Source organism: Nerophis lumbriciformis, linkage group LG09 (genome assembly GCF_033978685.3).
Source record: "Nerophis lumbriciformis linkage group LG09, RoL_Nlum_v2.1, whole genome shotgun sequence".
Lineage (NCBI taxonomy): Eukaryota > Metazoa > Chordata > Actinopteri > Syngnathiformes > Syngnathidae > Nerophis > Nerophis lumbriciformis.
The window spans coordinates 29,780,312-29,832,534 of NC_084556.2; the positions used below are offsets into that span (position 1 = coordinate 29,780,312).

The 52,223-nt window shown below is 39.3% G+C and overlaps 1 protein-coding gene and 1 long non-coding RNA gene across 3 annotated transcripts; both read left to right on the top strand.

Annotated features, from left to right (window-relative positions):
* The first annotated feature begins 3,702 nt into the window (after nucleotides 1-3,702).
* Nucleotides 3,703-4,562, top strand: LOC133607246 (uncharacterized). Its single transcript, XR_009815397.1, has 3 exons — nucleotides 3,703-3,847; nucleotides 3,935-4,014; nucleotides 4,140-4,562. It is a non-coding gene; the product is annotated as an uncharacterized lncRNA (long non-coding RNA).
* A 22,444-nt stretch (nucleotides 4,563-27,006) lies between these two features.
* adssl (adenylosuccinate synthase, like) lies at nucleotides 27,007-40,001 on the top strand. 2 transcript variants are annotated; one of them, XM_072913824.1, is made up of 13 exons: nucleotides 27,007-27,064; nucleotides 28,372-28,474; nucleotides 29,840-29,908; nucleotides 30,022-30,072; nucleotides 30,152-30,218; nucleotides 30,329-30,436; nucleotides 30,722-30,803; nucleotides 36,481-36,607; nucleotides 36,693-36,847; nucleotides 37,526-37,650; nucleotides 37,730-37,827; nucleotides 39,099-39,248; nucleotides 39,315-40,001. In XM_072913824.1, the coding sequence occupies exons 7-13, from the start codon at nucleotides 30,753-30,755 to the stop codon at nucleotides 39,365-39,367; spliced, it is 759 nt and encodes a 252-aa protein (XP_072769925.1). In that variant the 5' UTR covers nucleotides 27,007-27,064; nucleotides 28,372-28,474; nucleotides 29,840-29,908; nucleotides 30,022-30,072; nucleotides 30,152-30,218; nucleotides 30,329-30,436; nucleotides 30,722-30,752; the 3' UTR covers nucleotides 39,368-40,001. The 2 variants fall into 2 exon arrangements, with proteins under 2 accessions (XP_072769925.1, XP_061818016.1); XM_061962032.2 differs by lacking the exon at nucleotides 27,007-27,064 and adding an exon at nucleotides 27,591-27,946.
* Nucleotides 40,002-52,223: the final 12,222 nt, after the last annotated feature.

Here is a 52,223-nt window from a genome sequence, read left to right on the forward strand (position 1 = left end):
CAGCGGCTCTTCCTACACCGTGCCCACCTTAAGAACCACTCTAAAACTATATTCAATCAAAGTGGATTCCAGGGACTCCGGTTTCCTTAGGGCGGTCTGAATTGACCTTTGCAAGTCTGTAACTCTGACAGTGTTGGTCAGTGTTGTTCTATTTATACACTGTCAGCGTTAAGGACATACCATACACTGCTTTAGAGGGGCCTAAATTTACATTCACAAGTCTGTTTCTGACACACGCACACACACACACACACACACACAGACACACACACACACGCACACACACACACACACACACACACACACACACACACACACACACACATTGAGACTACCGTTGGAGTCTCCTTTTCGAGTGTGAACTGGCCAAGAGAAGAGGCAAATAAATGTTACACAGCTTTGCAACAAATACAGCACAATGATAGACTTACATAAGATGTAAAACAGTACATATTATCTAGGGAACACAAGGAGAAACACCGAAGAGAAACACCGAATCAGCAGTGAACAAGCTTCTTTTAGTAAGCTGGAGAATGTTGAGTGGGATTTAAATGTTGACGCTGTTGTGTGTGAAAGATAGCTTGAGACGCCAACACTACCCTCCTTCTTCTTCTTTTAGTAGTGGTTGGCAAGTAAATTTGTGGTGTGCATTATCCCCACCTTCTGAAATGGAGTGTGAATCAAGATGGTACCCTACACTCTTAGAAATAAGGGTTCCAAAAGGGTTCATCTACAAGGGCTGAGGTTCTAACTGGAACCATTTGCTTCTGAAAAACCCTTTCCCGAAGAAAGGGTTTTTCAAGGGTTCTTGGTAACGCTAATGGTTCCAGTAAGAACCATTTTGATCCAGAGAACCCTTTAAAACCCCTTTTCTGAATAATTGGTTTTAAAAGGGTTCTCACTAACACTAAGGGTTCCAGTAAGAACTATTTTGATCCAGAGAACCGTTTTTGGAAGCAAGAGTTCTTCAGGGATTGTTGAAAGCATGGGTAAGATCCTGTGTCACCAGGGACATACTTCCTGATAACATTTGCCAATAATGGTGCAAAATACATTTCCTTGTGACTACTGATACAAATACTTTTCATATTCAATTTTTTTGTTTATTTTAAAGCAAACTCTTCTTCCCCAGATCCTGTTGATCAAACTGTAACATAATTGCCCATCTTGGGATTTGAACACCTGCCACCCAGTCTAAAGTCACTGGCAATAGTGACTGAGCTAACCAGCTGGCTTCCTTCAGTCATCAGGTCCACCATACTAGTCTATTACCTTACACCTTATGATCAGACATACAAATAATGGCAGTCCTATAACTGAAATGTTCTGTTACCAATTTATTTCCACAACCATTAATTATAAGAAAGCAAGATCTTCATCAGCAAATCTTGTTGACTCAGGCAAAGATTAGCTGTGACTGGGAGGACCATTTTTGAAATCTGCCTTGACAACTGCTGTCTGGCTAGTGATTCCGTTTGAGAAATAGCTCAGGGATTTAGGAGCTGGTTCTTGGTGCCAAAGAACCTGGGTTCAAGCCCTGACAAAGGTGGTGATGACAGCTCATGAAAATGCCAGATGGTCTTTGTGAAGCAAACATTTTAGAGTCATGATAGATTAAACATCAGTTATTAACTTATGGAGCAAATCGAATCAATTAAAAAATCCAATTACCAATATCTCCATTCTGTCTAGATGCAATATGTGTATTTTCAGACTTTTGTCTTGATAACTGATATATTTACAGTGGTTTCAAATCTGCATGCACAACAGTGAATGGCTTAATCAATTTGTGAAGCCACTGTTGAATTGTCACTTGCCAATTAGCTCAGCATGATAGACCACAGTCTTTGGTTCTATTGTTGTGGATTTTAGCCTCAACTGGTGCAAAAGGAACATTATAATGTCAACTGTCTTGCCTTCCTGTTCTCCTGTTTGTTGCTCAGAATTGCCTTAATTTGCCAAAAATCGCCCGTACCCGACCCATTGCTGCGCAGCAGTTATAATTGTGTTTATTTAGTTTAGTTACACTACTGCCTTCTTCAGGAGGAAATGACACACAGCAAAGAACTAGCAAGGTGGTCCTTGCAGCAAGGATATAACCCCTCTTTCTGGGGCATCTAAGTGAGCTATACGACTCACTGGACAAAGGCTTTTGGAAGTTTGTTACAAGTCAGGTGATCTAGGGATACAGTTTGAAGTTGTGAGTTCAAGGCCTGGTTGATGCAGAGTGACCATGTTAATGCATACTGAGGTGATGTGTGGATTAGTGACAGACAATTTAAAAAATATTAAACACTTATTTTACAGACAATTTTACTCATGTATTTGTCTCCTCCTCATACTTTTCCATGATCGGCCTCATCCCATGGCTGCTGTACCCTGCTGACTGGCTTAGTCCAGTTGTGAAGCTGCATATAAGTTCATTGATAGACAACGGTCTTTGATGTCAGAGGCCAAGCCTTAACTGATGCAAAAATCACACTGTAATGCTGACTTTTAGGCTATTACATCAGGGTTTGTTGATGCTGGGAATTGAACCCTGATCTCCCAGGGGAAAGGGCAAGGTTTGGTGTGTTGGGCCAGGGAGCTGGCATGATGGTGGCTGTCATGTGTGAGTTAAGAGCTGGTTGCCCCATGGATTGCACCACATGGTCTGGTCTTCCCTGCCTACAAACCAGGTGTGACATACCAATAGTGATTACTGTGAACAGAACAGAACAAAGAAGAACAGGAGAGAGAACAGAAGAAACTTCTGAGAATCAAGGTGAGCTAAATATAATATCTTATTTCAGCATGCTTGACCCTAGCTGAGGACTTTTATGGTAAAAGGTGGACTAAGCATTTGTTTGTTATGTTTTGTTCGTTTGCTTATTTGTTTGTTTTCCTGTAGAAAACAAACAAATTCTATTGTGGTCAAACAATACAATACCTGACAAAGCTCTGCTGAGAGCTGCCATAACAAAATAGGTTACAATATATCTGTACAATTAATCTTAAATCATTCTAAAAAGGTTATCGTAGTTGTTATTTTAATGAAATATTATAGTATAAATTGTCAATGTTAGAAGGAGCTTTAACGTTGTCGGTAGCGGCGTTGCGGTCGCCATCTAGCTCGTCTTTGGAGGGATGGGTGGGCTGGTGAGCACCATGGATCTAATACATCCATGTTGAGCACACACTAATGTGCGGGTAGGAGGAGCAGGGAGACTGGGCTTGAGCTTGGTCTCCAACATAGTGGTAGCAGAAAGATAACACAAGACGAAGGTTACAGAGAGGATGATTCTTCCATATTATATAACTTTTTAAAAAACATGTACACCTCATCTTAATGGTTACCTCTTACTATATTGCTTGTCATTTTTCTTGAATGCATATAGGCTCAGGAGAGTGAAGAATGTAGAGAGGATGAAAGGAGCATTGAAGCTCATATCAATGAAATGTCTACAGAGATGCTTAAGGTACACCCAGATCTGAACTTTTTAAAGGAGAGAATGAGACGAACCTATGCATACCGAAAGACCTTCATGGCAACTGCCAAGGCAGAGGAAATCATCGAAAAGTTTCCCGCACTGAAGCTTCCTAAAATAGTTGGTATCTTCACGCATTGAATTGACCATATTTAATTGTATGTGTATTTCATTTATGATCATCAAGTATTTTGAGATGACACTTTTTATCCCTCCTTACAGCTTCTGTGGGAGATGAAGAAGCAATTCCTTGTAGAAGCTGATGGTCACAGAGCTGGATCGAATGGCAACGAAGATGGTTCAAAGAGCATCTATGTGTGACTTAAAGGACTGCTGCCAGAGGGCAATCAATGCCTGCCTGGATGATTCAGTAAGACGAGGTATCTAGGCCTATATGTGTATCTATAGGAGCCACAATCTGTATTTCTGAAAACAAAAAATATTACAGAATGATTTTATTTCCTCAGGACTCATTAGGGATGCAGCAATTCTACTGCTGCCTTCCATTTTCAGAGAGGACTCATCTTTTCTATACACTCTACTGTAGGTAAATACTGCATTTAAGGTCAAGATTTAGGAATTGGCATTATCCATATTATGGCAACATTGAGTCATTTTGCTGTTTTCACAACAGGTTTTATTTACTGACATGTATCTGTTTTTATTGCATAGGAGCCAAGCGTGCCTACTCCAGCAATCATGCTCCATAACACACACGAGGGGAACCCTTTGCAGGCACAAAGGATAACCCTATACCTGGATGGTATACAGGTTTTGACTGAGGACAGCAGCATGGACAAATCATATGCTATGAGTGCATTAATGTCACTCTATATTGTTTTTGCTGTCCAGTACCCAAAGGAACTGAGAAAAACTCTTATTTTCATTGAAAGATTTGTGTTGGGGATCAAGGACCACAGTGTTGTACCCATTTCAGTGAAGAGACTATACAACTGTGTCAGAAGTGGGGAGTAGTGAGTAGATGTGTTGCAGCATGGGATTTCATGCTTTATGTTCTTGTTAATGGTCAAATTCCTGCTGCTGCCCTTTGTTTGTACATATTGATAAAAAAAAATATCCCTTATTTAATACATATTTTGGACCAATACATTTTGTTTTATTTTGCATAGTGACGTCTCTAGATTTCCATTATTGTTACAATACGTAACATTTTGAGTACTTGTTACATAACACTGAAAAGTATTTCAACATTATTTAAATCAATGTGAAAACTTTGTGGGATTCCCTCACTTTCTCATGATTCTGTTCCACTGTCACAATTAGTACATACAGTATGTACACTGATTCTTTTCATTGGACCATGCATTATTTTATTGTTTGTAGATAGCTTACAATAAGGCGCAGTAAATGCAGTAAGTGCACCTTGGATTGATTGAACTAAAACTATTTTGTGTCTCTTTCTGCCATGTCACCATTGCTGGAGATTTATTTACACAAATTCACCTACTGAGGACAGCATGATGTGTCTGGCCTGTCATGTTGCTGATTCCACTGGACCTATGCTGACTTTTGACCTGTTCTCCCCTGGGACCTACACAGCCTCTCCTGTTTTGTTGGACTATCTTTAAATAAATGTTTTTCTCATTAAAATGTTTTGAATGTTTGTTCAATGTCAACATGATACATGACCACAATATAATATGAACTAAACTGATCTGTAGAATACAACATGGTTCTTTATAGAACCCTCAGAAGACAAGACGGTTATCGGTGAAAACCTTTGATGTTTTTAGAACCCCCTGTGTCAGGTCTAGATGAAACCCTTGAAACATGAAATAGTTCTTAGTGGAACTCCCTGTGTGGGTTCTAGATGAAACCCTTGAAACATGAAAGGGTTCTTAGTGGAACTCCCTGCATGGGTTCTAGATGAAACCCTTGAAACATAAAAGGGTTCTTAGTGGAACTCCCTGCATGGGTTCTAGATGAAACCCTTGACAAACGAAAGGGTTCTTAGTGGAACTCCCTGTGTGGGTTCTAGATGAAACCCTTGAAATACGAAAGGGTTCTTAGTGGAACTCCCTGCGTGGGTTCTAGATGAAACCCTTGAAATACAATAGGGTTCTTAGTGGAACTCCCTGCATGGGTTCTAGATGAAACCCTTGACAAACGAAAGGGTTCTTAGTGGAACTCCCTGTGTGGGTTCTAGATGAAACCCTTGAAATACGAAAGGGTTCTTAGTGGAACTCCCTGCGTGGGTTCTAGATGAAACCCTTGAAATACGAAAGGGTTCTTAGTGGAACTCCCTGTGTGGGTTCTAGATGAAACCCTTGAAATACGAAAGGGTTCTTAGTGGAACTCCCTGTGTGGGTTCTAGATGTAACTCTTGAAACATGAAAGGGTTCTTAGTGGAACTCCCTGCGTGGGTTCTTTGTAGAACCTCTCATGGGGGGTTCTGGGTAGAACCTTACACACACAGTTCTAGGTATAACCCTTCATGTTGGGTTCTAGGTAGAACCCTCCAAAAGGGTTCCAGGTGGAACCTTTATAAAAAGGTTCTACTTGGAGCCAAAAAGGGTTCTCCTATGAGGACGAGCCGAAGAACCTTATATGGTTCTACTTAGCACTTTTATTTCTAAGAGTGTACTCTGAATTATTTTATTGAACCCTTAAAATATCTCCCACTGCTATACTAACCTTTTCTTTCATTAACTTGTTGTTAATAATTTCCCTATCTCTATTATACTTCCTACACTGTTTTAACTATGGGTGGGGGAAATAATAGAATTTCAGATGCATTGTAATTCAGACATCGGCGATTGTAAAATCGATTAGTAACACATCAATAGTCAATTATTTATTTATTATAAATAAAGTCATGCAGACAGTTCTAAATTTGGCTGACCTCACCGAGAGATCCGATGAGCTCCTTATTTGTGTTCCAGTTTTGCACACATTTCCATTAATTTAATAAATGTAATGTAATTTAATTAAACTGTTTCTTATTACAACTGCACTGTTTTTAAAAGTTGCAAGTGATGAATGCTTATTTAGTGAAACTAAAAGAAATGTAAAACTGCATCAATTTACACAAAATAATCAATAATCGATTTTTAATCAAATCCTAGCTCCTGAATCGTAATCGTGATCAAGTCATGAGGTGCCCAAAGAGTTCAGTTCAGTTCAGTTTCAGTTTATTTCGAACATGCATATGATACAATGTAATGCATCACATATTTCCAGTTGTTTCATTACAGCACGTCCAAAAAGGAGTAGGAAGAAGAAGAGCTTCTTTAATTCTACACTCTTAGAAATAAAAGTGCTAAGTAGAACCATATAAGGTTCTTCAGCTCGTCCTCATAGGAGAACCCTTTTTGGCTCCAGGTAGAACCTTTTTATAAAGGTTCCACCTGGAACCCTTTTGGAGGGTTCTACCTAGAACCCAACATGAAGGGTTATACCTAGAACTGTGTGTGTAAGGTTCCACCCAGAACCCCCCATGAGAGGTTCTACAAAGCATGATTGCTGGAGTAGGCACGCTTGGCTCCTATGCAATAAAAACAGATGCATGTCAGTAAATAAAACCTGCTATGGAAACAGCAAAATGACTCAATTTTGCCATAATATGGATAATGCCAATTCCTAAATCTTGACCTTAAATGCAGTATTTACCTCCAGTAGAGTGTATAGAAAGGATGAGTCCTCTCTGAAAATGGAAGGCAGCAGTAGAATTGCTGCATCCCTAATGAGTCCTGAGGAAATAAAATTATTCTGTAATATTTTTTGTTTTCAGAAATACAGATTGTGGCTCCTATAGATACACATATAGGCCTAGATACCTTGTCTTACTGAATCATCCAGGCAGGCATTGATTGCCCTCTGGCAGCAGTCCTTTAGGTCACACATAGATGCTCTTTGAACCATCTTCGTTGCCATTCGATCCAGCTCTGTGACCATTCTGCGATCAGCTTCTACAAGGAATTGCTCCTTCATCTCCCACAGAAGCTGTAAGGAGGGATAAAAAGTGTCATCTCAAAATACTTGATGATCATAAATGAAATAATACACATACAATTAAATATGGTCAATTCAATGCTTTGAAGATACCAACTATTTTAGGAAGCTTCAGTGCGGGAAACTTTTCGATGATTTCCTCTGCCTTGGCAGTTGCCATGAAGGTCTTTCAGTATGCATAGGTTCGTCTCATTCTCTCCTTTAAAGAGTTCAGATCTGGGTGTACCTTAAGCATCTTTGTAGGCATTTCATTGATATGAGCTTCAATGCTACTTTCATCCTCTCTACATTCTTCACTCTCCTGAGCCTATATTCATTCAAGACAAATGACAAGCAATATAGTAAGAGGTAACCATTAAGATGAGGTGTACATGTTTTTTTAAAAAGTTATATAATATGGAAGAATCATCCTCTCTGTAACCTTCGTCTTGTGTTATCTTTCTGCTACCACTATGTTGGAGACCAAGCTCAAGCCCAGTCTCCCTGCTCCTCCTACCCGCACATTAGTGTGGGCTCAACATGGATGTATTAGATCCATGGTGCTCACCAGCCCACCCATCCCTCCAAAGACGAGCTGGATGGCGACCGCAACGCCACTACCGACAACGTTGAAGCTCCTTCTAACATTGACAATTTATACTATAATATTTCATTAAAATAACAACTACGACAACCTTTTTAGGATGATTTAAGATTAATATACAGATATATTGTAACATATTTTGTTATGGCAGCTCTCAATCAATCAATCAATCAATCTTTATTTATATAGCCCTAAATCACAAGTGTCTCAAAGGGCTGCACAAGCCACAACGACATCCTCGGTACAAAGCCCACATACGGGCAAGGAAAAACTCACCCCAGTGGGACGTCGATGTGAATGACTATGAGAAACCTTGGAGAGGACCGCATATGTGGGTAACCCCCCCCCCTCTAGGGGAGACCGAAAGCAATGGATGTCGAGTGGGTCTGACATAATATTGTGATAGTCCAGTCCATAGTGGATCCAACATAATAGTAAGAGTCCAGTCCATAGTGGGGCCAGCAGGACACCATCCCGAGCGGAGACGGGTCAGCAGCGTAGAGATGTTCCCAGCCGATGCACAGGCGAGCGGTCCACCCCGGGTCCCGACTCTGGACAGCCAGCACTTCATCCATGGCCACCAGACCTGTGCCCCCCCCCCCTCAAGGAAAAGGGGAGCAGAGGAGAAAAGAAAAGAAACGGCAGATCAACTGGTCTAACAGGGGGGCTATTTAAAGGCTAGAGTATACAAATGAGTTTTAAGATGGGACTTAAATGCTTCTACTGAGGTAGCATCTCTAATTGTTACCGGGAGGGCATTCCATAGTACTGGAGCCCGAATAGAAAACGCTCTATAGCCCGCAGACTTTTTTTGGGCTCTGGGAATCACTAATAAGCCGGAGTTCTTTGAACGCAGATTTCTTGCCGGGACATATGGTACAATGCAATCGACAAGATAGGACGGAGCTAGACCGTGTAGTATTTTATACGTAAGTAGTAAAACCTTAAAGTCACTTCTTAAGTGCACAGGAAGCCAGTGCAGGTGAGCCAGTATAGGCGTAATATGATCAAACTTTCTTGTTCTTGTCAAAAGTCTAGCAGCCGCATTTTGTACCAACTGTAATTTTTTAATGCTAGACATAGGGAGACCCGAAAATAATACGTTACAGTAGTCGAGACGAGACGTAACGAACGCATGAATAATGATCTCAGCGTCGCTAGTGGATAAAATAGAACGAATTTTAGCGATATTACGGAGATGAAAGAAGGCCGTTTTAGTAACACTCTTAATGTGTGATTCAAAGGAGAGAGTTGGGTCGAAGATAATACCCAGATTCTTTACTGATTCGCCTTGTGTAATTGTTTGGTTGTCAAATGTTAAGGTGGTATTATTAAATAAATGTCGGTGTTTAGCAGGACCGATAATCAGCATTTCCGTTTTCTTGGCGTTGAGTTGCAAGAAGTTAGCGGACATCCATTGTTTAATTTCATTAAGACACGCCTCCAGCTGACTACAATCCGGCGTGTTGGTCAGCTTTAGGGGCATGTAGAGTTGGGTGTCATCAGCATAACAATGAAAGCTAACACCGTATTTGCGTATGATGTCGCCTAGCGGCAGCATGTAAATACTACAGAGTGCAGGGCCAAGAACCGAACCCTGAGGAACTCCGCACGTTACCTTAACATAGTCCGAGGTCACATTATTATGGGAGACGCATTGCATCCTGTCAGTAAGATAAGAGTTAAACCACGACAAAGCTAAGTCTGACATACCAATACGTGTTTTGATACGCTCTAATAAAATATTATGATCGACGGTATCGAAAGCAGCGCTAAGATCAAGAAGCAGCAACATAGATGACGCATCAGAATCCATCGTTAGCAGTAGATCATTAGTCATTTTTGCGAGGGCTGTCTCCGTAGAGTGATTTGCCCTGAAACCGGATTGAAAAGGTTCACAGCAGAGCTTTGTCAGGTATTGTATTGTTTGACCACAATACAATTTGTTTGTTTGTTTTCTACAAGAAAATAAGCAAACGAACAAAACATATTAAGAAACAAATGCTTAGTCCACCTGTTACCATAAAAGTCCTCAGCTAGGGTCAAGCATGCTGAAATAAGATATTATATTTAGCTCACCTTGATTCTCGGAAGTTTCTTCTGTTCTCTCTCCTGTTCTTCTTTGTTCTGTTCTGTTCACAGTAATCACTATTGGTATGTCACACCTGGTTTGTAGGCAGGGAAGACCAGACCATGTGGTGCAATCCATGGGGCAACCAGCTCTTAACTCACACATGACAGCCACCATCATGCCAGCTCCCTGGCCCAACACACCAAACCTTGCCCTTTCCCCTGGGAGATCAGGGTTCAATTCCCAGCATCAGCAAACCCTCATGTAGTAGCCTAAAAGTCAGCATTACAGTGTGATTTTTGCATCAGTTAAGGCTTGGCCTCTGACATCAAAGACCGTTGGCTATCAATGAACTTATGTGCAGCTTCACCACTCGACTAAGCCAGTCAGCAGGGTACAGCAGCCATGGGATGAGGCCGATCATGGAAAAGTATGAGGAGGAGGCAAATACATGAGTAAAATTGTCTGTAAAATAAGTGTTTAATATTTTTTTAATTGTCTGTCACTAATCCACACATCACCTCAGTATGCATTAACATGGTCACTCTGCATCAACCAGGCCTTGAACTCACAACTTCAAACTGTATCCCTAGATCACCTGACTTGTAACAAACTTTCAAAAGCCTTTGTCCAGTGAGTCGTATAGCTCACTTAGATGCCCCAGAAAGAGGGGTTATATTCTTGCTGCAGGGACCACCTTGCTAGTTCTTTGCTGTGTGTCATTTCCTCCTGAAGAAGGGAGTAGTGTAACTAAACTAAATAAACACAATTATAACTGCTGCGCAGCGATGGGTCGGGTCCGGGGGATTTTTGGCAAATTAAGGCAATTCTGAGCAACAAACAGGAGAACAGGAAGGCAAGACAGTTGACATTATAATGTTCCTTTTGCACCAGTTGAGGCTAAAATCCACAACAGTAGAACCAAAGACTGTGGTCTATCATGCTGAGCTAATTGGCAAGTGACAATTCAACAGTGGCTTCACAAATTGATTAAGCCATTCACTGTTGTGCATGCAGATTTGAAACCACTGTAAATATATCAGTTATCAAGACAAAAATCTGAAAATACACAAATTGCATCTAGACAGAATGGAGATATTGGTAATTTGATTTTTTAATTGATTCGATTTGCTCCATAAGTTAATAACTGATGTTTAATCTATCATGACTCTAAAATGTATATGTTTGCTTCACAAAGACCATCTGGCATTTTCATGAGCTGTCATCACCACCTTTGTCAGGGCTTGAACCCAGGTTCTTTAGCACCAAGAACCAGCTCCTAAATCACTGAGCTATTTCTCAAACAGAATCACAAGCCAGACAGTAGTTGTCAATGCAGATTTCAAAAATGGTCCTCCCAGTCACAGCTAATCTTTGCCTGAGTCAACAAGATTTGCTGATGAAGATCTTGCTTTCTTTTAATTAATGGTTGTGGAAATAAATTGGTAACAGAACATTTCAGTTATAGGACTGCCATTATTTGTATGTCTGATCAGAAGGTGTAAGATAATAGACTAGTATGGTGGACCTGATGACTGAAGGAAGCCAGCTGGTTAGCTCAGTCACTATTGCCAGTGACTTTAGACTGGGTGGCAGGTGTTCAAATCCCAAGATGGGCAATTATGTTACAGTTTGATCAACAGGATCTGGGGAAGAAGAGTTTACCTTAAAATAAACAAAAAAAATTGTATATGAAAAGTATTTGTATCAGTAGTCACAAGGAAATGTATTTTGCACCATTATTGGCAAATGTTATCAGGAAGTATGTCCCTGGTGACACAGGATCTTACCCATGCTTTCAACAATCCCTGAAGAACTCTTTCTTCCAAAAACGGTTCTCTGGATCAAAATAGTTCTTACTGGAACCCTTAATGTTAGTGAGAACCCTTTTAAAACCAATTATTCAGAAAAGGGGTTGTAAAGGGTTCTCTGGATCAAAATGGTTCTTACTGGAACCATTAGCGTTACCAAGAACCCTTGAAAAACTCTTTCTTCGGGAAAGGGTTTTTCAGAAGCAAATGGTTCCAGTTAGAACCTCAGCCCTTGTAGAAGAACCCTTTTGGAACCCTTATTTCTAAGAGTGTACCCCTTTTCAAACCATAGCAATTTTATCCCATTTCCTTGTTGTCTGTTTGTAAGAGAACAATTAATAAATAAATAATAAATAAATAATATACCATAGTATGTAAAAGAATAAATACGTGATACATAAATAATGACCCCCCCCCAAAAAATTTTTTAAATGTTCATCATAATTGTTCTTCTGTGTACTTTGTGAACACTTGTAGATTGAACAGTCTCTTAAACTGAATCATATTGGTGCTTTGTTTGATTTCCTTGTGTAATCCATTCCAAAATATAATTCCACATATGGATATGCTACAGGTTTTAAGTGTTGTACGTGCACACTAGTGATGTGCGGTGAGGTTGATGGCTGGTGAGGCACTGACTTCATCACAGTCAGATTTACAAACATATGAACCCTAAAGAGTATCTTATTCACCATTTGATTGGCAGCAGTTAACGGGTTATGTTTAAAAGCTCTTACCAGCATTCTTCCCTGCTTGGCACTCAGCATCAAGGGTTGGAATTGAGGGTTAAATCACCAAAAATGATTCCCAGGCGCGGCGCCGCTGCTGGCCACTGCTCCCCTCACCTCCCAGGGGGTGAACCAAGGGATGGGTCAAATGCAGAGGACAAATTTCATTACACCTAGTGTGTGTGTGACAATCATTGGTACTTTAACTTAACTTTAACTTTACACATACAAACTGTAGCACACAAAAAATCACATTTAATAAAAAAAACGTTATTATGGTCTTACCTTTACTTAGAAATTAAGTCCATGCGCCGCAACTAAAGCACTCACTTAAACTTTCCACGTGCAAGATTGAATCTATTTAAAAAAGTGTAACCGAGGGTTTATAAATGTCGCCTATACTGTATGAAACTACAAAATAACAAACACGGAGGCTCCAGTTTACACGAGGACCACTTTATTTACCTTCTTTCAAAAACCTCCGCAACGTGACATCACTTCCGCTCTTAGCGCCTTCAAAATAAGAGCTCAAGGCATATACTGTATAACAGCGCATAACAGGAACTTAACATCACAAAGAGGAAAGCCCATGAAAATAGGTTACAAAAGTTATTTAATAAGAAGCCAAGAAGTGCAAAAACAATAATGTTCGTGTTGGAGGAGTTGTGAATTGCAGGTGTATCTAATGTTGTGTCCCTGCAGTCATTCACAACTCCTCCAACACCAACATTATTGTTTTTGCACTTTTTGGCTTCTTATGAAATAATTTTTTTGAATAGATTCAATCTTGCACGTGGAAAGTTTAAGTGTGGGCTTTAGTTGATATAACAATTCTACGGCGGGGGTGCAGGAGGCGAGCCTCAGCCAGTGCATCTTTTGCAGCCGTTTTATGATCGCTCAGCACAAGAAATACTTTACACACAAACAGTTGTTGACAAAATACACTGTACATTATATACCTCAGCTAACTAAACTATGGATATGTATAATATAGTTCATATAGCAATACAGTCTCACTGCACAGCAGGCCAGCAGTTAGCCGAGTCATTGCGCAATCCATGTTGCGGCACTGAGTGACGTGCCTCAACTGGCTGCTGTTCACCGCACCGTCTCTTCTCAGTATTTGAACAGCAAATGTGAAAATTCAGCGATTTTGAATAAAAATAATCTAAAACTGGCAGCACGGTGGAAGAGGGGTTAGTGCGTCTGCCTCACAAAACGAAGGTCCTGAGTAGTCGTGAGTTCAATCCCGGCCTCGGGATCTTTCTGTGTGGAGTTTGCATGTTCTCCCCGTGACTGCGTGGGTTCCCTCCGGGTACTCCGGCTTCCTCCCACCTCCAAAGACATGCACCTGGGGATAAGGTGATTGGCAACACTAAATTGGCCCTAGTGTGTGAATGTGAGTGTGAATGTTGTCTGTCTATCTGTGTTGGCCCTGCGATGAGGTGGCGACTTGTCCAGGGTGTACCCCGCCTTCCGCCCGATTGTAGCTGAGATAGGCTCCAGCACCCCCCGCGACCCCGAAGGGAATAAGCGGTAGAAAATGGATGGATGGATGGATAATCTAAAACTGGTGAAGTTAAATTGAAAATAACTTTATAGTATAATCACTGGATACATATAACAATTTAATTGTTTTTTTCTTTTTACATTTTTTTTCTTTCCATGATGGCAGGTGAGGCCCTGCCTCACCTGCCTTTAGTGACTGCACGTCACTGGTGCATACACATGTTTCAAATTAGATTTTCCTGTAAGATTATATTTCTCCTCTTTTGTTGAGAAGAATTGTTGTACATTCTTGGGTAGCAGGTTATAGTTTGCTTTGTACATCATTTTAACTGTTTGCAAATGCACCAAGTCGTTGAAATTAAATATTTTTATTTAATAAATAAAGGGTTTGTATGTTCTCTATATACAAACATTATGTACTATTCTAAATTATCTTTTTTTGTAACACAGGTAGTGAATGAAGCACACATTTGAAGTTGTTTCCCCATATTTCTACACAATAACTCAGATATGGAAACACTAGTGACCAGTAGAGAATATGAAGTGATTTTTGGGCCAGAACATATTTTGCTTTATTCATTATTGACGTGTTTCTTGCTACTTTATGTTGTATATTTTTACATGAAGTTTCCAGTTAATTTTATCATCTATTATTACACCCAAAAATGTGTTTTATTTTACTCCATCAATTTGTATATGTGTTTGACTTTCTCTTCTACTGTTACCGAATAGCATTATTTTAGTTTTACTGAGATTCAAAAATATTCTGTTTTTGCAAAACCATCTTTTTAATTTGTTCGTTTCTTCTGTTATTATTTGTATTAGCTTCTGTGTGTTCTCTCTTGAACAAAACACAGTTGTATTATCTGCAAATAATACTAACTTTAAGTTCTTTGTAACATTACAAATGTTGTTTATATAAACATTTCAAAATTTTTGGTCCTAGTATTGATCCTTGCGGTCCGCCACAAAATATTTTCAGCTCTGTAGACGTGTGTTCGCTTATCTTCAAGTATTGCTTCCTGGTGGTTAAATAGCTTCTTACCCAGTTCAAGACCAACCCTCTGATGCTATACCTTTCTAATTTGTTTATTAAGACACTGTGATTAATTGTGTCAAATTATTTTGTCAAATCCATAAACACTGCAGCAGTACATTTTTTGCTATTTATTGTATTGGTTATCTCTTCCGTTATTTCAATTAATGCCATGGATGTTGAGATGTTAGCTCTGTTTCCGTATTGGTTGTCTGTGAGTGTTTTTTTTTATTGATTAATTTGTCCAATCTGGGGCAGCACGGTGCAAAAAGGGGTTAGTGAATGTGCCTCACAATACGAAGGTCCTGGGTTCGATCCCTGGGCCCGGGGTCTTTCTATGTGGAGTTTGCATGTTCTTCCCGTGACTGCGTGGGTATTCCGAGTTCCTCCCACCTCCAAAGACATGCACCTGGGGATAGGTTGATTTACAACATTAAATTGTCCCTTGTGTGTGAATGTGAGTGTGAATGTTGTCCGTCTATCTGTGTTGGCCCTGCGATGAGGTGGCGACTTGTCTAGGATGTATCCCAAATGCAGCTGAGATAGGCTCCAATCTGTTTTTCAATAATCTTAGAAAATTGTGGAAGTAGAGAAACAGGTCTGTAGTTTGTAAACTGGTGTTTGTCACCAGTCTTATAAATTGGTCGACTTTTGCTATTTTAATTTTATCTGGGAATTTGCCTTTTTGAAATGATAGGTTTCTGGTATGTTCTGAAATCTCCTCAATAACTTTTTTTTATTGTTTTCATATCAATTCCGGTACAATCAGTTGAGGTCTTGCATTTACATTTTTTCACAATATTGATTATTTCCTCTTATGTCACTCCTTCGAGGAACATAGAGTTGGGATTTCAGTCTATTTAGTCATTCAAATCCTAGACCTAACGTTGGAACAACATGCTTTTTGACAACGTTTAGTCAATATTGGGTTTTCATGTTGATTTGATCATTGAATTTTGGTAATTTTCCAACCATTATTTTACAACACAAATACAACGTTGAAACAACATGCTTTTTGACAACGTTTATTCAATGTCAGGTTGTGACGTTGATTTGACCATCGAAATTTGGTAAATTCTCAACCAACAATATGGATCCAACATTAGACACCAACGTTGTCTCAATTTACAAATACAACTATTTTGCAACATTATTTCTAAGTCAGTTTTAAAGGACATGCATGTATAATCAACGTTGTATCAATGTCTTGGGCCTGCTGGGTAGATGCACTGCAGTAGTCCAAGCACAAAACTTTACTTACTTTATTTTCCTCTGCCATGTAGCTTGTCACTAATTATTTGATTCAAAACTATGTTTTCTTGTGGAATAACTGCTGATGCTCATACTTTTATTCTTTTGAAGTTTTAAATGCATCTGTATTTATTTTTGACATATTCTAAATATTTTCCTAAATACGTTCTTTTTATCTGATAATGATTGAAACTTAGATTCTTTGATACTTGCATTTCCATGTATGGGATGTTGTAAATCTGCTGTGGTATGCCAGGAATTGGTATAATATTATCAATTTGATCTTTTTTAAATACATCTCCTATTATCCATCCAAAACTCTTCATGTTTTTATTTTATTTTTTTGACAATTTAGTAATACTTGATGATATCCTGCCACTATCCCCTTCAATTTTGATCCAGTCACAAATCAGAATATGCCTTACTGCCAAAAGATTCAAGTTGATATGCTCGTAGGCGGCGCTGTCCTCTCCGCAAAGAAGGGTCCTGACCAAACTCATGCAAGACCCGCCTTACGATGCTACTAATTGTTTTTTGGGATTAGCGGTCCTTTGTCCACTATAGACTGGACCTCATGTTATTAACCGTATCCACTCGGCATCCATTGCACACCGGTCACCCAGGATCCCCACATCTATGGTCCCTTCCAAGGTTTCTCGTTGTTCCCATTGGGTTGAGTTTTTTTCTTGCCCTGATGTGGGATCTGAGCCAAGGATGTCGTTGTGACTTGTGCAGCCATTTTATACATTTGTGATTAAGTAAACTTTGATTGATTGATTGATTTTTATTGCGTGGTGCCTTTTGTGGTTGGTTAGATTCCGGCTCAAGGGACTGACAAGATTGGTTAGCTTGGTCAGTCACAGCAAGCCGTGAGTGCCAAAGTGTATTATCATGAAAAAAATAAATACAGAGTAGTGGATGGGAAATATATGCGTGAGAAATGTCAAGTGTGACTTGTGGCGTGAGAAAGGGTAAAGCAGTACCTGTTAGACACAACTCTCTGTTTGAAAACAAGCTAGCTAAAACACAAGCTAACATAGAACACATGCAAGCTACCAATAAACTCTTACAGGATTAAGTCAAAGACCACCTCAGTTTTGCAAATTTGAGCGAGTTATCCGTGTCTTTGACGTGTTTATTAGTGTTTAATGTTTCCATACACTGGATCATATTGCTAATGGTGTTTAGTCAGTTAGTGGTCGCCATTGTTCGACAAACATGTTTATTTCTGTCCGGAAGAAGCGTTGGCGTTGCCGACTATTAAATGTGTTTTATATATTTTTATTTACATTTTTGTGAAAAAAAAAAACAACAGTTTTTTAATCGTTGTACTCTTTGGCATTGGGTCGAATTTAGTAACGCCACTAAAATTTCATATATTGGCGAAAAGACAAAGAACATTCTGCAGGACTACATTTGAAACTTGAAATGCACATTGACTTACTAGATTATTTTGTGATTTGCCTCTTCTCTACGAAGAATCTACATAGGTGTTCAAACAGAAGAAGGCTGTTCGACTCGAGAACGTTTGAAAAATGGCGCGCGGCCCAGTGACTATTTTTTCGACAAACATGCATGCGCTTCATTTTTGTGGCTGGTCCCTATCAACTATGCTTACATACATACAATGCTTTCGGTGACAGAAATAAACATGTTCAAATATTCCTCACACATTGTATGGTTTTGAGTCGATGAACAAAGTTATAATTGTGCACTCTGATCCAAGTTGTATTACGCCAGCAATTCATTATCCTATTAAGGATGTTGTTTATGCCGTGACTTAAAAGAACATATAATGTCGCACTTGGCCCGACGGACGTTTGGTTTACTGGGACAGTGCTGGAAAGAAAAGGATGGTGTTCATTGAATTATAAAATAAATCTTTAAAAACACATGTTACATTCTAAAATTGTGCTATTGGGGGAGGGGAGCAAGCACTAATTAAATTGATTTAAACTCATTTAAATGGAAGGTGTTGATTTGAGTTAGAAGCACCACACAGAACCAAATAAGCTCATATGTTAAGGTGCTACTTTTTTTAAATTGTTATCATTTAGGGGATGATGATGATAATGATTTTATTTCAGAAAACTGCAAAAAGTTAAAAACTCTCTAAATACTAAAACTCTACTATTTTCCAGGGCACCAGACTAGACTTAAACTTAGACTTAGACTTAGACTTCCTTTTTATTGTCATTCAAATGTGAACTTTACAGCACAGATAAGAACGAAATTTCGTTACATAAGCTCATGGTAGTGCAGGATAAAAAAGCAATAAGGTGCATATATAAATAAATAAATATATATAAATAATATATATAATATATATATATATATATAAAATAAATAAATAAATATATATATAAATATATATAAATAAATAAATAGATTACTGTACAGATAAATATATTGCACTTTTTCACATGCGTCCACGTTTATGGATGTATGTTATATTGTCTTTTTTATTCCAGCGAGTTAATCCTTTTTGGGGGGAGTTGAGCGGATAATTTAATTTAATTATGATGCGTTCAAGAGTCTTACGGCCTGAGGGAAGAAGCTGTTACAGAACCTGGAGGTTCTGCTTCGGAGGCTGCGGAACCTCTTTCTAGAGTCCAGCAGTGAAAACAGTCCTTGGTGGGCGTGGGAGGAGTCTTTGCAGATTTTCTGAGCCCTGGTCAGGCAGCGGCTTTTTGCGATATCCTGGATAGGAGGAAGAGGAGCCCTGATGATCTTTTCCGCCGTCCTCACCACTCTCTGGAGAGACTTACAGTCTGAGGCATTGCAGTCTAGTCATGGACCTTTAGAATGGTGAACACTCCCCCATAATAATTAGAAATGTGCATTTTGTACAAATAGGAGGTTTTAAAAATCTCATATTTTAACATTTTTGTGTGCATGGAACCAAGTGTGACTTAATTCCGTCCTTGAATGAGCTCATGTGCGAGCCACAGCCCTGATTGCAGCGCTGCATGTGGCCTTGGCAGTCCTCTGCAGGTTAATGTTATCTGGTGTCGATTGCATCTGAAATGATGACCAATCAAGCCAAAGGTGAAAGACAGTGATTTATCAGCGTGACACATTATTGCTATGCACATATTCCCTCTGTTCAAGACATTGGACTCTGCACTACAGCATGCCTTGAACTCAAAGATAAGATAACCCAAGTATATGAATGAACCAGCCAGGTTTGTTCAAAACGTGTAATATGATATCCCTTTTGGAGGAAAACATTTTTATTTCACTAATATTTGGCTACATCAATGTGTTTAAGATTGACTAAAAGAGAAACAAAAACAATGCTCATAATGTTTTCAGCTGCTACATATTTCATTTTCATTTTGAATATGTTGGAAAGCTTTTTTTAACTGCATCCTATCCTAATATCATAATATCTTCGTTATCTTATCTAAGAACTCATGCGATACTTACTGGGCTTGCAGCATAGAATCTCTTTGGTACTTGCTGTGCTAATAGGCTTATGCTGAATGTTTGCATTTTATTTTAGTAAATATTTACATGACATTATGTAAGAACAGAATAAAACTACCTTTTAACTTTTATGTGATTAGTGTCACCTTGTTAGTTGTTAGCATACTAACTATTAGGATATTAAATTGCATCCATTTTTACATGCTCCAACAATTATAGAATTGCACTTTCGGTACTTAGCGGTATCTTGCCGGGAGCTAGCCTTAGCATTTTAGCATTATGTTTGCATATTACATTAAGATTTAACACTTTAGCAATTCTATTGCTATCACGCATTGTATTCTCGCAGGTTGCTAACATAATTGTGAGCTTTGTTAGCATTGTTAGCATATCACCAGAAACAGCAAAGATAGGGCCACAAACAATGCCCTCAACATCAGTCTGTCAATTTTATATCACTTTTTGCTCTCAATTTGTTTATTTTCTCCCCCCTCGATACAGTTTCATGATCTATTAACATTGTTCCTGTCCCTTTTTACTTAATAAAGAAGAAATTAGTTGCAGCATCAAACCACATGTCTTTGTGTGAAGAGCATTAGTTAGCTGTTGCTCATCAATGGGAGACAAAGAGGTTTGCGTTGATCATCTATCATGAATAACTCTCTGTGTCCTTTCCACACTATCACGATCAGGACCACAGTTGGCATCGTGCGGTGAAACGTGGAGCTGTCGTGGTGAGCGTATTATATCGGATCGGAGTACGGTATTTTACATCACATCTGAATTTGACATGAGGTGCAGCTGTTGGGGCAATTGTTGAAAAAGTTTGGACAGTTAAAATAATTGCCACACTCAAAATCATGACATGTCAGAACAAAACCGAGCATGGCGCCTAATTGAGGTAATCAGGATTAACTAGAAAAAATGTGCGTTGCGATGTGATATTATCTGTTACTCACATTTGCATAACATATCTGACGACCTGACATCACAATCAGATACGTTTAGAAGTGCTGCCACTTAGGGCTCAATCGACATTGAGGTTTTATTTATTGCAATTATCAATCCCAAGATTCTTTTTTTTTCTCTCTCTCCTCTATTTTCCAATTGAACCAGAATTGTTGAGCCTTGTATCCTTGGCCTGCTTACCAATCCAAAGTGGTTACAGGAAACAGCGCTGTATGCGCTGCAGCTGATGAAGTCAGTTTGCTAATGTCATGTATTTTGTTCCCCATGTGTTCGTTTGTGTCATGAGTTGCACCTGTGTCTGGCCATGGTCCAGGTTTCCTCCAATCCACTCTCTCCTTCCTCTTGTGGCTAGTCCAGGTGTATTCAGTTGTCCAGTTAGTTTGTGTATATAGTTCTCTGTTTTCTGCGACATATAGAATAGAATAGAATAGAATAGAATGGACTTTATTGTCATTATATTTGCATATAACGAGATTAAGGACTCCAACTTAAGATGCAGTAGTTGAAACAAAAATGGAACAAAAATAAATTACGCAAGAAGTAATAAAGATAAAACTAAGAATTGAAATAAATAGACTACTACCCAATAAAAAATAATAAGCAATCCTGTACAATATACAAAACAATATACAAAATACTGTACAATATACAGAACAAGACAAGACTACCGGAGTGATAACAATCAGTGTCGGATGTATTGCACTCGAAGAGTAATATTGCACAGTAGGGTATTAGGGTAGGATATTGTATAGGGGTGAATTATTTATTATAAGTTAGAGTTCAGAAGGTATCATGCATGTTTAAGAGGCTGTTCAACCGTACCAGAAACCTGAGGGTTGCAGGTTCGCTCCCCGCCTCTTACCATCCAAAATCGCTGCCGTTGTGTCCTTGGGCAGGACACTTCACCCTTGCCCCCGGTGCCACTCACACCGGTGAATGAATGATGAATGATAGGTGGTGGTCGGAGGGGCCGTAGGCGCAAATTGGCAGCCACGCTTCTGTCAGTCTACCCCAGGGCAGCTGTGGCTATGAAAGTAGCTTACCACCACCAGGTGTGAATGAATGATGGCTTCTCACTTCTCTGTGAAGCGCTTTGAGTGTCTAGAAAAGCGCTATATAAATCTAAGTCATTATTATTATTATTATCATACAAATCTCTGTCAATATAAACAAGGAAGTGAGAATGAGAGCACCTAATCACGTATTCTTAAAAAATAAAAATAAATAAAAAAATAAAAAAAGTTGACTCCTAAAAATTAGATCCATTCAGAATCGAAAAGAAAGGAAATCATGATTTACTGAATCAAATTATTTTTTAACACTCTAGCATGCACGTTATGTATGAGCGTGGACATAAACACTATAGGCTGCAACTGATGAATTGACCAGATAACACATCCACCATCTTGCAGCTGTCATTTGTCAAGATTTCAGCAACAATACCGTATCATTGTATGCCGTATGTATACCTGTAATATGTAAAGTAATAGTTTTTCATATTTCTGACATGAACTACATCATGTGACTGCTCCAAAAGTAGATATATGCTACAGTGTCACCATTTAATTAAAACAATGTTCTCTCCATGATTGCTACTCGAAGTGTGCTACCTTGATACCTATCAATGTATGAATGCTGTGATTCTTGACAGCAACGTAAAAGATCGATGTCTTCATAAAACACACCTCTGTCGCATTGGCCTTTTCTGGTTGACGGGGCGGTCCAGACTGCAATAAGAAGGCAGCTGTGCTGACGTTGCAAAGAAGTCCATAGCTGTATAGAGGCATTAATGAAGGGGCGGCAAACACCCGTGCCAGAAAAAAAATTAATTAATTGGACCATAAAGTGTTTTTTTGTTGTGTTTTGTCTCAAAAAGGTGAGAGGGTGCTGAGAGCTTGTCTTGCCCAGAGCGCCATTGAATTTAGAAATGTCACTGATCTAAGTCAGTACAATGTCACCTCAATTTAAGAGCGTTTTCAGATAGGATATGGCTCCCGACTAATTGTTGTGCTTTAAGTCGCAAGCAAAAATTTTAGTTACAAAGTTTTCTACCAGCTGTAATCGTTTAAATGCTAGACATAGGGAGACCCAAAAAATAATACGTTACAGTAATCGAGACGCAACAAACGCATGAATCACCCACATCATAGCTTTGTGTTGAAAATGACAAAGCACATTTCTGTAATATCTAATAATGTATTAATGACTTCATTGTATCTTTCACAACATGCTGAAGGCCAGTAAGAAGACAACAATTGTTAAGAGTGTAAGCTGTTGGCACTGCAACTTCAAGTCCTCGATTGAGCGTAAGTGTTCTTGACACGGGCTGCAAAAAGGGCAATCATCTAACAGAGGGCCAACTTGCGAGGCGTTCAATACGCCAAGGACAAAGGAGACCTACTTGACGGCGGGCCCTTCCCTGTTGTCACTCGGTGTAGAATCAGGATGTCGGAGAGGGGCAGGGCACAGCGCTCGGTAATCATTGACCTCCAGTGTAATCATTAACCTTCGCCAACCCTTCATCTCTTAAGCTGGCAGATCGGCCTGGCTGCCATTCTCTCTCGGCCGTGACTCCGACATGAAAAATGCAGCTCCGGGCTCTCCACCTGTGTCACCTTTTTCTTACCTGAACTCACCTGTTCTTTTTCTTCTCCTTCTTCTTATTGTGCTTCTCTAACCTGCTGCTGCGGCCTCAAGGTCCTTGTGGGCGCCATGCTGTTGAACTCTGACCTCGTGTTAGGTGAGTACAACACAAATAGAAGACTGTGTCTCGTCTGAATAATGCAACATTTCTCCATAATTTATATTTATTTTAACATGTAAAGAGGTAGAATTATAAAAACATGTATTTAGTTGGATATGAATGTGATCTCAAAGAGGAGGAAAGCGATATAGTGTGAGCTAAGACAACATCTAATGCTTTATTTTGGATTTTGTTGTTTGTTTTTTTAATCTGTTCTGTCAAGAAAAAAAAATGTTTGTTCTATTTTAATTAAAACATAAAAAATAAAAAAATGAGGCAGATAACTGAGTAAGTCAACAAAGGTTTAAGGCGAGCAAAGCATGACAAAAAAAACAAAAAACATGTCAGTTAATTCCAAATACAAAGTGACTTACTATTAGACAAATGCGAGCGTAAGCAGGAAGTGCAGGTACACAGGTCAGACACGCCCGTGTATTCACATATTGACAGGCGCCCTCATGGTGATTGCCGCCATAAAAAAGCGCGTTATCTAGTCCAGCTCTGTCATGTCAAGGCAGTAAAGCTGGGAGGAGGAAATTAGCAGGTCAAAGTCGCTTCCTACAGAGATCCCACCACAAGCCATTTTTGACCTTTGTGTGCTTCCCCCTCCACCTCAGGTGCACGGATGGCCACAACCTGTCGGGATCAGCCTTTTGGCGCTCGCTGGATGTAACAGCAACTCCATGTGGAAGCGGCATCAAGTTCCAGTGGAGGTGCTGTTACTTGCAGAGAATGGCCACCGGCTGCAAGAAAATTGTGATGCTGTCATGGCATCGTGGAAAGGTCCGTTGACCAAAACGAGTTATGGGGCGCAAGGCAATGACCTATGAATTGACAGCCAGTGATGGCAACGTCTGCCTGTCATTTTTGTAGGCCACTGCTGTTTGTCCTTCAGAACATACAGGAGGTCGTTGCATGCCATGTAAAGACGATTTACCATTTTCCTCTTTATGAATCGTACTCTGAATAAAGTCCAACATGGCATTTGAGCAATGGCGTGTGTGTCTGTTAAAGTGTACAAACATGCTGGTATAGTCAGTTATTACATTTGCAGTGATATTACATGTGAGCTACATTCGTGAGGTTACATCTGAAAGTCTGAGTTGATTTACCCTAAAATGGAACATTCTGGGTTCCAGAGCAGCTGATGTGAATAATAATAACCAATGCTGAATGTGTTGACTCTACGAGTTACAGCCACAATAAAAGTCTTGATCAAGAATCAATCATCGAAAAGGCTATAATAGTGTTAATGCGTGTGAACATCCATCCATCCATCCATTTTCTACCGTTTATTCCCTTTGGGGTCGCGCTGGAGCCTATCTCAGCTACAATTTATTCCCTTTGGGGTCGCGCTGGAGCCTATCTCAGCTACAATCGGGTGGAAAGCGGGTTACACCCTGGACAAGTCACCACCTCATTGCAGGGCCAACACAGATAGACAGACAACATTCACACTCACATTCACACCCTAGGGCCAATTTTAGTGGTGCCAATCAACTTATCCCCAGGTGCATGTCTTTGGAGGTGGGAGGAAGCCGGAGTACACGGAGGGAACCCACGCAGTCACGGGGAAGACATGCAAACTCCACACAGAAAAATCCCGAGCCCTGGATTGAACCCATGACTACCGGTACTCAGGACCTTCGTATTGTGAGGCAGATGCACGAACCTCTCTTTCACCATGCTGCCCGAGTGTGAACATGTTCAGTAAAATAATATTTGACTGATGTGACGGACAATTACTGCCAAATCAAAATCTCATTTTAATTTAGATGCAATCCCAATGGTAAAAACACATGGAGCCAGCTGAAAATAATATCTCGTATTTGTTTAAAATTATTTTGGACATCCATCCATCCATTTTCTACCGCTTATCCCTCGCAGGGTTGCGGGGGTGCTGGAGTCTATACCAGCTGCATTCGGGCAGAAGGCGGGGTTCACCCTGGTCTGGACATATAAAGTCATATATACAGTACAGGCCAAAGGTTTGGACACACCTTCTCATTCAATGCGTTTTCTTTATTTTCATGACTATTTACATTGTAGATTGTCACTGAAGGCATCAAAACTATGAATAAACACATGTGGAGTTATGTACTTAACAAAAAAAAGGTGAAATAACTGAAAACATGTTTTAATTTCTAGTTTCTTCAAAATAACCACACAAACTAGACATACGTATTAAGTATTCTTAAATAAACAATATTGAAGTCTAAAACATGACATTTGTCAATGTTAACAATTATCAAACAATTATGTATTAAATTATCCATTTATTTTATCAATTGTGGACCTATAATCCTAAATAATTCAATAGTGCGGTAGTTATTTAATACTAATACTGTTATTTTGTGACCAATATATTTCATGACATTTTAATTCATTTAATATTATAACTTTGTAATGCCATTTGTGTTTAGTATTTACTGTACTGTATTCAATACCCGACCAGGGATCTATTGAGAATTACATTCAGTGTAAAAACTAAGCCAAAACCATGTATGCAATTGGCAGAAAAAAGCCAAAGCTCAATAAAAAAAAAAATCATTCAATACATTTTATTTCATAAATGTATTATTTTTAAGATACAAATTAAATCATTAAGAATTGTATTAAATACATTTTTTTTTAAATGTATTCATAATTTTGTTTATTAAACACATTTAAATGGAATCAGATAATAAAGAGGCCATGAAATATAAACAAATGGTTGATGATAATTTCAGTATATTTGTATAAGATATTTTCTCAATTTAATTAATCAATGGACAATCCAAATCTGCACTATAGAAACAATTTGATATTTAAGTTGGGGACGGCGTGGCGCAGTTGGCAGCATGGCCGTGCCAGCAACCTGAGGGTTCCCTGTTCAATCCCCACCTTACACCAACCTCGTCACAACTTAAACAAGTTGAAAAACGTATTCGGGTGTTACCATTTAGTGGTCAATTGTACGGAATATGTACTTCATTCTGCAATCTACTAATAAAAGTTTCAATCAATCAATCAAAACAACCGTTGTGTCCTTGAGCAAGCCACTTCACCCTTGCTCCTTATGGGTCGTGGTTAGGGCCTTGTATGGCAGCTCCCGCCATCAGTGTGTGAATGAGTGAATGTGGAAATAGTGTCAAAGCACTTTGAGTACCTTGAAGGTAGAAAAGTGCTATACAAGTATAACCCATTTACCAAAAGTTTGGTGTTAAGTTTTACTTATTTGGTTGTATAATCATTTTATTTTGAATATAGGTGGAATACAAGACGAAGAAGGAAGAGGGCTTTGTGATTATTGTAATCAAATAGAAAATGCAACTGTGGACCATGTATTAATGTCACATCAGTAGATGGCGGTAATGCGCACTACAAGGTTGCTTGCCAACTGCCATTAAAGAGAGAAGAAGAAGAAGAAGAAGAAGAAGAAGAAGAAGAAGAAGAAGAGCAAGAGGAAGCGGAAAAGGAAGACGAAGAAGAAGAAAAATAGTTTTCACAGAAAAGGTCTATAACAGGAGATTTGTTTTCCCTTTTTTTAATTGAACAACCATACATTTATAATTCACACAAAAGTCAAGGCACTTTCAACATCAAGGAAAGAAAACTAAAGCAAATACAGAGAGTAATAATACAAAAAATTTTTAAAATTTAAAAATTAACAACAACAAAATAAAAAAACAAAAAGGGCTTCGTAAATCCCTTTAAATGTTTTTTTAACAAATATATCAATTTAAGGGCTTTTGTACTCTTAATTGTTCTCCAAGATTTGATTGATAATTGTAACCCATTAATCCAATTAGAAAAATTAGGCCTTACTTTCATAAATCGACATTTACTATAACTGGAGAGATTGTTTATTTGGGTTGAACGTTTGTGGCACTCGGGTAATTGCAGTGGTCACCCAGACCAGTCGTCATTTTACAATTAAAATGATATTGATTCCTTATTTGATTTGTTACTCCCACTTACGGCTGATAATAGGCATATTTATAGTCTCATGATGCATCAATCTGCAACCTTTCTCCAAAGAATAACATCTTTGGTGGCGTTAGCACTGAAAAACAGGAAACTCTGACCTCTAGTGTTAAAGTGTAAGACTAGCACTTCCCGTACAAAGAAACGCGGCAAAACGCCATTCCGGTGACCAAGAAGGAGGGAAGCGGCATGGCTTCCAACAGCAACATGGCTAATGTTAATGGACGAGAGAACGGGGAGCCGGTAGTTAAGCGGCCACGAGATAATGTTCCGCCGGATTCACCCCTCCGTTCTTCGAAGGAGCCGGTCAACAAAGTGACCGTGGTGCTGGGAGCTCAGTGGGGCGATGAGGGCAAAGGGAAAGTTGTGGACCTGCTCGCAATGGATGCGGATATCGTGTGCAGGTGTCAGGTAGCAGCTCCGCTCCGATTCAACATTACACCCAGACCAAAAAATATCATTCTGAACAACATTTTAGTTTGATGTTTGTTTTAATACCATTTAAACCGTAGAGGTCACAGTATGTCATTTCAGCTGAGCAGCGGTTAAATATTTGTGACCTATTTCCGGTGTCCCGGATGTGGCGCTAGCTGTGTTTGCTAACATGTGTTCGACAGTTGAATAGCGCCGTCATGCTTTTGGGAAATATCTCGTTTCACTTCTTGATACGATCTTAAAATTGAGTTATCTTTCCGTGCTTTATACTATTTACGCAGGGTGTAATTCATGTGAAATGTTGTGTAACACAGAATGACTTGCCTGGCATGACGCCACTGATGGGGCGTTGAGGTACTGTCGGAATTTTTAAACTTTTTTTTTTTTTTTGCTGTTTGCAGGGTGGCAACAATGCTGGTCACACTGTGGTTGTGGACTCGGTAGAGTATGACTTCCACCTGCTGCCAAGTGGTGTCCTTAACAAGAAGGCCATCTCATTTATAGGTAATGTTCTGTAATGGCTCTTTAATGTATTTGGAGCTGACTTGAATTTGGTTTCAAGATGTAGGCATCCCATGACTTCCATCAGGCACGCACATACAATTAGCACAGGTTCCTTGGTCATTTCAGTATTTTAAAAAAACAAAACAAAAAAACAAGTAGTGAGTTACAGTGAGTTAGGTCTTGTGTGAATATAAAACCTGCTTATAATTTTCATGGTACAAACCAGTACAGTAGTTCCTCAATTTATTGGTTCTGTGACAGAGCTCCTAACTCATAATACTCAAGTCAACATTGCCCATTGAAATGGATGTAAAGCATTTGACTTGGTGTTTGGCCTCCACCACAAAACAGAATCATTTTAACATGTAACATGCCTTTCAAAATATATTTTTTAGAAATATTGATTAATAATTAATACAATAGTGGTACTAACTACCTTAGCTTTAGGAAGTAATGCAATAATAATGTACAGCATTTACCTTGGAAAGCATACTTCTGTGGTATCTCTCTCAAGCTGCTTCTCCATACTTTCATCCATTTCCATCCATTTTCTACCGCTTATTCCCTTTGGGGTCGCAGGGGCGCTGGAGCCTATCTCAGCTACAATCGGGCGGAAGGCGGGGTACACCCTGGACAAGTCGCCACCTCATCGCAGGGCCAACACAGACAGACAGACAACATTCACACTCACATTCACACACTAGGGCCAATTTAGTGTTGCCAATCAACCTATCCCCAGGTGCATGTCTTTGGAGGTGGGAGGAAGCCGGAGTACCCGGAGGGAACCCACGCAGTCACGGGGAGAACATGCAAACTCCACACAGAAAGATCCCGAGCCCAGGATTGAACCCAAGACTACTCAGGACCGTCGTATTGTGAGGCAGACGCACTAACCCCTCTTCCCACCGTGCTGCCCATACTTTCATTATTATTATTATTTTAACTGACCCTTTCTGCTTCAGTATGATGCAGACTAGCAGTGACACACTCAAACTTTTTTCGCAGAGTTCACGACACGCTCTGTCAATGTTTTGATAAGTTATTTCTTTTATTCAATGCATATTAGCTACTTCTTATTCTTCCAGCACTGTCCATCCATCCATCTGTCCATTTTCTTCCTCCCTGTGTTTGGAAAACAAAGTTATGTTGATTAGCTATAAGCTATGCTAGCGAGTAAGACCAGGTATTTTAGGCAGATCTTACCAGGTTCACTGAAATTTGCTACACCAACTAATGGTGTGGATGCTTGTAATTCACATTTTTGCTTGCAACTTAAAGCATAACAATCAGCCGCGAGACGGCTCTTGCCTCAAAACACTTTTAGGTCGAGGTACCATTTTATTAGAAAAATGTTTTGCATTCCAGGCAATGGGGTGGTCATACACCTGCCAGGGCTGTTTACAGAGGCACAATCTAACCTGAAGAAAGGCAAAGGTACTTTACATGACATTTATGTAAATATGCAAATGTCAACTTGTCATGTTAATTAATAGCTTTGAGTGTTTCTATGCTCAGTTTTCCCAATACGAACATGTTTATCCGTGTAGGATTACAAGGGTGGGAGGAGAGACTGAAGATTTCTGACCGTGCCCACATTGGTGAGTATATTTGTGTAGTCATTGGAAGTCTTTTTTGCATGTGAGCATGTCTTATTGAGAGTCCCTGGTCCACCTCTAGTGTTCAACTTCCATCAAGCTGTCGATGGCATTCAGGAGCAGCAGCGACAGCAGCAAGAAGGGAAAAAGTAATTTTGCTTTTTTAAATTCCTGTGCGTGAATCACTCCTGCTGAAGGGAACATTGTCTTTCAAAATCAATTGTTGTGTTTAGTTGAATGTGTTCTATCATTGCTGCAGTTTGGGAACAACCAAAAAAGGCATCGGGCCTGCCTACTCCTCCAAAGCCGCTCGAAATGGTCTGCGAATCTGTGATCTCGTCTCAGACTTCAACGTTTTTCAGGACAAGTGTGTTCATTTAAGCTTCATTTCCTGTGATTTATTAGATTTCACAAAATGCTCCTTTAGTGATGCGGTGAAGTGTATGTTTACCGGATGCTAGCACCATTCATCTCTGATGTTTTTTATATAACCATTGCCAGTCGATACAGGGTTATTTTACCAGTCTCATTATCAGAATCAGCTTTATTGGCCAAGTATGTTTAACACACAAGGGATCTGACTTCGTAAACTGTGCTCTCTATGTTTGATGAATAAACACTTGATTTAACGCTGACATCTTTTTTTTTTTAGGTTTCGCATTTTGGCAGAACATTTCCAGACCATGTATCCAAATCTCAATGTGGACATCGACGGTGAACTAAAGCAGTTGAAGGTAAGAGCTGATGAAACACATAAAACATCACTATCTGTGTATCATTCGTTAATTTTATTCATCAAAATAAAACTAAAAAAGCAAAATAACTTTTTTTCAGTATTTAACAGACTAAAAACAATAAAAATGATAACTTATTGTTTTTTCGATTTTGTGCACAATTGGAAAATGGACAAAACAAGTAACTGCCATATTTTTTGCTAAGCAATTTGCTACACTTAGATTACCTGGAAGCAGATTTACGTGGACTTAGCATGCAAACGGAAAAGAACGGAAAAAGCCTGAGGTGGTCTAAATTAAATTGAAGTGTCTTTGTTTTAACCTAAATAAACACTGAAGATGTGGTATAAATATGAAACTGGATAATAACTTGATTTGTCGCATCAGGATTTTTTATTCTTGTCATGAGCGTGTTCACGTAAGGGGCGGGTCTAGCGGCAAATGACAAACCACAAATAGATTCACTATGGTTTACATCACTCCGGAAGAACAGTATTGTGAAGATTATAATAATATACCTTTTCTAAAAGAAACTCTGTTACAGATGAAAAATGCAAGAAAGAAGGCTGGCAGAAAATCCCACACTACGTTAATACCTAAACCACCACATCATTGATAAACACTTATACATGTAAATATTGGCATATACTGCCATATGCCCTTTGTCTATTGATGTAGTGGACCATTTTACTTTTCTTCTTTCAACTCAACTGGTGTCAGGCAAACGTGGAAAAAATAAAATAAAATAAAAGCGCTAGTAAGGTGTGCCTTGGGAATTGTGCCCATTTAATCTAATAAGTAAAACAAAAAAAAAGCTCAATTATTACAAATATACAATAGGGCTGGGCGATATATCGAATGTACTTGATATATCGCGGGTTTGTCTCTGTGCGATGTAGAAAATTACTATTTTGTGAGTATACGTTCTCACGCAGTTGCTTTTAGCTGCGGGCATTACCCTACAGGCTTTTCTCAGTCTTGTCTCTCCTTCTCACAGAGAGATAAAACAAGCGCACCTTGTCACATACTGTCGCGTGTGCAACGTCATACGCCCTCGCTGAGCAGAGAGGTAGCAGCATGGGTAAAGTTAGCTGTGGCGAGTGGTAATGCAAGAGAGAGAAGGTACGAATCTGGTAACAAATTGAGGAAGAATTAATTCCCAAGAAAAACAGCACGGGGTCAATCGTCTGGCGGTGGTTTGGCTTCAAGTGGGAAGCTGTTGAACAGACAACCGTAATATGTCAAGTATGCGGCAAAAGCGTTGCTACAAAAATTAGCAGCACTACTAATTTGTAGCATCATATGAAAAGTCACCCGCTAGAGAATGAAGAATGCTTGAAACTCCGCATGTCAACATCTGCGCCCGGTGCCACACCAACAAAATGCCAAAGCAACCAGCACTGACCCAATTGAGCCTGGCGTCTTCCATTTGTACATCAACACCGTATGAAAAAAAATAGTCAAAAACAGGAGATAACGCCCCAGTAACCTACCACATAGCGAAGGACGTACACTATTTGATTTCCTATAATGCGGCAAATTTTTATTTTACAGGTTTTGAAATATCTTGTGTGGCATCATGCACAAAAGTGCACTTTATTTGTTTTAAAATATTGTAGTGGCGTTCTGTACAAAAAGTGCACTTGAGTTTAGTGTTGTTTTGATAAGTCATCTTAGGACATCATGCACAAAAGTGCACTCATAGCTTGTTTTAAAATGTCTCTGACAATCTTCCACTTTCTGTTTTGGAAATGACATGAATATTTGTGCCACTGCTTAATAACGGTTTAATAAATACATTTTTGGTAAATTGACTTACCGTAGTTGTAATTTCCCTCTCTGAATGAAAGTTTGAAATTAGATTATATTAATGCAGAATGAACAAGAATGTTTTAATGTAGACACATAGAATCATCATACTAGTGTGATTACATGCATCAAGTGTTAATTCAAGGCTAAGGTAAAATATCGAGATATATATTGTATATCGTGACATGGCCTAAAAATATCGAGATATTGATAAAAGGCCATATCGCCCGGCCCTAATATACAGTATAAATAAACCTCTTGACTGCTTGTGCCTTTGAGTGCAGTTAAATGATCTTCCACTAGATTGTAGCAGGTAACCAACCAAGAGCCTTATTAGTGACAATATAAGTAGTGAAATTAGCATCACTGAGATGGCTCACAAGGATGGGTAAATATAAGGGGGGAAAAAATTAAATCTCTAAAAAGCTAAAACGCAAAATATTGTATTTGCATATCTTTAGAAGAAACTATCAACGCAACATAAAGTCTTGTTCTGTACCAAGGTTCACTGGATATTGCGGTTATGTCCACACAAACCTGGATGTTTAAAAAGTGCATATTGTTTTATTTCTTTACAGCTTGTACTTTATCAACTCTGTTTATTTAGGTTAAAAGATAGACATATCACAACTTCATTTCATGCCTGGGCGATATGGCTTAAAAATTAAATCTCTGATTTTTTTCACCAAAAATTTGTTTTACAATTTTTTCCCATGTTTTTTTAAAGAAACCATTGAATACAAATGACAGAGAATTTTACACAAATTTTATTTTATTTGTTTAATCACTAGTAGTTTGAAATGACACCGCATACACCGCATCTTACTCACAGAAACGCAGAAAGAAAGAGCTTTTATCACATCAGCATCGGACTAACAACAGTCCTTTAAATCTCATTAATACCACAGAAAAGGCAAACTGTTATTTTCCGGACACAATAAAGGTTTAAATAATGTCAAACACTTAGTGGTGCAATGGACAGACGAAGCCAAGCAATGCAGGTTTAGCGAGTGGTGCGCACTCCCGTGAAGGAAATAACATTTTGGCAGGCAATCACGTTTTTGGCACAACATCGGCAAATAAAAACAAAACAAAACATTGGCGGAAAGCGATAATCGGTTAAAAACAAGCAAACCAAAGTTTTGACTCGGAGAAGGCAGGGTCGATAAAAAAAATAAATCCGTATCCCGGGTACGCGCGGACTTCCGGAAATGCGTGTCCTCTCTGATTTCAATGCGTAAAAAGACACAAAAAGTGCATTAACGCCAACATTGAATGCGGAAATATTTTAGTTTAAAACTTTGGAATAAGATGCCCCTATCAAGACCGAGAAGCTAGTTTGCCGAATGTGTGCGACTTAACAACGCCCATTTGAAACACAACCACTCGACAGTCCAAACTCATTTTGGTCAGTGTAAACAAAATAGTGTGCACTCCGAGACATATTTTGCCAAAGACATGCTGCCATTTATACGGTTATAAAAGTATCATGTTTTAAAAGGGCTGTCATGTTGGTGTTCCTCACTTGGAATCTGCCAAACTTAATTTACCGGTAGTTTTGCATATGACCTGTTAATACGTCTGTTTGGACTGTAGTGTTTATATCACTTTGCACTTTTGTTTAAGAAGGTCCTAACTTGATTGTCAGTTAAGTAATGTACAACTAGACCTCTGCGATAAGTTCAATATTGAAGTGCAACTTTGTTTGTCTACACTTTATTCAGCTATTTTATTTGTTATGGTTGTGTATATTTGAGATCCCCATCCCTTCCTCAAGATATGAATTACTAATTAATACATTTTATTGTATAGGTGAAACGTTTTGCTAACAAAGTATGTTGTTTTATTTAATTTGGAGATTTTCATTTTAATAACAATTGCTTTTTAAAGTATATACATGCATTATTATGATCTATTATCATTAAATCTATGGTTGATTTGGTCTCCAAAAAAATAATGGCAATAATATCGTTTTATCGGCAATAATTTGTAGGTCAATATATCCATCCATCCATTTTCTACCGCTTGTCCCTCGTTGAGCAAAATTTGTTACCGGCCCAGGCCTAGTGCAGAGCGGCTGCTTAAGTGATCGCTCTGTGTATTGTACTCGTTCTGTATTCTACTGCCACAGAAAGCTGCTTTTTAGTGGGAGTTTGTTTATTATTACAGGCCTCGTAAAGAGTTGCATTTCCCGCACTTAGCAGGAGGCTTCTGTTTCAGATGCACAAATAAGTTAGTTGTGCTGCTGCCTTTTTTACGCAAACTTTGCTGCTTGCAGTCTTTTGTTCCACGCCTGTTGTGGCAATTAACTAATGTCAACACTTTTTTTCTTTGGAAGAAATGCCTCGCTCTTGTTATAACGCATTAGACTTAGCCATGTTTTGATACGGTGTGAATGTCCGCTAAGGAATTAAGGAGGAGAGTGGAATCGACAGAAGCTCCTGGGGGCAAAAAGCATGCCAAAGCAAGAGGAGAAAAAAAGCAACATTTTTTTAAGTTGTCTGCAACAAAAAACTTGAATTTATCGATAAAATCGATACATCGCCCAGGCCTGATTCAACTTGATTTATATTCTTGGTCGTCCTGTCTTTGTCTGTTTGTTTATCTGCAAGCCCAAATCCACGTAAAATTACTTCTGGAAGGGATGTTTCATTCAAGGTTTTATGCTGCTAATTCCAATAACAATCATCCATGAGCGATATCATCCGATACCAATACAATCACATGTATTAATTGTATATGTTTTACATTTTTTATGCTAAGTTTAACAATATCAACAAACTATTTAAACTAGTTCCTTATTCTCTCTTATTACATACACTTTTTGGAGCTAAGTCAGTAGCACACACAAACTAAACATAAGCAAAAACTACAATCTAGTACTCATTTAAATCTTTTGGTCTTCGCACTCAAAGTCCTCTTGTGTCCAAGGAATTATTCCCTGAGTTTGTAACAATTAACACAAAAACATTTTTTTATGAGAAAAATGAAAATGTTGGATCTGAACACTCTAATATCGATCATATACTCATTCTACCCTTAATATCGACACCACCAATTATTATTAATTATGGATTCTTCCAATCCTTCTCTAACATGTCGTCTACTGACTGACAATGCTGACACATCAACAGTAGAATTATCCTCTCTCATGCCTCCTAATTGTTAATTTCTTATTAACTGCTTACTTTCTGCTGGAAAGTGGTTCCATCTACACTTTTAAACTTTGCTAAGTACTTATTTTTTCGTGTTGTTTAATGTTAGGTTAGCTTAGCTATTAGCATGCCGGCTCCTTATTTTCTCTCGGTGTGTAACATGTTTAGTGTCATTCTCCAGTGATATTACTTGATAATGACACTAAGAAATGCAGTTTATTACTGTAATGGAGGTTACTATTATTAATTTAAGGGACCGCTCCACACTGTACGCCGACATACAATTAGCAGCTTGTCAGCCAGAGTGGTTTTTTGATCGGCATTAATTGGCAATGGCCGATCACATACTTTTCACGAGAATCGATTGATCGGCAAATCCCTACATCTGGATAAACTCGGTGTTCCAAATCGATTCATAAAATGAAAAACATTTATGTATGTGCCAGTTAACTGTTTTTTTCTGTCTTGGGTCTGTAAGCAATTACTGAAAAAACTAGTTATATTAATGTTACATAATTGTCCACAATGTTGCCACATTGAGTTTGTTCTAATTGTGGGATGTCTTGGAACGCAAAGTAGCAGTGGTAAAACTCTACTGGTAAATATGAAAAATAGTCTTAACCACTACTTCATCATAAATACATTTCCACGATACATAGTATGTAGCTGATGCCATGTTTTATTTGTTCAAGAATGTGTCCTTTTTCCTTCAGGAATATGCAGAGCGGCTGCGCCCTCTAGTGACAGATGGTGTGTACTTCATGCACAAAGCTCTCACTGGACCCAGCAAGAAAATCCTTGTGGAAGGAGCCAACGCTGCGCTGCTGGATATTGACTTTGGTGAGTACCACGAGAATGGGGCATTAATCTCGCTGACTGATGGATGTTTTTGGCTCCCGCAGCTAATAGACATGTTTCCTCTTAGGCACGTATCCCTTTGTGACTTCGTCAAACTGCACCGTGGGAGGAGTGTGCACCGGGCTTGGCGTGCCTCCGTCGCACGTCGGCCGAGTGTACGGTGTCGTCAAAGCTTACACCACCCGGGTTGGCGTTGGTGCTTTTCCGACAGAACAGGATAACGTGAGTGAAGGATGCATTTAGTCGCTTTTTGTATTGTGAACGAGACTGCAATGAAACAAGTGTTAACATGTTTTTTTTTTTTTTTTTTAAGGAAATATTTACTTTCCCTTCAAGCATAACTTGAAAACTTGCAGTGGACAAAAATATGTTTCTGCACTGTTTGTGTTTTTAATTACTGCAATTCTGATACCCAGAATTAATGCCACTAATAGCTGGCTGGCAACTTGTGCGCTAATAGCTGGCTTGCCACTGGCGCGCTGATAGCTAGCTGGCAACTAGTGCGCAAATCGTAAGCTGGCAAATCGTTGGCTCGCAACTAGTCTATAAATTGCTCGCTGGGAACTAGTCCGCTAATAGCTAGCTATCTTAAATGCGAGCATGAATACAGTAATAAAGTGGCTTTTTTCATTATAAAACTGCAAGGTACAGTGAGTGGGGTGTCCATGCCAATGCCATTTATAAACAACGCTACAGTGTGTTGGATCAATGTTAATGTGTATTTAAAACATTTACATTTGTGGAAAATAATATGTATGGAAAAAGTCCAATCAAGTAAATATTTTCCGACCAGTCCTGGGGGTCACTGATCCTCTGTTGTAGACCTCTGTTTTAGTGCCATTAGGACACGTGTGAATCTAGTAAATTTGTGGCGACTGTTGTGTGCGTGGTGTGTTGCAGGAAACCGGGGCTTTGTTACAATCGCGTGGTCGAGAGGTTGGCGTGACAACGGGCCGAAAGCGGCGGTGTGGTTGGCTGGACTTGATACTGGTCAGATACGCTCACATGGTCAACGGCTTTTCGGCGTAAGTCAGGAAATAATCAATTCTCTTTGATGCAAGCCTTCTTTATCTTCTCCGCTAAACAGAGTGATTGTGTTCGCAGAATTGCACTGACCAAACTGGACATTTTGGACACTCTGCCAGAGATAAAAGTTGGCGTGGCCTATCAGGTTGATGGAGAACCTTTGCCAAGTTTCCCTGGTAAATGATGAGATGGAAATTGCAAAATAACAGCGCAATATATTGTCATAATAGATGAGCTAGTCAGCTATGATGCATCATATTTGTGAAAGTAAAAAGTTAATTGAAATATAAAAATAAACTTTCCTCTCCTATTTCCATACTAATTTTGGTGGAGCAAAAAAATGCTCAAACTAAGTATTTTATATATATATATATATATATATATATATATATATATATATATATATATATATATATATATATATATATATATATATATATATATATATATATATATATAATATAAAAAGCCATATATATATATATATATAATATAATATAAAAAGCCAAACTATTACTTGGGGAATTTAGCATCTGAAGTGTAAATATGTGGTTTTACAGTAATTTTTATGTGGCCTTTTTTAATTCCTCTTTGTTTTTAATGATACGTAACAAGTGGAATGACATGTTTACACAAAGATTGTGTTTGATCTTTTTTCATGAAATTATGTAGAAGTCATGGATCAATGGTGAATTTAATAACCCGTGTGCAATCAAAATACACTTTTTAAAAATATCTGTTTTTAAAAGTAACAAGGTTGTCAGGTATTAATTTGTTTCCTGTGTTGTATGAATAATAATAACCTTAACCTTAGGATTTTTCCCTAAGAAATGTTACTTTTTAAGCTTAAAAACATTTTTGTTCAGTAAGGAATTGGGGAAATGTTCACTAGAGTAGACAACATGCATTAGAGTAAGACTTCAACGATTAATTTGATTGGGAAAAGCTTTGATAATAGGAGGATCAACGCTTTGGACAGCGACTGCATTTTGCTATATGTGAGTGACTATAGCTTTATTTAAACGTACACTAAATTCGCCAAGTAATAGTTTGCCTGTGTGCGTGTGCGTGTGCGTGTGCGTGTGCGTGTGCGTGTGCGCGCGCATTTTGGCGATTCACACCAGACATCCCAAGAATATTGCTGCACTGAAACAGTTTTGTGAAGAGGAATGTTGTGCAGGTCTGATCTGCAACTACAGGAAATATTTGGTCGAGGTTATTGCTGCCAAAGGAGGGTCAACCAGTTTTAAATCCAAGGGTTCACATACCACCCTGCACTATGAATGTTTGCCTATTGTGACTTTGATGAAGAGCAGAAGACATTTTATCACCAATTTATGCAGAAATCCAAGTAATCCCAAAGGGTTAACATACTTTTTCTTGCAACTGTAGGTCTCTTAAAATATTGCAGTCCAAACCTGTAATGTTTTTGTGTATTGTCTTGCAGCAAACATGGACGTTCTGACGCGCGTCACGGTAGAGTACAAGACTTTTCCCGGGTGGTGCCGCAGCACCGAGGCGGCCCGCAGCTTCACAGAACTACCATCACAGGCCCAGAACTATATTCGCTTCATCGAGGACTTCCTGCAGGTTCCAGGTTTGTAAAGAATTCCATTGCAAACCTGCCAATCACGTTTGACCTTCCTGTTGACTTGGTTTTCAGTGAAGTGGGTCGGAGTGGGCAAGTCCAGAGAGAGCATGATCAAACTCTACTGAGCAGCGAGCACCGTCGCTGTCCCGGAAGATGACGTCACTGTCTCGTTATTTCATGTCGCCTCCATCTTCAGGGGGATGTTTCACCAGCAAGGGTCTCTGTGAAACGTTGTCGCTGCTTGTGCCTCACTCGCCCTCACCAAGCATCCTACAAGTCCAATTTATGCATTCCAGATTTTCAACATTTCCTTTATTTTTCGGGTGTTCCGTTTTTAAATTAGCTGTATATGATGAGCTCAGTTCTTTTCACAGTGAATTACACTTTTATTTTTAATTTTTGATTTGAACTTTATAAAGCGTCTGTGTACCATTTCTATCCATATATGTATATTTTACATTGAACCACAAGGAGGCCACAAATGAAGAATATTTTACCAGGTTTGCAATGAACCGCCAACATTTCATGAACAATTTATATCCACAAATCTTCTGTTGTCTTGTTTGTAACCATTTCCAAACTGATTGTTGAAATGAATATTGTGCTTTTAAAAATGCTCTAAATCGTAAAATAAGTCAAAACAGAGAACAACTTTGATGTAAATGTAAAAAAACAAAAACAAAGAAATGATAGTACATCCCAAGAGGTTTCTGAATTGACTTCTGATTATCAATAAATGTAAACTTACTAACTTCTTGTTTACTGACTCAAATTGGTTATATCAGGGTTTTTTAAAAATTGTTTTCACAAAGGAGCATCTCAGAAAAAAACTTAGCTCTCCAAGTACCAATATGATGAGCAACAATAAAATACAGTAGTGTAGTGTAAGTAATAAATATAAATCATTTGAGGTGCTTACTATGAGGTCTGTCGCACCGCTGCCTCTCTACCTGGCTGTTGTCTACCGCCCCCCTGGGCCCTTTTCGGACTTTATCAGTGAATTCTCAGAGTTTGCCGCTGATCTAGTGACGCACGTCGACAATATTATAATGGGGGACTTTAATATCCATATGAATACCCCATCAGACCCTCCGTGCTGGTGCTACAGACTATAATTAATAGCTGTGGTCTTACAAAAATAATAAATGAACCCACGCATCGCAATGGTAATACGATAGATCTCGTGCTTGGCTGGGGTGTCACCACCTCCAAAGTTATGATACTTCCGTACACTAAAGTAATGTCCGATCATTACCTTTTAAAATTTGAAGTTCTGACTCATTGTCAACAAGCTAATAATAACCACTGCTTTAGCAGCAGCAACATTACTACTGTCACAACTATGACTCTTGCTGGCCTACTGCCTTTGGTAATGGCGCCATTCCCAAATTGTGTGGGCTCTATCGATAACCTCACTAACAACTTTAAAGACGCCCTGCGCAACACCATTGATAGTATAGCAACCTAAAAAAAGGTGTACCCCCTGGTTTACAGAAGAAACTAGAGCTCTTAAACTATAATGTAGAAAGTTGGAACGCAAATGGCGTGCGACTAAACTTGAAGTTTTCCATCAAGCATGGAGTGATAGTTTAATAACTTATAAAGCTAAAAGCTAATTAATGCTCAAATCTCATCCACCTCAATAAAAACTATCCTAAATATTTGTTCAGTACAGTAACATCGCTAACCCAACAAGGGACTCCTCCCAGTAGCCCCACCCACTCGGCAGATGACTTTATGAATTTCGTTAATAAGAAAATTTAACTCATTAGAAAGGAGATTAAAGACAACACATCCTATCTCCAACTGGGTTCTGTTAACACAGATTCAAATGTATATACGACGGATATTTCCCTCCAAAATAGTCTCTCTCTTTTCATACTTGCCAACCTTGAGACCTCCGATTTCGGGAGGTGGGGGGGGGGTGGGCGTGGTCAGGGTGGCGGGGCGTGGTTGGGGACGTGGCTAAGAGGGGAGGAGTATATTTACAGCTAGAATTCACCAAGTCAAGTATTTCATATATATATATATAATATATATATATATATAGCTAGAATTCACTGAAAGTCAAGTATTTTCTTATATATATATATAAAATCTCCTGATGATTGAGGGTACCCCCCCTCATGAAACAGGCCTGTAGAGATGAAATAGTCTTGTGATTTTTTTCCCCACACATACATATATTGCGCTCTACTACGGTATCGAGCACTATTTTTTGGATAACCTTATTAAGACATATATATATATATATATATATATATATATATATATATATATATATATATATATATATATATATATATATATATATATATATGTATATGAGAAATACTTATATATGTGGGCTTTGTACCGAGGATGTCGTTGTGGCTTGTGCAGCCCTTTGAGACACTTGTGATTTAGGGCTATATAAATAAACATTGATTGATTGATTGATTGATATATCAATCTATCTATCTATCAAGAGGGACAGAGACAGCACACAGTGCATGTGGATCACATGTTACCATGGCGAGAAAACATGGAGAGACTGCCAGTTATCTAGTCTCCACCAGTTGCAGAAAATGTGCCATCAGTACAACTGGACAGTGCTGTTTCAGTTCCATCATCAGGACCATCAGTGAGTCAGACACAAACTAGTCTCATCATTGAACCAGATTCAAGGGCTGCTGAGTTGCCATCATCAAAACCCAGATCACCCACAACAAAAACCCCACCAGTGATCCGCAGATACCCAGAAAGGTTTCGAGTACCACCAAAAAAACTGAATCTCTGAAGACAGTATAAAAATCTGTGTTAAAGGTGTACAAATACTGTTTGTATAATAAGCATGTTATTGTTTACAAATGAGGGTTAAGAGTTCAGTACTAAAAAAAAGAAAAGAATGTGGCTTAAGTACAGTTTTTTAATTGAGCTGCTGCATTTTTTGGTTGGGTTGTTTATTTCTTTTAAGTATCTTCTACATTTCTAAAAGGGGAGTAATGTAATAGAGTGATCTATGTTTGTCTGTTGCCATCTCCTGGTGAATGTTGGCTATAGTGTACTGGGGTTACTTTTTGGTTGGCCAACGATTTACGTGGTGTTGCGCACCTGACGTCAAGTGGGTGAGTCTGTTCTGAAGTCTACAGTAAAGAGACGTACTTCATCACCTCGCCTAGTTATTGCCTCCAACTCAATATATTACAACAACATTGCTCCATGCGGACCTGGGGGGTCCACATGGAGCTGGAGGGGGCGTGGCCTCCAGGTCCGCCTGAATTTCGGGAGAAAATTTGTCCCGGGAGGTTTTCGGGAGAGGCGCTGAATTTCGGGAGTCTCCCGGAAAATCCGGGAGAGTTGGCAAGTATGCTCTTTTTGATTAAATAACAGAGGAAGTCCTGCGGCGCGTAAATGGGATAAAACAAACATGTTTAACTGACCCACTTCCTGGAAAACTTATCAAGGAGTTGTTTGTAATATTAGGACCATCAGTGCTAAATATTATACACGTATCACGTTCCTCTGGCACTGTTCCCCTAGCATTCAAGGAAGCAGTTATTCATCTTCTGCTCAAAAGACCCTAACCTCGATCCTGACCTCATGGTAAACAACCGGCCGGTATCCCACCTTCCCTTTATTTCGAAAATCCTCGGAAAAATTTTGCACAGCAGCTAAATGAACACTTAGTGTCTAACAATCTCTGTGAACCCTTTCAGTCCGGTTTCAGGGCAAATCCCTCTACGGAGACAGCCCTCGCAAAAATGACAAATTATCTATTGCTAACGATGGATTCTGATGCGTCATCCATGTTGCTGCTTCTCGATCTCAGCGCTGCTTTCGATACCGTCGATCATAATATTTTATTAGAGCGTATCAAAACACGTATTGGTATGTCAGACTTTGCTTTGTCTTGGTTTAACTCTTATCTTACTGACAGGATGCAGTGTGTCTCCCATAACAATGTGACCTTGGACTATGTTAAGGTAATGTGTGGAGTTCCCCAGGGTTTGGTTCTTGGCCCTGCACTCTTCAGCATCACTGTTATGGCGATGTCACCCAACTCTACATGCCCCTAAAGCTGACCAACACGTCGGATTGTAGTCAGCTGAAGGCGTATCTTAATGAAATTAAACAATGGACGTCCGCTAATTTTTTGCAACTCAACGCTAAGAAAATGGAAATGCTGATTATCGGTCCTGCTAGACACCGACACCTATTTAATAATACCACCTAATAATACCATTTGACAACCAAACAATTACACAAGGCGACTCAGTAATGAATCTGGGTATTATCTTCGACCCAACTCTCTCGTTTGAGTCACACATTAAGAGTGTTACTAAAATGGCCTTCTTTCATCTCCATAATATTGCTAAGATTCGTTCCATTTTATCCACCAGCGACGCTGAGATCATTATTCATGCGTTCGTTACGTCTCGTCTCGATTACTGTAACATTTATTTTCGGGTCTCCCTATATCTAGCATTAAAAGATTACAGTTGGTACAAAATGTGGCTGCTAGACTTTTGACAAGAACAAGAAAGTTTGATCATATTACGCCTATACTGGCTCACCTGCACTGGCTTCCTGTGCACTTAAGATGTGACTTTAAGGTTTTACTACTTACGTATAAAATACTACACGGTCTAGCTCCATCCTATCTTGCTGATTGTATTGTACCATATGTCTCGGCAAAAAATCTGCGTTCAAAGAACTCCGGCTTATTAGTGATTCTCAGAGCCCAAAAACAGTCTGCGGGCTATAGAGCGTTTTCAGGCTCCAGTACTCTGGAATGCCCTCCCGGTAACAGTTAGAGATGCTACCTCAGTAGAAGCATTTAAATCCCATCTTAAAACTCATTTGTATCCTCTAGCCTTTAAATTGCAATGGGGTGGAAAGTTTCCGGAAATTTACCACGGGAAGTTAAGCTCGGGAATTTGGACCATTTTGACCATTTTTTGATTATTCAAAGTTGGACACCTGGAGTAGTCTACAGTCATACAGTAACAAGCAACTACACCTCTATTCAACGTAAATACCATAGATCAAATATATTTACCCCAGTAATATCATCAAAACTTACCTGACTGGATGAAGTCCTTGGGCTCAAATACTAGTGTGGCCTCAATAGCCCTGCTGTAGGGTGTAGCATGCTGGCAATTATCTGTGCATGTGATGGAAGAATGCACCGTGCAGGGTTGAAATTCAACTGAATTTGCATTAAATCAGGTTATTTTAGCTAATAATCATGCTGCAAGATCTAGCATGTTGCATTCAACGTTTATTTTCATTAATTTCCCATTAATTCCTGTTAATTCCCATATATTCCCGTTAATTCCCATGGAAAGTTTCCAACTTTGAATATTCCCGGAATTTTGCAACCCTAACCACTAGTGGTACATGTACCACAGTTTGAGAATCACTGGTTTATATTCATCAAGAAAATGAGTGTCCTCACCTGCAGTGTCACTGTTTTGTCAAATTAGAATAGAATCACCAGAAACTTCTAGAATGAGGAGGCCTCAGAATATTTCCCACTTCCTCCACATACCTGATGTGATATCTCTCTCTTGTGTAAAAGCTTTTAGGGCTTGGAGGAATTGAATTAAACCATGAAATGTCTCCCCTGGAGCCGTAATAATGCAGTCCATTTTTTCTAATGCAACCCAGTTCCATCACACTTAACTTATTTTATGGACCAAAATCTGTCAAAAGCAAGTATATACATCAATAGTGCTACAGCAATATGATACTTCATCTTTATGGTTTTTTGAGTCATTTGTGATACAAATCTTACAATATTTTTTAACCAGTAGTTTAACCCCACGATACAAGGAACAAGTACCATACACAAACATGTTTGATACAACAAAGCATTCTGTAACCAATGTATTGCTCCCCTTAATAACAAACCTCGCTGCCATGTTAAATAAAACCACAGCATAACAAAGGTGCGGCAATACAGGGAGGAGTATTTGCATGTTGAGGATGAATACCAATATTTCAAAAGCAAGTGAATGTAACGTCTCTGCGACAAAATTAAATAACTCCAATTACCATTATCTGGAGCAGTTCAGAATCAATATTTATCTAATACCATGACAAAAACGTAGAAAAATATATGAAGAAGTGCATCATACTCACCGACTTACCTGGACCCCATATATATGTACACTATATATATATATATATAAATGATAAATGGGTTGTACTTGTATAGCGCTTTTCTACCTTCAAGGTACTCAAAGCGCTTTGACACTACTTCCACATTTACCCATTCACACACACATTCACACACTGATGGAGGGAGCTGCCTTGGGACATGACGAGGTTGGTACTAGGTGGGGATTGAACCAGGGACCCTCGGGTCGCGCACGGCCATTCTTCCACTGCGCCACGCCGTCCCCCGTCCATATATATATATATATATATATATATATATATATATATATATATATATATATATATATATATATATATATATATATATATATATATATATATTACTAACAAATTGATGGATAGTATGCTTTAAAATAATAAGTGAAGTTGGCAAGCAGATATTTAGAGATTTTTGATATGCTTGAAATATCTTGTTACATGATCAGATAACATTAAAGTTTATAACGTATACAATTGCACCCAGTAAATGATTTTTTTTTTTCCAAATTTGAGAAAAATACATTTAGCAAGAAAGTTAAAGCGCTTCATTGACACACATTATTTGTAGGTTTTCGTGTGCCACATTAATTGATTCGGAGGGCTAGATTTGGGCCGCGGGCCACGAGTTCGATACCTGCGGGATAAAGAAACAGCCCCAATGTCAAAATATTTTATCAGGCCTGCATTCTTGATTCTGAAGGCCTTGGGCCGATTACATTAACTTTGCAACACATAGAGGCATGCACATTTTAGAAATATACCGTATTTTTTGGAGTATAAGTCGCTCCGGAGTATAAGTCGCACCTGCCGAAAATGCATAATAAAGAAGGAAAAAACATAAATAAGTCGCATTTTGGGGGGAAATTTATTTGATAAAACCCAACACCAAGAATAGACATTTGAAAGGCAATTTAAAATAAATAAAAGAATAGTGAACAACAGGCTGAATAAGTGTACGTTATATGAGGCATAAATAACAAACTGAGAACGTGCCTGGTATGTTAACGTAACATATTATGGTAAGAGTCATTCAAACTATAACATATAGAACATGCTATACGTTTACAAAACAATCTGTCACTCCTAATCGCTAAATCCCATGAAATCTTATACGTCTAGTCTCTTACGTGAATGAGCTAAATAATATAATTTGATATTTAACGGTAATGTGTTAATAATTTCACACATAAGTCGCTCCTGAGTATAAGTCGCACCCCTGACCAAATTATGAAAAAAAACTGACGACTAATAGTCCGAAAAATACGGTAATTGACTTGGGAATACATACAGTATACAGGTATAATACTATTTCATGAAATAAATACTACAGTTTAATTTAGAAATTTACAGCAGGTCACTGCTTCAGATAACGTTTAGGCCTGCAAGAAGTCCCTGCTGGGCCCCAAAAATGTACCTAATAAAAATGATTACAAAGTATTAGGGGTGTGGGAAAAAATCGATTCGAATTCAAATCGCGATTGTCACGTACGATTCAGTATCCATTCTTTTTTTTCTTTTTTTTCTTTTTTTAATTAATCAATCCAACAAAACAATACACAGCAATACCATAACAATGCAATCCAATTCCAAAACCAAACCCGACCAGCAACACTCAGAACTGCAATAAACAGAGCAATTGAGGAGACACAAACACGACACAGAACAAACCAAAAGTAGTGAAACAAAAATGAATATTATCAACAACAGTATCAATATTAGTTACAATTTCAACATAGCAGTGATTAAATCCCTCATTGACATTATCATTAGACATTTATAAAATAAAATAAAAAAGAACAATAGTTTCGCAGTGGCTTACACTTGCATCGCATCTCATAAGCTTGACAACACACTGTGTCCAATATTTTCACAAAGATAAAATAATAAGTCATATTTTTGGTTCATTTAATAGTTAAAACAAATTTACATTATTGCAATCAGTTGATAAAACATGGTCCTTTACAATTATAAAAGCTTTTTACAAAAATCAACTACTCTGCTTGCATGTCAGCAGACTGGAGTAGATCCTGCTGAAATCCTATGTATTGAATGAATAGAGAATCCTTTTGAATCGGAAAAACATCGTTTTTGAATCGAGAATCGCGTTGAATCGAAAAAAATCGATTTATAATCGAATCGTGACCCCAAGAATCGATATTGAATCGAATCGTGGGACACCCAAAGATTCGCAGCCCTAGAAAGTATGTAATAAAGCAATTGAGTAAAATAATGTTTTAATGGTGTTGTGTTGACAGTGCATGCACATAATAACATCAGTGAGAGTATCATTGCTGTATTAATATTTTATCATGACATATATTACAATATATCTATCTGTGTGGGCCCTGCGATGAGGTGGTGACTTGTCCAGGGTGTACCCCGGCTTCCGCCCGAGTGCAGCTGAGATATGCTCCAGCACACCCCGCGACACCGATAAGGACAAGCGGTAGAATATGGATGGATGGATATATGCAGCTATTACAGTAAAGCTCATTGATATTCATTTGACTTGCAGGATGTGTGCAAGTTCTACTTTTCTTTCATTCCACGTGTACCTTGAAGTGAGCTGGGGTAGGCTCCAGCCCAGCCCACCTGTGACCCAGAACAGTGGAAAATGAATGTATATTCACTTCATTTATGTTTGGAACCAAAACCAACCTGTATTGGTTTTTTTAGATTTGTCAAATGAATAAAATACAAAAAAATTTGTTTTTTTTCGTTGTTTTTTTTTTTTACATTTGACTCACAATAACAAGAAAGCCTTAGTAGAAACGTTTATTGCTAAGAGTTAAATTGTGTTAGTTGTAACAGAACACCATCAGGAAAATAATGGTATTTTTTGGTTTGTTTATTGTGCACTAAAAGTGCATCTTTGCTTAAATAAGCAATGATTGCACATGTTTGCCAACCCAATCAATATCTAGTCCAAGGAGTCAGCTGCATCATCAAAAATGTCAGAAAGCAGAGCTTACAGTGGGCGCACGATGTCTTAATTGAAAATAAAGTGCTCATAATTGCACAGTCGCCGGGCCCTCCCTCTCCCTCTCTTTTATTTACCACCATCCTCCTTTGTAAATGTCAACACATTAATGCTGAAGGGTCATCAATTGGAGATTTTTATTCCGGTCCAGCTCCTTTTAAAAGCGTTCTTTGCTCAGCATTGCTGCTTTTGTTGACTGGGCGGACCTCAGAGTGTGGAACTAAAGCTGCCAGCGACCAAAAAGTAAGACATTTTAGATCTTTTATGCGTGAATTGAATACAATGGGTGAATCAGAATCAGAATCAGAATCAGAATCAGCTTTATTGTCATTACGCAAGGTAACGAGATTGAGGCCATTCCATACAGTGCGATGTGTGCATGCTAGAAAAACAATGTGCAAATATATAAAAATATAAAAAATGTAGAAGTGCAATGAATATGGTGTGAAATGAATATATACATGAAAAAAACAAAAACAAAAACAGGGTGGTTGGTGGAATGGGTTATTGCAGTCTGTGTTAGCCTGGAATGGAGCGTCAACCAGACAACCACTCAAGCTGAGACTCAAGTGAAGGGTGTAAATATATTTGCTTGCACTTCATCTGTTGAGTACATGAAATAAATACAATTTAAACCAAGTACCGGAACAGGGACATTTTTTCGACCTGCTTTTTACTGCACGCTATTTGTGTACATACAGTAATTGTACATTTGCATGAAGAGGAAATATTAGGTACACCTGTGCAACACGACAAATAAATGTGTCGCAGCTCAGCCCCTTCACTATTGACCAGTGATTGACAGCTGAACAATCCTATGTCATGTGAAGCTGCACTTGATCACACTCTTAAAATAAACTGAGCTTTAAAGTTGACATCCCCCGCAGTCCCCGCCGCCATTCTGTGCCCACCCACATGTCATGGGTGGTCATAGAAGGCTTAGATGCTTAAAATCATCAGTTTGTCCTACAATAGGAAGTTTACCTGACACATGAAACGTGCCGAATTGGGAGGGGAGTACCATCCGCTTTAACAGATGGCAGTAGAGTGTAGAATATCTTCAAATGTGTTTTCTGGCAATTTCAACTTTGACCACATCGTCAGCTGCTATGTAGAGTGGTGCATTCCATAATTTTCAGCAGACTGCATTGCGAAATGATCAGCCCCCTTTTTCCTCTCACGCGAGATCCCTGGTGCTTTCCATAATTTTCAGTAGACTGCATTGTGAAATGATAAGCCCCCCTTTTCCTCTCACGCGAGATCCCTGGTGCTTTCTGTAAGTTTCAGCAGACTGCATTGCGAAATGATCAGTCCCCCCTTTTCCTCTCACGCGAGATCCTTGGTGCTTTCCATAATTTTCAGCAGACTGCATTGCGAAATGATCAGCCCCCCCCTTTTCCTCTCACGCGAGATCCCTGGTGCTTTCCGTAATTTTCAGCAGACTGCATTGCGAAATGATCAGCCCCCCCCCCCCCCCTTTCCTCTCACGTGAGATCCCTGGTGCTTTCCGTAATTTTCAGCAGACTGCATTGCGAAATAATCAGCCCCCCCTTTTCCTCTCACGCGAGGTCCTTGGTGCTTTCCATAATTTTCAGCAGACTGCATTGCGAAATGATCAGCCCCCCCCTTTTCCTCTCACGCGAGATCCCTGGTGCTTTCCGTAATTTTCAGCAGACTGCATTGCGAAATGATCAGCCCCCCCCCCCCCCTTTCCTCTCACGTGAGATCCCTGGTGCTTTCCGTAATTTTCAGCAGACTGCATTGCGAAATGATCAGCCCCCCCTTTTCCTCTCACGCGAGATCCCTGGTGCTTTCCATAGTTTTCAGCAGACTGCATTGCGAAATGATCAGCCCATCTTTTTCCTCTCACGCGAGATCCCTGGTGCTTTCCATAATTTTCAGCAGACTGCATTGCAAAATGATCACCCCCCCCCCCCCCCCCTTTTCCTCTCACGCGAGATCCCTGGTGCTTTCCATAATTTTCAGCAGACTGCATTGCGAAATGATCAGCCCCCCCCCCCCTTTTCCTCTCACGCGAGATCCCTGGTGCTTTCCATAATTTTCAGCAGACTGTATTGCGAAATGATCAGCCCCCCTTTTACTCTCTCACGCGAGATCCCTGGTGCTTTCCATAATTTTCAGCAGACTGTATTGCGAAATGATCAGCCCCCCTTTTACTCTCTCACGCGAGATCCCTGGTGCTTTCCATAATTTTCAGCAGACTGCATTGCGAAATGATCAGCCCCCCCTTTTTCCTCTCACGCGAGATCCCTGGTGCTTTCCATAATTTTCAGCAGACTGCATTGCGAAATGATCAGCCCCCCCTTTTTCCTCTCACGCGAAATCCCTCCTGGAATCGGCGCCATATGAATCCCCTGTGTTTGTGCCCTGTTTGAACATGAAAGTGATTCACTAAATGGCAGCTGAGATAGGCTCCAGCACCCCCCCCCCCCCCCCCCCCCGCGACCCCGAAAGGGACAACATAAGGAAAATGGGTGTCATATTCATCACGCACGCTAATGTCAGACCTTATGGAGCCGAGTTATTCAAGTTTTGTATTGTTTGGCGAGTCTCAAAGGCTCCGCCCACATGGTGCCGTTGGCGTCAATATGAACATGGGGCCATGATCAGATCCTGATTTCAACCCTCGCATAAGTTTAGAATAAGGAGATCCAATCATCTGAAGTATTGACAGTTTGCTGATTTATGGCGAGGAGCAGTCTGCACCGCCATGCCCCGCCCACCTTCGTGTTATCAATTATCATGCTTACCATCCTCAGTCTGTGCAATGTGCTTTGTGTGAACATGAAAGTGATTCATTAAATCACCTAAGACAAATGGGTATGTATGCGAGGCGTGTAATTTGGGGTCACTTCCTTGTCACCACCAGGGGGCGCTGCCACTAATTGAGGAAGTGTCATGTGGCTGTGTTCACCCTGTCATCTTCATCATGCACACCAAATATAACCAACGTCTGACCTTGTGGAGCTGAGTTAATCAAGTTTCCTGTTGCTTGGCGAGTGGCAAAGGCTCCGCCCACATCCTAAGACGTAGGCTAAATCGGTTCGCAATTGATCATCGGCCATTAGTCTATGTCAGTGTTTTTCAACCTTTTTTGAGCCACAGTACATTATTTTCATTAAAAAAATACGGAGACACACCACCAGTAGAAATGGTTAAAAAATGAAACTCCATCACGTTGTCGTGCCTTATTTTGAGTTTGTTGTTTCCTGTGTGTAGTGCTTTAGTTCCTGTCTTGCGCTGTTATTTTGGTGACTCTTCCTGTTTTGTTGGTGTTCTCCTGTAGTAGCTTCACACCTTCCTTTGAGTGCTATTAACGCACCTGCGTTGTTTTCGCAATCAAGACTATTTAAGTTGTGCGTACGCTATCCTTCTTTGTGGGGACATTGTTGATTGTCATGTCATGCCGGAATGTGCTTTGTGGACGCCGTCTTTGCTCCACACGCTGTAAGTTTTTGCTGTCGTCCAGCATTCTGTTTTTGTTGACTTTGTAGCCAGTTCGGTTTTACTTTTGTTTTACATAGCCATCCCTATGCTTCAGTGCCTTTTCCTAGCAGCAATTGCCTTTTGTTAATTTTTGGTTTAAGCGTTGCATACCTTTTTACCTGCACGCTGTTTCCCGCTGTGCTCAGCATATTGGGATCACGACAAACCATCCTCGACACGTTCCGACTTCTACAGAGCAATGAACTACCTGCTGCCACCTACTGATATTAGTAGAGTATTACAAGATTACCCTGCCAAGCTCTACACAGCACAGGCACTAGACAACGGCACATTATGATTATTGATAGGGATGTCCGATTCTGGCTTTTTGCCGATATCCGATATTCCGA

Excerpts from the sequence above, each read along its gene's own strand:
- adssl (XM_061962032.2), top strand. The coding sequence starts at position 27,725 with ATGGCTTCCAACAGCAACATGGCTAATGTTAATGGACGAGAGAACGGG. Across the intron at positions 29,909-30,021 it reads TAACCTGAAGAAAGGCAAAG|GATTACAAGGGTGGGAGGAG; the intron begins GTACTTTACATG and ends TTATCCGTGTAG. Across the intron at positions 37,651-37,729 it reads ATGGTCAACGGCTTTTCGGC|AATTGCACTGACCAAACTGG; the intron begins GTAAGTCAGGAA and ends TTGTGTTCGCAG.